General features: G+C 45.1%; 1 long non-coding RNA gene across 1 annotated transcript; it reads left to right on the plus strand.

Moving 5' to 3' along the window:
* Positions 1–2,512: 2,512 nt before the first annotated feature.
* Positions 2,513–25,509, plus strand: LOC145338033 (uncharacterized). Its single transcript, XR_013885441.1, has 4 exons — positions 2,513–2,574; positions 13,959–14,192; positions 20,099–20,174; positions 25,329–25,509. It is a non-coding gene; the product is annotated as an uncharacterized LOC145338033 (long non-coding RNA).
* Positions 25,510–53,683: the final 28,174 nt, after the last annotated feature.

Here is a 53,683-nt window from a genome sequence, read left to right on the forward strand (position 1 = left end):
GGGGGCGGGGCAGTGGGTGTTGAGGGAGGTGTTAGAATGGGATTTATTTGATATCTCTTTCAAGGAATGTCCTTCACAGATTTACCATTCTAAAATTTCCTTTAAGTTAAAATTAACAAGACTACACCAAACACGAAGATTATTAAGAGCTTCATGCTCAGTTCAGAGCAAGCCTCAAGATGTTGTTTCACTTACCAGAACAATAGACTGAGGTTTTATTGATGCAGAAATTACATAGTGAAACTATATTTTATTTCCTGTTTACAAAATTTCATTAAGGAATAAATGATTTAATCGCCAAGAGAATATTTCCCACATCTGCTTAAAACAGATACAGCGGAAAGTCATGTTTTCGAAAACATTGTACTCTCTCGCTCAAGTCTCTCAATCGTCTTAAAACGCAAGATGTGTTAACACTTTGCAACTCACATCTTCCTCTGAATTCTGCATCATTTCAGCAAACAATTATGTGGGTTTTATCATGGTGAACAAAGTATCTCCCAAATAGGTGTTTCAGTCCCATGTGATAAAGTGCTGCCACTCCAGTATTGGAGCACACTCCCAGATCTAAACCAGAATGTCAGCTTTATACTTGAACTCAATGGCCAGAGTGAAACTTGAACCCACAGTTGCAATACTGAGGAACCGCAGTATGTACTGCACTGTCAGAGGGTCAGTACTGAGAGGGTGCAACACCGTCAGAGGCTCAATACGGAAGGGGTGCTGCACTGTCAGAGGGTCAGTACTGACGGAGTGCTGCACTGTCAGAGGGTCAGTACTGAGGGAGTGCCGCACTGTAAGAGGTTTGGTGCTGAGGGAGCACTGAACTGTCAGAAGGTCAGTACTGAGAGAGTGTGCACTGTCAGAGGGTCAGTACTGACGGAGCACTGCACTTTCAAAGAGTCGGCGCTGAGGGAGCGCTGAACTGTCAGAGGGGCGGTGCTGAGGGAGTGCTGCACTGTCAGAGGGTCAGTACTGAGAGAGTGCTGCACTGCCAGCAGCTCAGTACGGAGGGAGTGTCTCATTGTCAGAAGGTCAGCACTGAGAGAGCACCGCACTATCAAAGGGTCAGTGCTGAGGGAGTGCTGCACTATCAGGAGGGTCAGTACTGAGGTAGTGCTGCACTTCCTGTCACAGTGGCCATTTCTAGGGAGGCTTTGACCCTCAGTTCCTGTTAGCCCTGTGGGTGTGACAGATCCCACAGTTATTATTTGGAAAAAGGACAGGTGCAGTGGAGGGTGTGGGAGTGTTTTCTAGGTTTCCTGGTGCCAACATCAGTTCAAAAAAAAGGCTGATTTGGCTCATTATTGCATTGCTGTTTGTGGGATCTTGCTGTGCATAAATTGGCTGCCGCATTTGCTGCATTTCAACAGTGGCCACCCTTTGCAAGTACTCACTGGCTGTGCAAGGGTTTGGGACGTCCTGGCACTTTGAACTGATTAGTATAAATGCTCCCCGATTATCCCTCTGGGAAAATGGGAATGCTGTGGCGATATTGGAGGAACATTATTAGGAAACTGAGCAAAGCAGCCTGACACTTGAAATAACTCCTCAGAGGCCGGTGTGTCAGTAGCCCTGACACTCCTCAATACATACACCAGTGAGGCTCTCTGAATGGGCAGGCAATTATTAACTCAATCAGGGAGCTCATACTCCAACAGACCAACCTCATGGAGCTCGTCAAGGTCATTCCAACACTTAAAATGAAGTATGTGATGCCTTTAACCACATCAGACCCTTTCAAATGCAGCATTTCACCTTGAATTGTGGCCCAACATTGGGCATCACGTCCTGCATGCAGGAATCCCACAGGGCGGCACAGTAGCACAGTGGTTAGCAATGCTGCTTCACAGCACCAGGGACCAGGGATTCGATTCCCGGCTCGGGTCACTGTGTGGAGTCTGCACATTTTCCCCGTGTCTGCGTGAGTTCCCTCCAGGTGCTCTGGTTTCCTTCCACAGTCTGAAAGACATGCTGGTTAGGTTCATTGACCCAAATAGGCGCCGGACTGTGGCAACTAGGGGAATTTCATAGTAACTTCATTGCACTGTTAATGTAAGCCTTACTTGTGACTAATAAATAAATACAACTAAAATAAATTACCAACTTGTCATGTTTCTTTTGTTTTTAGTGAAGGTGATTGAGTGATGAATATTAGTCCCAGGGCTTAGATACCCCCTCTCAGCACCCTTACCCCCTGAATAATTCTCTGCCCAAATTCCCTCATACCCCTTTTGGCTGCTATTAATCTGACTTTGTTTGACAATTGTTAGTAACATGCTGACTTTGACTCCGAGGGAAAGCTAGTCCAGCTGAATGAACGAAGAATATCTCACAGATTTCCAGTACTTGCGATCCCGGGAGTTCTGGAAAGTTACCAAATGGTTTGTTTACTCAAATTGTATGTCTCATCCGATTGATAGTTGTTAGTCATGCAAAGAGAATCAAGAAGGAGTTGCCCACTTTCAGACAGATCGAGTTGCTTGACAGAACTGATGGTGTTTCAGGAGAAGTTCCAGTGAGTCTCAAAAGCTGGATTTTATATGGAAGTGGGATAAAGCACTCCTACTCGAGGTAGGCTATTTATTTGATTATGGATGATATTAATGAATAAATTTCCATGTCAGAATTCCTAATTTTGTGTTAAAATTATTAATGGTTTATAGCAGAAAAAGTGACCATTCAACCATTGCGTATGGCCCACCGCAAAATATTCACCTACAGAAGCATTTAGTTAATTTTCTATATATCAAAAGCTACCTTAAATGCTAATACTGAAATAGTATCTCCATCAGAAGCATAACATGATGCAGCACAGAAGGAGGCCATTCAGACCATTGTGCTTGTGTTACTTTTTCTAAAGAGCTATTCAATTAGTCCCAATCCCCTTCTCTTGCCCCATCTTTGCAAGTTTCTCTTTCAAGTTTATATCTAAGTATCTTTTGAAATGCTAAAACCCTGTTAAATCTGCTTCTACTGCCCTTCCAATTCTGTCAAGGAACTCAATCCGTCTGAAAGTGAGCATTTCCTTGTTGATTCTCTTTGCATGACTAACAACTATCAATCAGATGACACATACAATTTGAATAAACAAACAATAGAGTAACTTTCCAGAACCTGGATCGCAAGTACATGGAAATCTGTGAAAGATTCTTTGTTTATTCAGCTGGACTAACTTCCCCTTGGAGTCAATGTCAACAATTGTCAAACAAAGTCAGATTAATAGCAGCCAAAAGGGGTATGAGGGAATTTGGGCAAAGAAGTATTCATGGGAAAGGATGCTGAGAAGGGATATCTCAGATCACAACTCACAGTGTAAAACACAAAATTTTCCCCATCTCTCCCACCACTCCCCAATTCCTTTCAGTCTGTGTCACCTCTGGTTCCTGAGCCTCCTGTCACTGGAAACACTTTCTCCTCATTCACTCAATCCAAACGTCCCCTTGTGATTCTGAATGCCTCAATTAAATGGGATGTTGAATGGGATGGATAGGATAGAGGTGGAGAGGCTCTTCCCGCTCAGAAAGGACAGTAGGACTAGAGGGCACAGCCTCAAGATAAAGGGGGTGCGGTTTAGAACGGAGTTGAGGAGGAACTTCTTCACTCAAAGGGTGGTGAATCTCTGGAATTCTCTGCCCGTTGAAGTGGTGGAGGCTGCCTCGCTCAATATTTTTAAGACGCTGATTGATAGGTTTTTGATAGGCAAGGGGATTAAGGGTTATGGGGAGAGGGCGGGAATGTGGAACTGAGCCACAACAGATCAGCCATGATCCTATTGAATGGCGGGGCAGGCTTGAGGGGCTAGATGGCCTACTCCTGCTCCTATTTCTTATGTTCTTATTAAATCTCCCCCTTAACCTTCTCCGCCCCGAGGAGAATGATCCCAGCTTCTCTAATCTCCTCCGAAATGAAGTCAAATAAAATGAATGAATAAAGAAATAAATCATTTTAGAAGCATGCAATAGCTTTTCAGTTTCAGTAATAATCTTATATCTTGGGAGGATTTCTTTCTTTAAATAATTCAGCCTATGAAGTGTCTATTTCTTCATGAGTTACACAGTTTAATCCAACTCCCCACCACATTCTGTACCCTTCAATGTCCCACTCATTCTAATCCCACTCTCTCCTTCACTCCTATACTCTTTAATAACCCATCTAGTTTATTTTACGTTTCTGTTCAGCTCTTAAATATGCGACTTTTGAAGCAACTACTTTATTCCTGTTTATTTATCATACTTCCACAGTAGTTTGCAGCTGAGAATCCTAGATTTAATCAACACCTCTGTGAAAACATTCATTTTTTTCTCATTCTTATTTTATCTGCTTTTAACATGAAAGTCAGCAAGTGTGGGCAGGTCTGTGTGGGTGTATGAGAGAGAGAAAGAGAGAGACAACATTGTCAGGGAAGAACTGAACCCTGGATGAGGTTATTTGGAGAGACAGGAGAAAGCTGGGATTGTATATGTTCGAGCAGGGAAGGTTTCGGGAAAATTTAATAAATGCTGAATAGAGAGAGACAATTTGCCAAAGCTTGCTGGGACATCCAGAAGAATGCCAGATTTCAAGTACTCACATCAATTTATACAGGAGAAAATAGTGCTTATTTGTAAGCAGGTTTACTCTGATTGGCTAAGGCATTGCAATGGAGAAAGCAGTACGCACCTATAGACATGCAAGCGCAAAAGAATCAAAAAGGTGCAAGGCTTGTACACTAAAATGAAAGTGATTGTCATCAACTTCAGGAAGAAATGTGGAGGACGTACCCTTGTCTACATCAAGGGGGATGAAGTGGAAATGGTCGAGAGCTTCAAGTTTCTAGGTGTCCAGATCACCAACAGCCTGCCCTGGTCTCTCCATGCTGATGCTATAGTTAAGAAAACCCACCAATTCTATTTTCTCAGGAGGCTAAGGAAATTTGGCATGTGCACTATGACTCTCACCAGTTTCTACAGATGCACTGTAGAAAATATTCTTTCTGGATGTATCACAGCTTGGTTTGCCTCTGTTCTGGCCAAGACTGCAAGAAAATACAGAGTTGTGAACGAAGCCTAGCCCATCATGCAAACTGGCTTCCCATTCATTGACACTGTCTACATTTCCTGCTGCCTCAGAAAAGCAGCCAACATAATTAAGGACCCCATGCACCCTGGACGTTCTCCCTTCCATTTTCTTACATCGGGAAAAATATACAAAAGTTTGAGGTCACGTACCAAACAACTCAAGAACAGTTTCTTCCCTGCTGCCAGCAGACTTTTGAATGGGCCTATCTCATACTAAGTTGATCTTTTTCTACACCCTAGCTATGATTGTAATACTACATTCTGCATCCTCTCTAAATACAGTATGCTTTGTATAGTGTGCAAGAAATGATACTTTTCATTGTATACTCATAAATGTGACAATGATAAATCAAATCAAAACATATTGCTTTTGTTTTCAGAGAATGGGTCCTGTCTATGAATGTATGTAATTTTCAGGAATTGGCTGAATCACATTCAACTGATTATATTAAATTGGTTGTCAGTGTAGCTGAGGATTGATCAGTCAGTGCTGTCCCCTCTCCAGGACTTCAATTGGTTTTCCCACAATATTTACATGTGTACATATTGCTCTGGTTTTCACCTCCCCTGAATCCCTGTTTACAAATGTTTCAGGTAAGCAAATATTCTCAAAAATCATGTTCAAGTAGCCATTGTTTCTGGAGAACTCAGAGGCTTTGAAACTGGGCAGCATGTTTTTCTCCTGTAATGTAAATTGTTGTCAGAGTTTGAAATTTGGCATTCTTGCATTTGTCCTGATGAGTGAAAGATGAAAAGTTTTTGTAATGTATCTCTCTTAGCAATATCCAAGTTCTATTCTATCAAGACAGTTTATTCAAGTGTTCAAAATCATGAGGGGCTTTGGTTAGAGTAAATAAGGAGAAAGTATTTCCAGTGGTAGAAGGTTTGGTATCCAGAGGGACACAAATGGCTAGAATTCTCTGATGTGGTTCACCCTGCCACCATGGCCATTGAATTTGGCACCCAGCCAAATCTCCATTCACAGCAGCGGGACCAAAAAATCCCAGCCATGGGTAAGGTCAGAAAATCCCACCCAGTATGACTTGTGCTCTGAAATGTATTGAGGGTTGAAAACAAATAATATAGAAACAGAGGAGGCCATTCAAGGGGCCCCATATCCTCCTCTTGTGCCGTGTCATTCCACATGCCTCAACCTCCTACAGAGAACCAGTAATGGACAAAGTGTTGCAGAGCCTTTTTCGGCCACTAGAGGAGGCTGCAGGCCATTTAGTTCGCCTTCTGGTGTCATGAAACTGGTATTGCAGCAGGATGAAGAGAATGGTTATAGCACAGAAGGAGGACACAGTCCACGGTGTCTGGACATGTTCCCTGCAACAACATCGCAGGTAGTCCCACTCTTCCTTTCCTGAGGCCTTGCAAATCTGAGTTTGAATCAGTGTTTTATTAAGTTTCACCATCTCCTTGCTTTTGTAGTCTCTGCCTCTATTTATAAATGATGTGGATATGCCGCTGTTGGGTTGGGGTAAACACAGTAAAAAGTCTGACAACACCAGGTTTAAGTCTTCAACATATCATTGATGAAGACAAACATCTCGCCAGGGCCATCCCCACACCCCCACTTCTTGCCTTCAGACAACCACGCGACCTCAAACAGACCATGGTTCGCAGCAAACTACCCAGCCTTCAGGAGAACAGTGACCACAATACCACGCAACCCTGCCACAGCAACCTCTGCAAGATGTGCCAGATCATCGACATGGATGACATCATCACATGGGAGAATACCATCCACCAGGTACATGGTAAATACTCTTGCAACTCGGCCAACATTGTCTACCTGATACGTTGCAAGAAGGGATGTCCCGAAGTATGGTACGTTGAGGAGACCATGCAGATGCTACGACAACGGATGAATGAACATCGCTCGACAATCACCAGGCAAGACTGTTCCCTTCCTGTTGGCGAACACTTCAGTGGTCACGGGCATTCAGCCTCTGATCTTTGGGTAAGCGTTCTCCAAGGTGGCCTTCATGGCACACGACAGCGCAGAGTCGCTGAGCAGAGACTGATAGCCAAGTTCTGCACGCATGAGGACGGTCTCAACAGCGATCTTGGGTTCATGTCGCACTATCTGTAACCCCCGTGACTTGCCTGGGTTTGCAAAACCTCACTTACTGTACTGCCTGGAGACAATACACATCTCTTTAACCTGTGATCAGTGCTCCTTTCATTCACATTGTCTGCCACTTTAGGACTTGAACAGCAGACTAGGTGTAAAGATTTGCATCCTAATCAGTAATCTGTAAACTGTCTGTGCTTTATACGCTCTGTCTGAGGCCAGAACTCTCCATTCACCTGAAGAAGAGCTTAACCTCGAAAGCTTGTGAGTTTACTATCAAATAAATTGGTTGGACTTAAACCTGGTGTTGTCAGAATTTTTACTCTATAAAGCCCATGATCCCATCTATCTACTTGAGTAACCACTTTGTTAGCCTGTCCTGCCACATTCATTTAACATTTTAACATCCAGGTTCCTCTCTCCCTGCACCCTCTTCAGACTCGTATTTTCATTTTGTACCATCTTCCCTCAATCTCCCTACCAAAATTTTGATTTGATTTATTATTGTCACATGTATATAGTGAAAAATATTGTTTCTTGCGTCCTATACAGACAAAACATACTGTTCACAGAGAAGGAAGGGAGAGAGTGGATAATGTAGTGTTACAGTCATAGCTCGGGTGTAGGGAAAGATCAACTTAATGCGAGATAGGTCCATTCAAAAATCTGATGCAGCAGGGAAGAAGCTGTTCTTGAGTCGTTTGGTACTTGACCTCAGACTTTAGTATGTTTCTCCCAACAGAAGAAGGTGGAAGAGAGAATGTCCAGGGTGCATGGGGTCCTTAATTATGCTGGCTGCTTTGCCAAGGCAGTGGAAAGTGTTGACATCTATGGATGGGAGGCTGGTTTGTGTGATGGACTGGGTTACATTTACAAACTTCACTCCACACTGGAAAAACCTTGTTTCTATTTGTTTCAAATTGTTAAAATGATTGGGTAACCTACCTTAGGAAGAATGTTAGAGTCGCTGAAAGGGTAACTCATGAGACAGCTGAAGTGAGGAGAAACCTTAGTCTGATGCAGAACATGCTCGAGGGACTGAATGGCCTCCTCCTGTTCCTACTCCCCTCATGGTGAGAAGAAACAGCAGATTTAGGGGTGGTGAAGATCCGGTAAAAATGTTCAAAATTATAAAGTTAGAGATAGAAAAAATACACGGACTCCAGCAGTTCAAGGGGGGAGGTCCAACACCATTTGGTAACTATCTCTAGCCGGGTGAATTCCTGGCGGTTACATCAGTACTACCTCGTACCAAGTGTCAAGCTCAACCCTATTGGTTGCTTGGCACATCTTTAACTTTCCTTCCAAACTCGGACATTTTTGAAATTAATAAACAGAAGCATTGAAAGAATCTTATTTTTTCACTGCCTCACGCTTTACCTCCAGCTTTTTCCTGGAGATTAATCTTCAATTCCTGTAATTCCTGACTAACAAATTTATTAGAATCTTTCAAAAATGTGATCAAGTGTGTGGATGAGGGAAGGGCAGTTGATGCATTTTGTATAGATTTTAGCAAAGCTTTTGACAAGATATCACATGGGAGATAGATTGAGATTAAAGCACATGGAATTCAGGGAAACCTATCAAGATGAATCAGAAACTGGCTCAGTAATAGGACATAAAAGTAGTAGTAGAAGGCTGTTTGAATGACTGGGTGTTGGTGCCCAGTGGTGTGCCAACAGAATCAGTACTGGTATCCTTATCGTTTGTTATATGCATAAATGATATAGATGATAAAGTGGGGTGAATGTTAAGCAAGCAAGTTTGCAACCAACACCAAGATTGGTAGAGTGGTTAATAGTGAAGAAGATGATCATAGGGTACAGGAAGATTTAAATGGGTTGATCAGATGGGCAGAACGGTAGCACTTGGTATTTAATGCTGCTAAGTGCGATGTGACACACTTTGGAAGAAGAAACAAGATGAGGGATTATTTAATGAATGGCTTAACATCAGAGGAACAGATGCCTCTTGGGGTGTGTATTCACAGATCCCTGAAGCCACAACAGGAGAATAGAATAATTAAGAAGGCATAGGGGATGCTGGCTATTATCAGTTGTGGAATAGAGTATAAGAATAAGGAGGAATTGTACAGAGTATTAATTAGGTCAGAGCTGGAGACTGTGTGCAGTTCTGGTCACCTCACTATAGGAAGGACATGATAGCACCAGAGAGGATACAGAGGAGGTTCACTAGGATGTTGCCTGGGAAGAAGCATTTGAGCTATAAGGAGAGACTAGATAGACTTGGACTGTTTTCTTTAGAGTAGAGAAGGCTGAGGGGGGGGCATGATTGAGATGGACAGGATTATGAGGGATACGGACAGGATGAGTAGGGAGCAGCTGTTCCTCGTGGTTGAGGGTTTTATCATGAGGGGGCAGTTTAATGGTAAGGGCAGGAGATTCAGAGGGGATTTGAGGGAAAAAAATCACTCAGAGGGTGGTGGGAATCTGTAATGCACTGCCCGGAAAGGTAGTGAGGCTGGAAAACTTACAACCTTTAAAAAAAATTGGATAAGCACTTGAAATAACAGAACATTCATGGATACAGGACAAGTGCCGGAAGATGGGATTAGTGTGACTTTAAGGTAGTTATTGCTGCAAACTCAATGGGCTGAAGGGCCTTTTCTGTGCTGTATGACTCAATGCTCTATGTAGATTGTAGCACAGTCCTGGAGGCTGGAAAACCACACTGCCACCTTGGATCAATGAGAGATGGACCATAAAGTCAGTGTTGTGACTGACGCTCACTTATCGAAATTGAGGAAAGGTGCAGTGATCTCCTGTGCTGCCCATTGATTGAACTCTACACATTTAAAGATTAGAAGGAGGCCATTCAGCCTGCCATATCTGTTCTGGCCCTTTGAAAGAACTGTCATGCTTCTGTCCACAGACCCGATTTTGGTCTGTAACCCTTTGAGCTCCTCATCCGTGAGTATCTGTCCAGCTGCCTGTTTAAAATTATTGCTAGAATCAGATTTCACACCCTTTGCAGATCAAGCATTCCAGATCCCGATGATTCAGAAGGAAAAACAATTCTCCCAATCACCTGTCTCAAGCTTCTATCAATTATTTTAAAATCTAGTTTTTAAATCTGTTATTTAAATTAAGTTATTAATCCACTCAAGAGAAGAGATGGTCTGTCTCTATCTAAACCTCTCTCCATCTCAATGTCTCTAATAAGCCATCTCAAAGTCCAAACTTTTCGAACCAAATGATAAATTCCCGTGATGTTCTGTCAAAAATCAGCTTCAATTGACTAGGGTCATAACAATCAATCAATCAAAAGTGTACATGTATGCAGTACTGCTCTGTGATAAATATGCCTCTGCGATAAAGAATGTATGAAACTGCGCCAGGAATAGGCTATTCAGCCCCTCAGGCCTGTTCTACCATTCAGTAACATTGTGGCTGATCTGTCTCAACTACACTATCCTGTCCAGTCCCTCAGTGCTCAAAGATCCATCAATCTCACTATCGAGTGTTCTCAATAACGCGACATCCACAACTCTCTGTGGGAGACAATTCCAAAGATTCACAACCCTCTGGTCTAAATTCCCTGTTTCCTTCCTACCTCCCTTTTTGAATAGTGCATTGAATTAGCTACCCTCCTATCTGTAGGAACCAATTTAGAGTCCAAAGCATTTTGGAAAATGAACACCAATGGACCTACTATTTCCAGGGAAACTTCCTTAAGTACTCTGAGATGAAGATTATCAGAACCTGGAGATTTCCCCACCTTCAATCCCATCAATTTCCCCAAAACCATTTCTCTACTAATGCAGATTTCCTTCAGTATCTCACTAAAACTTGTTTCTCTCAAAATTTCTGATACATTATTTGTGACTTTCTTTATGAAGATAGAAGCAAAGTATGAATTAGCCATTTCTTTGTTCCCCGTTATGAATTCTCCCATTTCTGACTATAAGGGCCTATATTCGTTTATGTCAATCTTTTTCTCTTTACATCTTTACTCTTTACGTTGTTTGGTGCAGGTTCGATGGGCTGAAGGGCCTATTTCTGCACCGTAGGATTCTATGATTCTACGATTCTGTACCTATAGAAACTTTTACAGTCAGTTTTTATGTTCCCCGCTAGTTTACTATCATGCTCTATTTTACTCTTCTTAATCAATCGCTTAGTCCCCCTTTGCTGAATGCTAAACTGCTCCCAATCCTCAGGTCTATTGCTTTTTCTTGTCAGTTCATACGCTTCTTCCTTGAATCCAGTACCATTTCTAATTTCCCTTGTAAGCCATGGTTTGGCCACAATTCCCTTACCATTCTTGCACCAGGAATAAATGATTTTTGGAGTTTGCCTATTTGTTCTTTAAATCTCTGCCATTGCCTGTCCACTATCCTTCCTTTCAGTAATGTTTCCCAGTCCATCATGGCCAAGTCATGTCTCATACCATCATAGCTACCTTTATTGAGATTCAGGACCCTAGTCTCAGAATCAACTGCATCATTATCCACCTTAACAAAGGATTCAGTCATATTATGGTCAATCATCCCCAAGGGTTCTCTCACAATTAGACTGCCAATTAATCCTTTCTCATTGCACAATACCTAGTGCAAAGTGGCCTGTTCCATTGTTGGTTCCTCAACATATTGGTCCAGAAAACCATCCCGTATGCACTCCAGAAATTCCTCCTCTACTGTACCGTGACTAATTTGACTCTCCCAATCTATATGTAGATTAAAGTCGCCATAATCACAGATGTTCCTTTAATACATGCATCTCTGATTTCCTGTCTAATGCTTTTCCCAACATCACCACCATAGTTTGATGGTCTGTATACCACCCCCACCAATGTTTTTTGCCCCTCTGTGTTTCTTAACTCAACCCATACAGATTCCACATCATCGATATTAATATTTTTCCTCAATATTGTATCAATAGCTTCTTTAATCAACAATGCAACTCCACCACCTTTTCCTTTCTGTCCGTCCTTTCTAAACACTGAATAGCCTTCAGTGCTTATTTCCTATCCTTGCTCACCTTGGAGCCACGTATCCATAATGCCAACTATATCATGCCCCTTTACATCTATCTGTGCAACTAATTCATGTATTTAGTTTCAAATGCTCTGAGCATTCAGGTATAAAATCTTAGGGTGAACCCTTTTAACATTTCTTGTCCCATTCTTACTTTTGTTTTACATTGTCCTTGTTTGACTCTGGCCCTTCGTTTCTCTGCCTATCACTTTTTTTATTCTCCTGACAGTCTTTTCCACTTGTTCTTGATTTCCCCTGCACTGAATCCTTAAAAAGGTTCCCATCCCTCTGCTATATTAGTTTAAACCCTCCCCAGCCACTCTCCCTCAGTATACCCTCACAGGTGCCAGAGTGTGGCGACTCAGAGATTTTCACAATAACTTCATTGCAATGTTAACGTAAGCCTAACTTCTGACTAATATATAAACTTTAACTTTACCAAGTACCCCCCACCCCCCCAAAGACATCACTCCCGGTCCTGACCAGATGTAGCGTCCAGTTTGTACAGGTCCCACCTCTCCCAAAACTTATCCCAATGCCCCAGAATCTGAATCCCTCCCTGTCACACCATCTTTTCAGCCACATATTCATCCTATGTATCCTGCTGTTTCTACTCTGACTAGCACGTGGCACTGGTAGTAATCCTGAGATCACTACCTTTGAGGTCCTACTTTTCAGCTTGCTTCCTAGCTCCCCATATTCTGCTTTTAGGTCCTCATCCCATTTTTCACCTTTGTCATTTGTACCAACGTGTACTGCGACAACCGGCTGTTCACCCTCCCACTTCAGAATGTCCTTTAAATGGTCTGAAACATCCTTGACCCGAGCAGCAGGGAGGCAACATACCATCCTAGCCTGGTTTGCAGCCATAGAAACATCTATCTATTCCCCTTACAATTGAATCCCCTTTAACTATTGCATTCTTACACTTTTTACCCCTCCCCTCTGCAGCAGAACCAGCCCTGGTGCAATGGATTTGGCTGTTGCTGTTTTCCCCTGAAAGGTCATTCCCCTCAACAATTCTCAAAACTGTATGTCTGATTTGCAGGGGAATAATCACAGGAGATTCCTGCACTGCCTGTCCAGCTCTGTTGCTCTGTCTGGTGGTCACCCATTCCCTTCCTGCTTGTGGAGTCTGAGCCTGCAGTGTGACCACCATTCTATACGTACTATCCATGATACTCTCCACCTTGCAGATACTCCAGTGTCTCCAGCCGCCGCTCCAGCTCCAAAACGCAGGCTTCCAGGAGCTGTAGCTGGAGAAACTTCCCGCACACATGCTGGGCCCGGGCTCTGGGAGTGTTCCCAGCTTCCCACATGGAGCACGAAGAGCAGACCATAGCCTGGAGCTCTCCTGTCATGTCTTACCCCTTTGAAATTAAACTTTTGGAAATTGCTTGATATCACATTATATCCAATTCTCTAAGGTCCTTCTCTCCTGCTTCTAGGTACTACTGAAAATAACCCTCACAGAGTATAAACTACAAAAATTATCTCAGAAACTATAAGCGATAAAACAATTAAATACTTGCTCAATCTTATTATTTATCAATCAGCTCTTTCCCTTGTATCCTCTACTACGGCAGCAGGGCAAGACCACAGCTAGGATTTAAAAGTTTGAAAGAGAGAAAAAGTGGAAAGCACCTCTTTTCCCTCAGCTCCAAATTTCCAATAGCCTTGCCCTCACCTACCTGAATCTCACTCCGGACGAGATCTCTCCCACCGGCCGTGTGCAAGCTCACTCACTCACTTTACTTTGGACTTTGCTGCCTGTCTAAAACGTCATGAGTTGGTGCTAACCAATTGTTTTTCTATTCTGCAGCCTCTCTTACATTTGGAAATCATCCTCTGAATCTGAAATCTGGAGAGGAACAATATCTACCTGGAAAACATTAATGATTCCAAAACCTATTCAAGATTTCTGTTCAGCAGCATCAGAATTCCTTGGAGAGAACACTTGTTGCCAGGTCCAGACAAACAAAGGGTCACATGAGAACTGCTTCCACAAACGACTTACCAATGGCTGAATTGGGAAATCTATCCTGCTCTATAACTGGTGAGTAAATTCTCTGTATTGTCAGATAGTTACATAACTTTGGGATCCATCTGTGAAATGTTGTTGCAGTCTCTGTGAACTTGAGCTCATCCAAAACTCTGCTGCTGTACCTCTGAACTGACACCAAGTCCCATTCCCTTTACTCACTGGATATATTGAATCCTAATCCAGCAATACAATCAAGATAAAATTATCATCCTTGTTTCAAATCCCTCCACGTCCCTCCCTATCTCTGTAACCTCCTCCAGCCCCTACAGTCTCAATATTTTTATGAACTCCTCCAACCCCTTCAACCCTCCCTATTTCTGTAACCTAATCCAATCCCTACCTACAACCTTCTCCAGTCCCTACAATCCTCCCTATCTCTGTAACATCCTCCAGCTCCCTACAACCCTCCCTGTCTCTGTAACCTCTTCCAATCCCTACAACCCTCCCTATCTTTGTAACCTCCCCTCGCCCCCAGAACCCTCCCTATCTCTGTAACCTCCTCTAGCTCCCTACAATCCTTCCTATCTCTATAACCTCCTCTAGCTCCCTAAAATCCTCCCTGTCTCTATAATCTCCTCTAGTCCTTACAAGCCTCCATTTCTCTGTAACCTGCTCCAATCTCTCCCACCTGTGTAACAAATATAAGTTGTTGTTGTTAAGTGTGTTATAGAAATGTAAGTTGTTAAGTGTGCTATAGATGAGTTAAGTGTGAAATAGATATAAGTTGCTGATAAAGATGCTATGGAAATGTAAGTTGTTGTTGTTAGAGGTGCTATACAAATGTAAGTTGTTGCTGTAAATTTCTGGCTGAAATGTCATCTCCAGCCAGAAATGGTGCTGCAGCCTACTCCCAGGTAGCTGCCATTCTGCACACATGATGTGGAGATGCTGGTGTTGGACTCAGGTAAACACAATAAGAAGTCTTACAACACTAGGTTAAATCCAACAGGTTTATTTGGTGGCAAAAGCCACTAGCTTGCGGAGCACTGCTCAGTTTACAAAATAATGGTTGGAATGTGAGTCTTTACAGGTAATCAAGTCTTAAAAGTACAGACAATGTGAGTGGAAAGAGGGTTAAGTACAGGTTAAAGAGATGTGTATTGTCTCCAGCCAGGACAGTTAGTGAGATTTTGCAAGCCCAGGCAAGTCATGGGGGTCACAGATAGTGTAACATGAACCCAAGATCCTGGTTGAGGCCATCCTCATGTGCGTGGAACTTGGCTGTCAGTTTCTGCTCAGCGATTCTGTGAAGGCAGCCTTGGAGAACGCTTACCCGAAGATCAGAGACCGAATGCCCGTGACCACTGAAGTGTTCCCCAATAGGAAGAGAACACTCTTGCCTGTTGATTGTCGAGTGGTTTCCTCAAATTCAAACCCCTATCACATTCTCCATCCCATCACTCCCCCATTGGTGGCAATGCCTTCAGCTGCCTGTATGACTCCTAAGTTCTGGAATTCCCTCCCTTTGCCCTTCTAATCTTTCTCTGTTTCCTTTGCAATACTTCTTACAAGCTCCGTATTTGATGGAGCTTTTGATTGTCAGTTCTTGTATCAATTGGTATCTGATTTATGTCCCTGTGAAGCAATCTGGGACATTTTACTCTGCTGTAAGTAACTGTTGTCTTCTAGAGTCATAGAGTCATAGAAGTTTACAGCATGGAAACTGGCCCTTCGGTCCAACTTGTCTATGCTGCTCTTTTTTTTTAAAATCCTTAAGATAATCCCAATTGCCTGCATTTGGTCCATATCCCTCTGTACCCATCTTACCCATGTAACCTGGTCTGGCCTACATGTGACTCAAGACTCACAGCAACGTTGTGGCATGGTGGCACAGTGGTTAGCACTGCTGCCTCACAGGCCAGGGACCCGGGTTCGATCCCTGGCCTTGGGTCACTGTCTGTGCGGAGTCTACACGTTTCTCCCCATGTCTGTGTGGGTTTCCTCCGAGCGCTCAGTTTCCTCCTACAGTCCAAAATACCATGACTAGAGGATTTTCACAGTAACTTCATTGCAGTGTCAATGTAAGCCTGTTGTGACACGAATAAATAAACTTTAAACTTTAAAAAATGTGGTTGACTCTCATGTGCCCTCTGAAACGGCCTAACAAACTTCACAGTTCAAGGGCAATAAATACAGCCATGATCTCACTGAATGCGGAATAGGCTTGAGGGGCTGAATGGTACAAGTGTTTTAGGTGTGACAGAGGAGGGTTGAAGAGAGGTGGAGGGGTGGCACTGTTGGTAAAGGAAAACATCACAGTAGTGCAGAGGGAGGACAATATAGAAGAGATAGGGATTGAGTCGCTGTGGGTGGAGTTGAGGAATAAAAAGGGAGAGATTACGTTGCTAGGGGTGTACTATAGGCCACCCAACAGCCCGAGGTCAGTGGAGGAAGGTATTTGCAGGGGCATTTTGGATAGGTGCAGGAAGGATAGGGTGGTTGTAGTGGGTGACTTTAATCTTCCTGGAGTGAATTGGAGGGGGCCTAGAGCTGGGGGTACGGAGGGAGAGGAGTTTGTGAAATGTGTTTTGGAAGGGTCTCTAGAGCAGTATGTAACTAGTCCGACTAGGGGAGAGGCTATACTGGATTTAGTGTTGGGTAATGAGCCGGGGCAGGTGGTTGAGGTAGAGGTAGGCGAACATGTGGCTAATAGTGACCACAAGTCCGTCTGCTTTAGGATAAAAATGGAAAGGGATGAGTGCCGGCTGAACGGGAGTGTGCTGAACTGGGGAAAGACGAGCTATAGCAGGATTAGGAGAGAGCTGCAGGACACTGATTGGGAAGGACTGTTAGCTGGCAAGTCCACAGTTGGCAAGTGGGAGGCTTTTAAAGGCAAAATGAAATGGTTGCAGGGGAGGTATGTTCCGGTTAAGCGGAAGGATGGGAAAGGTAGGATTAGACAGCCGTGGATTACAGGGGGTATCGAAGACTTGGTCAGGAAGAAGAGGGAGGCGTATGTTAGGTCGAAACGACTGGGTATGGAGAGTGCGCTGGAGGAATATAGAGAGAGTAGGAGGGAGCTAAAAAGGGGAATTAGAAGGGAGAAGAGAGGGCATGAAATGGCTTTGGCTGGTAGGATTAAGGAAAATCCAAAGGCATTTTATTCCTATATTAGGAGCAAGAGAGTAGTTAGAGGGAAAATTGGTCCTCTTAGGGACAAAAGCGGGGAGTTATGTATTGAGTCGGAGGGAATGGGGGAGCTCCTGAATGAATACTTTGCGTCGGTATTCACGAAGGAGAGGGGTTCGGAATCGTGCGGTCTGTTAGAGGGAGCTGAGGATCAGCTGCAGGAAATATCTATTACGAGGGAGGAAGTGCTAGGGCTTTTAGGTAGTGTAAGGACGGATAAAGCTCCGGGGCCTGATGGTATTTATCCCAGGCTGCTTAGGGAGGTGAAAGATGAAATTGCTGGGCCTCTGGCGCAAATCTTTGTCTCTTCTTTGGACACAGGTGAGGTCCCAGAAGACTAGAGGGTAGCAAATGTGGTACCGCTGTTCAAAAAAGGTAGTAGGGATAACCCTGGGAATTATAGGCCGGTGAGTTTGACATCGGTGGTAGGGAAATTAATGGAAAAAGTACTTAGGGGTAGGATGTATGAGCATTTGGAGCGTTGCAGTCTGAATGGGGATACGCAACATGGCTTTGTTAGAGGGAAGTCTTGCCTTACGAATCTGGTGGAATTCTTTGAGGAGGTGACAAAAACGGTTGACGATGGGCGAGCCGTTGATGTCATCTATATGGATTTCAGTAAGGCGTTTGACAAAGTCCCTCATGGTAGGCTGGTAGAAAAGGTTAAGGCGCATGGGATACGAGGTCAGGTAGCTAGGTGGATTGAGAACTGGCTGGGCAATAGGAGACAGAGGGTAGTTGTGGAGGGGACTTTGTCCAGCTGGAGGCCAGTGACCAGTGGTGTGCCGCAGGGCTCAGTACTGGGACCTCTCCTCTTTGTAGTCTACATAAATGACTTGGAAGAGAGCGTAGGTGGTGTGATCAGCAAGTTTGCTGATGACACCAAGATGGCAGGGTTGGCGGGTACCGAAGTGGATTGTCAGGTGATACAACAGGATATAGATAGGTTGGTGCATTGGGCAGATAGGTGGCAGATGGAATTTAATCCTGACAAATGCGAGGTGATGCATTTTGGAAGGAATAATGTAGAGAGGAGCTATGTGATTAAAGGTAGACAAATTAGGAGTGTAGAAACACAGAGGGACCTGGGAGTGCAGGTTCACAAATCCATGAAGGTTGTGACACAAGTGGAGAATGTTGTCAGGAAGGCTTATGGAATGCTAGCCTTTATAGGAAGAGGTATAGAGTTTAAAAGCTGCCGTCTAATGCTTCAGTTGTATAGAACGTTGGTTAGACCGCATTTGGAGTACTGTGTCCAGTTCTGGTCACCTTACTACCGGAAGGACGTGGAGTCTCTGGAAAGGGTGCAGAGGAGGTTTACCAGGATGTTGCCTGGCATGGAGGGGTTGGGTTACGAGGAAAGGTTGGAGAAACTGGGACTGTTCTCCTTGGAAAGACGGAGATTGAGGGGGGACATGATAGAGATATATAAGATACTGAAGGGAATAGACAGGGTCAATAGTGAGAGACTGCTCCCTAGATTGGTTACGAATACAAGAGGACATGATTTAAGGGTGAGGGGGGAAAGGTATAATTTGGATATGAGAGGAAGGTTCTTTACGCAGAGAGTAGTGGGGGTATGGAACGCGCTACCGAGTGGGGTGGTGGAGGCAGGAACGTTGGACTCGTTTAGGGTTCAGTTAGATAGGCACATGAATGAAACGAGGATGGAGGGTTATGGTAGGGGTTATTGAATAAGGGTTAGAACCTCGGGAGACACCGGAAAGGCAGGCTTGTGATTAACATTTTTGTGTTTTTATTCCGCAGGTGGAGATCCACCTCGTTGTCAAACGAGGGGCATGCACATGGTGGGTCGTGCGTGGGCTGCTCCTGGAGGTTCCGGGAGTGGCCTAGTACTTCGTGTCGGTGTGTGTGCTTGATCCTGGACTGGTAGATGGGCGCCGCAACAGCTCGGTGACTAGCACTGCTAGCTGTGCAGATACATGGATTTGGGCCTGTGTCTGTGGGAGTTTGTGCATTCTCCCTGTGGTTGCGTGGGTTTCCTCTGGGCGCTCCGGTTTCCTCCCACACCCCAAAGATGTGCTCTTAGGCTGATTGGTTTTACCAAATTGACACTATTCTCCCCTGAATCTGGCTAAGTCAGGGGTTCTATTTGTAGATACACAGGGTAGAATAGGTGTAGGGTGATGCGGCGGCGCGGGCTTGTTGGGCCGAAGGGCCTGTTTCCCGTGCTGGGTTGTTCTTTGTTCTTTGTTCTTTGGTCCCCTCCTACTTCCACTAAAGTTTTGAAGAATGAGATTGGTTGAAGTATATAACATATTGAATGGTTTTAACAAAGTAGACATAAAAGTGCCTTGTGAATGAGTCCAGAATTAGAGGAGAGGGGCACTCTTTTAAAATTAGCAGGGGAGACACCTTTTAGGACAGAGATGAGGAGAGTTTTTTTTTCTGAGGATTGCCTGACTTTGGAACTTCTGCCTCAGACGATGGAGACGGAGTCGCTGAATATTCTTCCTCAGCAAGGAAATCAAAGGTTGGCAAGGGTAGATGAGAATTGAATTGATTTATTATTGTCAGGTGAATTGGGGTACAGTGAAAAGTATTGTTTCTGGTGTGCTATACAGACAAAGCATACTGTTCATAGAGTACACTGGGGAGAATGAAAGGAGAGGGTACAGAATGTAGTGTGACAGTTACCGATAGGGTGAAGAGAAAGATCAGCTTAATATATGATAGGACCATTCAAAACTCAGATGGCAGCAGGGAAGAAACTGTTCTTGAGTCGGTTTGTATGTGTTTTCAGACTTTTGTATCTTTTTCGACGGCAGAAGGTGGAAGAGAGAATGTCCGGGGTGCGTGGTGTTGCTGCAGTCTGTTTAACATTTATACGGTGGACAAAGAATTGTGAGTAGACTTCTTGTTTGTACAATAATATTTAATTATGCACAATCAACAATCACCCACCTGATCAACAATAAGTTATCTTATAGAATATCAAAGTTCAAATTCAGTACTAGACCTTGACTTAACTTTTGCATGTCTGGCAAGTACACAGGCAAATATTGGCCTTTATCTGTGTGCTGGTTTCTGTAATCCTCTGCATCGTCTGGTCCTTGGGTCTGGTCTGACACTCTGGCTCTATAGTCTTCCTTTCTTCTTGGGTGGGTGGTTCTCCTCATGCTGGTCATTGCTGGTGGTGGTCACTGTTGCTGTCATTCGTTGGGGAAGAGAGAGAGAGAGAGAGAGATTCTTCCATTGTGCAGCACCCTTTATATGCATTGGTTTTCGTGCACTTTTGGCCATTGCTAACCAATTGATCATTGCAAACCCTGATCAATAGGGACCAATCAGGTGCTGTCACCCCAGTCTCTGGATGTGTACCCAACAGCCATGCTTGTAGGTGCTGGAGGCACCTGGGTCACATATCTCCCTCCCAGATAAGGGATTAAGGCGCTCCTATGTCTGGTAAACAACCCAGTTTGACCAGAAAGTGTCTTTATGTCCTGGAGATGGCCTATGTCCTGTGTATTCTAGCTCTTGCAGCTGCAGCCTGTTTCTCTCTGACCAATTTATTTTGAGGCTGCAGCCTGTTTGTTTCAGTGCTTGTCCAATTATCCCAGCATGCCCTTGTAAACCGTTTGGCCACAGTGGGATCCTTGATTATGCTGGGTATTTTTCCGAGGCAGCAGAAAGTGTAGACAGAATCAATGTATGGGAATATAGAATTTGAACATCAGGAGCTTTGGTGAGTCCATGCAGTGCATTTAGGGCAGTACAGTGGCACGTTGGTTAGCACTGTTGCCTCACAGCACCAGGTCTGTTTGTATCACAGCTTGGGATGGCTCCTGTTCTGCCCAAGACTGAAGAAACTACAAAAGTTTGTGAATGTAGCCCAATTCATCATGAAAACCAGCCCCCCCATCCATTGACTCTATCTACACTTCCTGTTGCCTGAGCAAAGCAGCCACCATAATTAAGGACCCCCTGCATCCCAGACGTTCTCTCTTCCGCCTTCTTCCGTCGGGAAAAAGATACAAAAATTTGAGGTCACGTACCAACCGACTCAAGAACAGCTTCTTCCCTGCTGCCATCAGACTTTTGAATGGATCTACTTTGCGCTACATCTTAGGGTGTCTTTCTCTACACCCTAGCTATGACTGTAACATTGCATTCTGCACCCTCTCCTTTCATTCTCTATAGTATGCTTTGTCGGTATAGCACTCGAGAAACAATACTTTTCACTGTGTCCCAATACATGTGCCAATAATAAATCAAATCAAAAGGTTCCGTTTCCAATTCTGGCCTTGGCTGATTGTCTGTGTGGAGTCTGCATGTTCTCCCCGTGTCTGTGTGGGTTTCATCCGGATGCTCAGGTTTCCTCCCAAAGTCCAAAGCTGTGCAGGTTAGGTGGATTAGCCACGAATTGGTGAACTGTCACTCAGTGTCAGGGATTAGCAGAGTGAATACATGGGGTTACAAGGAAAGGACCCGCTGGAACTGTTGTCGGTGCAGGCTCGATGGGTCGAATGATCTCCTTCTGTATTGTAGGTATTCTTGGAGGTGGTACACATGACTATCACTGTGCATCAGTTTGTGGATGGGGTGTCAATCAAGTGGGGCTGCTTTGTCCTGGATGTTGTCGAGCTTCTTGACTGTTGATGGAGCCGCACCCATCCAGGCAAATGGAGAGTATTCCATCACACTCCTGACTTATGTCCTTCTGGATCGTGGTCAGGCTTTGAGGAATCGGGAGGTGAGGGATTCACCACACAACTCTTTTGCACCTGACTTGTTCTTCTAGCAACTGTGTTTACATGACTTTCCAGTGCAGTTTCTGGGCAATAAGTGGGAGATTCAGTGCTGCTAATACCATTGAGTGAAGGGGCGATGGTTAGATTCTCTCTTGTTGGAAATGGTCATTGCTAGGCACATGTGGTACAAATGTTACTTGCTACTGTCAGCCCAAGTTGATTGTCCAGGTCTTGCTGCATTTGAACTGCATCAGTACCTGAGCAGTTGCAATCTGAGCCTAAGCGATCAGGTTATTGCTAATTAAGTAGCATCTGATTGCACTGTTGATGACCCCTTCCATCTCTTTTGAAAACCCAAATACATTACATCTATTGGTTCCCCTTTATCCATTCTGCTTGTTACTCTAATAGGTTTGTCAAACATGATTTCCTTCTCACAAAACCATATTGATTCTGCCTGATCATACTTTCATTTTCTTAAGATGTCCTCAAACTATCTCCTTCATAAAGGATTCCAACATTTCTCAATGACAATAGTTTCCTGCTTTCCCCATACCACCATGCAATGGCTAATCCACCTAACCTACATATCCTGGGGCACTAAGGGGCAATTTAGCATGGCCAATCCACCTATCCTGCGTATTAAGGTAGACAAGTCCCTGGGGCCGGATAGAATCTTTCCCAGGTTACTGCAGAAGACGGGGCCTTAACAGATATCTTCATATCCTCTTTGACCACGGGTAAGGTTCCAGAGGACTGGGGAATAGCCAATGTTGTTCCCTGTTCAAGAAAGGAAGCAGGGATAATCCAGCAAATTATAGGCTGGTGAATCTGATATCAGTGGTGGGGAAGTTTTTGGAGAAGATACTGAGGGACAGGATATTTGCACATTTGGAGGAAAATAGACTACTTAGTGACAGGCAGCATGGTTTTGTACAGGGAAGGTCATGTCTCACCAATTTGACTGAGGATTTTGAAGAGGTGACAAAGAAAATTGATGAGGAAAGGTCTTTGGATGTAGCTTATATACACCTTTGTAAGACATTTGGCAAGGTCCCACATGGCAGACTAAAACTAAAATCACAAGGGATTCTGGGTGGGCTGGATAGACGGATACAGGACTGGCTGGGTTATAGAAGACAGAGAGTAGCAGTGGAAGGGTGTTTTCAGAATGGAGATCTGTAGCTAGTGGTGTTCCACAAAGGTCGGTGCTGGGACCTCTGTTGTTTGCAGTATATATAAAGGATCTGGAGAAAAGTGTGGGTGGCATGATCAATAAGTTTGTAGCTGACACGAAAATTGGTGGAGTTGCTGATAGTGCTGAGGATTGTCAGAGGATACAACAGAATATAGATAGATTGGAGACTTGGTCACAGAAATGATAGGTGGAGTTTAATCCAGACAAATGTGAGGTGATGCATTTTGGAGGATCAAATTTAGGTGTGAATTATACTGTAAATGGCAGAACCCTTTGGAACATTAACATACAGAAGGATCCAGCTGTGCAGGTCCATATTTCCCTAAAAGTGGCAATACAGGTAGCCAAGGTGATTCAGAAAGTGTATGGCATGCTTGCCTTCATAGGACAGGGCATTGAGTACAAGGATTGGGAAATCATGTTGCAACTTTTTAAAACCTTGGTTAGGCTGCATTTGGAGTATTGCTTGCAGTTCTGGTCACCATACCATCAGAAAGACATGGAAGCTTTGGAAAGAAAGTGCAAAGAAGATTCACCAGGATGTTTCCTGGTCTCCAGAATGTTGGCAATGAGGAGAGGCTGAATAAACTAGGATTATTTTCATTGGAAAGATGGAAGCTGAGGGGAGGCCTGATACAGATCTACACAATTATGAGAGACATAGACAGGGTAGATAGTCAGAGACTTTTTCCCAGGGTGGAAGTGTCAATTACAAGGGGACACAGGCTCAATCAAGGTGAGAAGGGGAAAGTGCGAGGGAAGTTTTTCACCCAGAGACTGGTGGGTGCCTGGAATGTGCTGCCAGAGGAGATAGTGGAAGCAGGCATACTAACAACATTTAAGAGGCATCTAGATGGATACATGAATCCAAGTAAGGGCAGAAGGATTTTTTTTTAGTTTAGTTGGGGCATCATGATCAGCACAGGCTTGGAGGGCTGAAGGGCCTGTTCCTGTGCTGTACTTTTCTATGTTCTTTGTTTGTATCTTTGGACTGTGGGGGGAAACCTATGCAGATATGGGGAGAATATCGAGAAAATCAACACAATCACCCAGGGCTGGAATAAAACCTGGGTATCTGGTGAAACACTGTGCCCAGTTACGTCCTAAATGTCCAGAAACTCTGTGTCACTGAGTACAATCAAAAAAAACCTTAAGGTGTGAAACAACAACTTAGTTCATTTTTTTGGACTTCACATAACTGGTAATTTGTGGCAGAAAACATTTAAATCTGTCAGATAAGCAAGGAAACCAAAACTTCTCAAGTCTGAATTCTTCTCAAGAATCAAGATTCTTTTTTTTGGCCCTTTACAAGAACATTAATGCACCACAGAAATGTGTCTAACTCGGTGGAATAAGTGAAAACTTTGACCCACTCAATTATTTATACAAAATGGAAAATGTTTGACCTCGGTGAGATGAACTGCTCATGCAGGGGAAGTAAAATGCTTCATAAACAAATCAATTTTTAAGTTTAATTTTCAGTTGAAGGTTAGATATTTTGATTTCCTCGCAATGAAATGACCATCTGACTGAAGGCAAAATATTTTGCTCACATATGATACTTCAAAGAAATTGAGTGGTTCCTGAGGCTTTTTGATCATCCTCCCTCATTGTCTTTATTTCACTGATACAGGTTTGATTTGAAATCCAAAACACAATCAAGTTGATCTTGAAGTTTTGAGTTTTTTGCAGCAAGTGTTTATCTGGCTGGGTTAAACAAATTTCTGACAGAGTGGACAGTAGCACAGTGGTTAGCACTGCTAACCACTGTGCCTCACAGCACCAAGGATCAGGGTTTGATTCCTGGCTTGGGTCACTGTCTATGTGGAGTTTGTATATTTTCCCTGTGTTGCATGGGTTCCCTCTGGGTGCTCCGGTTTCCTCTCACATTCTGAAAGACTTGCTAATTGGGTGCATTGACCTGAACACACGTCAGACTGTGGCAACTATAGGATTTTCACAGTAATTTCATAGCAGTGTTAAAGTAAGCCTTACTTGTGACTAACAAATTAACTTAACTTTTACATTTAGACAAAGTAATACTTTGTCCGCCATTTTAAGTAACTGTTTTTATAATTCATTCCTTCCAATGTTGTTGTTTAAACACAGGAGGTTGGTGGTGTGTTAATGTTACTGAACTAACAACCTAGAGGACGCATGTTCAAGTCTCACCATGATTGCTGCTAGAATTTAAACTCACTTAATCAATAAACCTGGAATTGAAAGGTGCCATCAGTGATGGCAACTATGAAACTTCCACCAAATTTTGGAGATGGCTGCTTAGTGGTAATATCACTGGATTACTTTTTTGTAAAAGTATCTGAAAGAACATTACATACATTTCTGCACTGCCTTGACAGTGCAATAATATTCACGTTTTCTACATAGATCATGCTACACTCTGGGATGTTTCAATACAGTCACTTTCTCTGAAAGGACTCTGACAGTGAAGACTAAAGCATCGATGGAAGTGATGATGTCGCAGAAGAGCCTTCAATTCTTGATGGGATCTTGTTTTTAAATGACTAATTTAAAAACTCATTTTAACTGAAATGCTGTGGAACATGGTGGCTGAACATCAGATGTGCATTTTTTGAGTTGCCAAGTTGCTGTAAATTAGAAAAAACCTTCTCTAATATGGTTAATATTTAGTAACAAATATATATTTGTAGTGTCCCGTTTGGATGTTTTCATTCTCCGAAGTTGACACCTGTTGACACAGGGCAAGATTAAATTGTACACATTTCCCGGAACCATGTTCTGGGTAAATTCTGACTGTCTGCTTCTGCGGGGTTTGCCCTTTGTGGAAAGGCTCTGGTCTTGGTGTCGAGAGACCTGAGGTTTCTTTTCACAAGAAACAAGATGTTGGCATTAAGTAGAAACATGTCAGAGCTCATGTCAGAGTGTTCTCCAAGGTGGCCTTCACAACACACGACAGCGCAGAGTCGCTGAGCAGAGACTGATAGCCAAGTTCTGCACACATGAGGACGGTCTCAACCAGGATCTTGGGTTCATGTCACATTATCTGTAACCCCCGTGACTTGCCTGGGTTTGCAAAACCTCACTTATTGTACTGTCTGGAGACAATACACATCTCTTTAACCTGTGCTCAATGCTCCTTCCACTCACATTGTCTGCATCTTTAAGACTTGGATAGCAGGTTAGTTGTAAAGACTCACATTCTAATCAGTAATCTGTAAACTGTCTGTGCTTTATATGCTCTGTCTGAGGCCAGAACTCTCCATTCACCTGACGAAGGGGCAAACCCCGAAAGGTTGTGAGTTTACTATCAAATAAATTGGTTGGACTTTAACCTGGTGTTGTGAGACTTCTTACAGAGCTCATTTAAACCAGAAATAGGCAATGGAGGTGGCCGATCGGTAGATTGTATTTCGCACCGCGAATCCGTTTATTATAAGATGTTAACTTTAACTGGAATTATCATGTCAATTAATAATCAGAGTTAATTATTTTGCTCATTGTGTGATCGATCTTGTGTATTTAAACCCAGAGTAATACACTCAGGTTAATAATACATAAATTGATGAATAATATTGAGTGAAACGTATTTGAAATGAATCGAATCATCCGTTGTAAGTGTTACTGAGAAGTTCTTTCCACATCACGAGTTCTTTCCTGACAGCGTTAATTGGTGTTTTACAAATGTGAAATATTCAACTATTAAATGATTATGTAAAAGATCGATTCCTTATTTTCTTAACGCGGATAACATGATTGAAAAGAAACTGGTCCACGTTAGAAGTTACAGATTGTAACACAGTTTGGTGTTTAAATCAATTGGATAGGTATAGTCAGTTTATTTTGACTGATTGCTTCCTGACACAATGTGTAGGTGTAATATTGTCGTTCCTGAGTGACACATTGTGGGCTTTCAATTGCGATTTAGATGTATGTGTGTATAAGATGTACAAAGGAGGAGACGGGCGGATTGAAACTAGAAGTACAAACTGTAGCGGTGTTTGTAAACCATGGCCAGTTGTTGAAAGTGACGGTGTGCCTTCAGAACTTTCTAGATCTTGCAGACTGTGCTGTTCAGATTTTGGCGCTCAATGTTTAGGAAACTCCCTGCCTCCTCCTCCCCCAGGCTCACTGCCGATGCTGCACAGCTCTTGGGCCACTTCCGGGCCGCGTTGTCAGAGAATACGGTCCACCGGGAACGGGAGACCAGCTCTGGCGGAGCGAGTCTTGGCCTGAGTGCGCCCTTTGCGTCCAGTTTTACGGCGACCCGACATATCGCTGCAACATCGTTCCTTCAATTTCAAACCTCCACAAACCTTCACCGCTCCCGAGCCTGATGCTCTCTTTAGTTGGGGTTTAATTAGACTGCAAGACTTTCTTAGTTTAATCGAAGAATTAGCTCCCTCCTTTTTATTTCAAACGCGCAATTCGCAACCCCAGTTTAAAAAGGAACCTGTTCACATTCCAATCTTGTTTGGATTCTCCCTCCGACGTGTACCTGAGACAGAGGAGGTCTCTCTCTCCCTCCCAGTCACCATTCACTGTTTTATATTGGGAAGATGAGGAGCACATCGATTTCCAAGGTTTGTGATCCCGTTATCCTGAGTGTGAACGGTGTTGGGGAAGCTTGAAGAATTGTTGGGCACCGTTTTCCCGGACTGATTACACCTGATTTAAATACCGGGACGATATTGCCCACCGGGCAGTGCCAAGGAGGCAGGGTCTCAGGGGGTGGGAGGGGGGCGGTGGGAGGTGGGGGCTAGGGGTGGGTCCGGCCATCGGTGGGGTGGGGGATTGGGGCCGGCGATGGGAGAGAGTCGGGGGTTAGGGTTTGGCGATATCCGGCAGGGCGGGTTGTGGGCTAGCAGTCTGATGCCGCCTATCCAATGGGATTAGGTCACCTGAACAATACTTTATTCTTCATAAACGTCAGTAGAAATTTCCAACTGACTGATTTTACAATAATGGCAGATCATGCTTTCTGTATAAACGCAAGTTACCGTGGATTCTGGAATCTGAAACAAAAACAGAAAAATGCTGGAAAATCTCAGCGGGTCTGACAGCCTCTGTGGGGAGAGAATAGAACCGACTTTTCGAGCTTGGATGACCCTTCGTTAGAGCTCTGACAAAGGGTCATCCAGACTCAAAACATGGCCTCTATTCTGTCTTTCTCCACAGATCCGTCAGAGCTGCTGAGATTTTCCAGCATTTTTCTGTTTTCGTTGCATGTTTTCTGTATATGGTTTTCCAGTTGTTAATTGACAGATCGCTAAATATTATATCAGAGGAAATTTACAAATGTTGATAGTTTGGCGAGACAGAATAGCAGCAGGAGAGGGCTGTTAGACCCCGCCTGATATAGCTGTCGCCATTCGGTCAGATCATGGCAGGTGTGATTGGACAAAGACAAAATGAAATAACTTGTACAATGAGTGGGAACAGAGAGAGTAGGGAGTGAGTGCATGCAAACCCTGAAGGGTGGCAGGATAAATTGTAAAGTCTGTTTAAAATAATGTTGTATCCTTGGTTTTATTAGCAGAATAATTGAGTGCAACAGCACAGAATGAGTGAGGTGACCATGCAAGGGAATTTCAAACCCCAGCACTATTTGGTGGAACAGGTTTGAGTGTGGTCAGTTACTGAATCCTGAATGTGGGTTAATCTGACCTGATGAAGGAGCAGTGCTCGGAAAGCTTGTGATTCCAAATAAACCTATTGGACTTTAACCTGGTGCTGTGAGACTTCTTACTGTGCTCACCCCAGTCCAACGCCAGCATCTCCACATCATGACTTCTATGTAGCACTCCCAGTGTACGGTGGAAAATTATAGATTGATATAGCCCTGGAGGAGGCTGTTCAGCCCATCATTCCTGTTCCAGCGCTTGTAAAGATCAATGTAATCAGCCCCTACTTACTCTTTCCCCATAGTCCTGCCGACCTTTCTGTGGTGGCTGTGGAACTGTTTTGACAGTTATTGTGAAGCTGGAGGGTACAGGGGGATTGTGCGGAATTGGAACAATGTATTTACATGTGGTTTGCAGTATTTGCAGTATTTAGGGAGAATGGGAGTGAGGTGGCAGTTTTCTTCCCATTTCTTCAACGCTTTGTGCTGATGTTAACGTTGTTTGCAAGGCGATGTTCCCGTTTCATGAGGAGTGAAGCTAAGAAATGGAGAAACACAGCAGCCACAATCTACGCACAAACATAAATGAATAAGGAGCAGGAGTTGGCCACTCAGCTCCATCAGCCATTTGATAAGATCATGCCTGCTCTGTGTGCGGCCTCGACGCTACTTCCCTCTTCAACCCCCGCCCCCGCCCTTCCCCGCCTCCGCCCCCGCCCTTCCCCGCCTCCGTTCCCGCCCCCAGACTCTAATTCCCGTCTCTAACTCAGCTTTTAAAATATTCAAGGTCCCAGCCTCGACTGTACTCTGGGGAAGAGAATTCCACAGATGAGTGTCCCTTGGGTGGATATGAAAATTCTCCCATTGGGGTAGTTTCTCCCATTGGGGAAACATCCCCTCAGCATCCACCCCTCGGGGTGGTGTATGCTTCAATGAAATCGCCTCTTACTCTTTCAATCTCCAATGGGTGCTGGTCCAGCCTGTCCACCCTTCATAACATAATCCCCCCCACACATGCTGGGAAGATGTGAGGCAAACCTTCTCTGAACGGCTTCAAATGTCCTTTCTTAAGTACAGAGACCAAAACTACACAGTACTCCAGATGTAGTCTCGCCAACACCCTGTATAAAAAATCCCTATTTTTATATTGCCATAAGCATCTGAGCAGTTTAAAAACCATGAAGAAAATGGAGAAAACTGACAGAATCTTGTTACGTGAATGTAAGTAATTGCTCTGCTTTAGATTTGGATCAAATTGCTGCCGGTGCTATGATTTCAGGGGTCGTTACTGTTGGTGTAGACTCAATGGGCCGAAGTGCCCTTTCTGCGCTGAAAAGAAGACACTAACCTGGAAGTCTAGATCAATGTTAACCAGACCTTTCAGAGTGATGATGCTGCGAGATAATTAATCTGATGTGACAACAACACATCCTCCTCTCACAGTCACAGCCCGGTTACCTGTTGCGAGATTCGGATTAAATTGTGGACTCCGATTTCCCCCTCACAGTGTTCTAGGTGGACTGTGTATGTTTACACTCTGGGGAAAAGGGACGGGAAGGAGACGGGGTGATGGTATCGATTTTGTTATTTTGGAGGTGCATTTTGTAATTTGTGAAAGTTTACAGGAGCTGCGCTTCATGTGCTCCGGTGGTCCCGGGTTGACAGTTATTGTTAATTTAAGAAAGGACCCAGTCACCTCCAGAGAATTTATTCCATTATTTCACTGCTAATTATTAACAGATCCCTGATCAGTAACCTTCACGGGGTAATTATAGAATAAACTACACCCAGAATCTCTGCAATGAAGCTCTCTCTGTACCTTGTTCAACCGAACTCCTGTGAAAAAAGAGAAGGGTTGTAAATGAATGAATATATGTGTTTAATGTTGATGTATTATATCAGCAATGCGTTTAAATGTTTATTTCAGTTGTGTTGTGTCAAGCCCACACTTTCGGCTGCAGGGTGCATATTTATCAGGTTGTTAAAAAGATCATTATGATTTCCCCCACTCTGTGAGATTTTTGTTGTAATTAATGATCTCTGTGTAAACTGTGCAAGCTGAAACTGACAGGCTGGTGAAACAGATGATTTTCGATGATTTTAAGGGTGAAGTCTATGAGCCCTCATTGAAAGTACAAATATAGATGGTAGATTGGTCCGTTGTATTTTACAAGTAGAATCCGTTTAATATAAAGCTTTAACTAGGATTGTAAACAAGCTAATGTGTTTGACAAGTTATTAGTTTGCTCATTATTAGACAGATCTGTTGTATTTAAACATGTATTTACTACAGGCAGCTGAACACGTTTTAAACTGAATCGGATGTGTTTGTGGTGTTTAAGATATCGCTTTTATAGATGCATTACGTATAATATGTATTACATATAAGATACCTTATTTAAATTGATTATTTAAACCCCGAGGTTTAAACCCCGCCCTTTAAGTGAAATTGTTGCAGAATGTTTAAATATCGGGGCTGTTACAAAGATCGGAACAATTTTCTGTGCATGGTGAGTGTGATGTGGCCTGGGGTAAACACAGTAAGAAGTTTCGCAAGGTTGAGTCAAGCAGGTTTATCTGGTAGCAAGTGCCACTGGCTTCTTACGTAATGTGAGACTTCTTACATGATGAGTGTCACAGACTAGGTTCTTCCTTATAGTGTTAATGTGACGTGATTGTTTTTCTTAGAATGTGGAATATTTCAATTGTTAAATGGTTATTTCTAAAGGTGGATTTTTCTCTCTCTTCTGGGGGTTAATTTGGTTAAGGAACTAATCCAAATTTGAGAGTGTAGTGTGACAGTGAGTGTCAATGAGAGGGTATCCCACAAGTGATGGGACATTATAACACCGTTCGGAAATGTAGCGATCCATTGGTGAAATGCTGTGTGTTTGGGATGGTAATGAATTCCTAGTACAATGTACGACAATAATTTTGTCTTTGCTGAGTGTAATGTGTGTGAGAAATTCTACAGCGTTATGCTGCGAATTAGAGGTAAATGTGTCTACAGAAGACATCAAGAACAATACTTTGCAATGTGGAAATTGCTCGGAATGAAATGTGTTAACTTAAACTTGAAACATAGATTGTAGTGGTGTTTGGATTTTATCGCCGAAATTAACTTGTTTTAAAACCTGTTAGCGTCTTTTTTTCAGCGCAGAAAAGGCCTTTCGGCCCTTTGAGTCTATACCAACAGTAACGACCCGTGAAGTCACGTTAATCCCATTTTCCTGCACTTGTCCCATATCCTAGAATATTCATCCAATACTTTCTGTGATTCTTTTTTCTCAAATCTACTCTGACTCTCCTGCTCCCTACCCTAAACCCCTGCCCCCTCGTGGTTGACCCCTGAACCAAGGGAACCAGCTGCTCCCGACTCACCCAGTCCAAACCCCTCATAATCTTACACACCTCAATCATATCCTCCCTCAGCTTTCTCTGCTCTTGAGAAAACAATCCAAGCCTATCCAGTATCTCCTTATAACTCAAATGCTCCATCCCAGAAAACATCCTGGTGAACCTCCTCTGTACCTCCTCGAGGGCTATCACATTCTTCCTGTAGTGAGGTGTCCAGAACTGCACACAGTCTGCAGCTGTGGCCTAGCCAACAGCTCCAGCATCGCCTTCATTCTATTGCATTACTGGTAAAACCAAGTGCCCCATATGCCTTCTTAACTACCCTATTTATGTGCTCTACTGCCTTCCAGGATCTGTGAATAAACATCCCAATATCCACCTGTTTCTCTGAGCTTCCAAGTGTCCTGCCATTCATCAAATATTCCCTTGTCTTGTTTCATCTTCCAAAGTGCATCAATAGAGTCCCACATTCTCTCCACTTTCTGGGGAAATTCCCCGCTGGATTTAATAGGAATTAGTTAATATTAATGCCACGAGTTCTCCCATCTCCCACTCATTCTCACTCTTTCTCTTTCACTCTTTCTCTCTCACTCACTGACTCACTCTCTGGCTTGGTTGGAAATTCAGTAAGAAGTCTGACAACACCAGGTTTAAGTCCATCGATTTATTTGATAGTAAACTCATGAGCTTTCGGGGTTTGCCCCTTCGTCAGGCGAATGGAGAGTTCTGGTCTCAGACAGAGCATATAAAGCACAGACAGTTTACAGATTACTGTACTGTTATATGCTCTGTCTGAGGGCAGAACTCTCCATTCACCTGACGATGGGGCAAACCCCGAAAGCTTGCGAGTTTACTATCAAATAAATCGGTTGGACTTTAACCTGGTGTTGTCAGACCTCTCACTGTGTTTACCCCAGTCCAACGCCGGCATCTCCACATCTTGGTTGGAAACGGCAAATTGTGCGGAGGGTGTGGAGAGTCTGCAGAAGGATCTAGATAGGCTGGGTGAATGGGCCAGGAAATGGCAAATGGAATTTAATGTTGGCAAGTGTGAGGTGGTCCACTTTGGTAGGAAGAATGGTAGGAAGGACTATTACTTACGTGGCGAAAAACTGCAGCAGGCGATGGTGCAGAGGGACCTCGGGGTCCTTGTGCATGAGTCGCAAAAACCCAGCTTGCAGGTGCAGCAGGTGGTCAGGAAGGCGAATGGGATGCTGGCCTTCATAGCGAGGGGGATTGAATATAAAAGTAGGGAGGTCTTGCTGCAGCTGTATAGGGCATTGGTGAGGCCGCAGTTGGAGTACTGTGTGCAGTTTTGGGCGCCGCACCTGCGCAAAGATATTTTGGCCTTGGAGGGAGTGCAGAGGAGGTTTACTAGGCTGATACCGGAGTTGAGGGGGTTGAGCTATGAGGAGAGGCTGAATAAACTAGGCTTGTACTCGTTGGAGTTTAGAAGAATGAGGGGAGATCTCATTGAGACGTATAAGATGATGAATGGGATGGATAGGATAGAGGTGGAGAGACTCTTCCCGCTCAAAAAAGACAGTAGGACTAGGGGGCACAGCCTCAAGATAAAGAGGGGGCGTTTTAGAACGGAGTTGAGGAGGAACTTCTTCACTCAAAGGGTGGTGAATCTCTGGAATTCTCTGCCCGTTGAAGTGGTGGAGGCTGCCTCGCTAAATATTTTCAAGAAGCGGGTTGATGGGTTTTTGATAAGAGAGGGGATTAAGGGTTATGGGGAGAGGGCAGGAATGTGGAACTGAGCCACGACAGATCAGCTATGATCTTATTGAATGGCGGGGCAGGCTCGAAGGGCCAGATGGCCTACTCATGCTCCTATTTCTTATGTTCTTATGTAAATTTACATTCTTGGCTTGGCTTGGCCGGAAGTTTAGATCATTGTTAAACCACAGCTTTCAGAGTGATGATGCCACAAGATCAGTTAACCTGACGTGAAAGCACATCCTCCTCTCACAGTCACACCCGTGCGAAATTCGGATTGAATTATGGACACCAATTTCCCTCTCACAATGTTCTGGGTAAGCTGTGTATGTTTACACTCTGGGGAAAAGAGACGGGAGGGAGAGGGGGCGATCGTATCGGTTTTGTTATTTTGGAGGTGCATTTTGTAATTTGAAGAAGTTTACAGGAGCTGTGACTCTTCTTGTGGTTCTGCTTTTGACAGTTACTGTTAACTTCAGGAAAGAGCCCAGTCCCGTTTCCCAAATTCAATATTTCACCAGCTGTTGTTAATAGGTCCCCGATCAGTAACCTTCAGGAGGGAATTAAATGATTCCCAGAAACTTTGTCACAAAGCACTTCCTGTATCTTGTTAAATTCAGAAATTGTATCCGTCTCCTGTTCAAAAATAGCCGCTTCTAAATTAATTATATTTGTTGTACCCAGATAAATACAATTGATATCTCAGATGTTTTAGATATTGTGTTCAAGCTGGTGTGTTGAGAGCCCGCTCTTTAGACATATACGTTTATTGAAGAGTGAATATACCGGCTTGAACCAGTCTTGATTCTCTGAGAGCGGTTTTCCACTAATCGGATGGATTTTCCTGGACAGCTCAGTCAGTAGAGCATCAGACTTTAAATCTAAAGGTCCAAGGTACAAGTTCCTGTTTGGGTGTTGCTTTAAGACTATTGAACTCGCTTTCAGGGTGAGATAACTGGTAGAGATAAAGTTGGGAAGGGCGGTGCTAAACGGCACCGGAAAGTTTTCCGTTATAATATCCAGGGAATAACTGAGCCTGCCATCCATCGGCTCGCTTGGCGTGGGGCCGTTAAGCGCATTTCAGACCTCGTCTGTGAATAAACCCGCGGAGTCCGGAAGGTTTCCTTGGAGAATATCATTCGGGACTCGGGTCACTTACACCAAACGCCCCTGGATGTTGTACATGTCCTGAACGCCAAGGACGAACCCGCTACGGTTTGGGTGGTTGAAAACATAAGGGAAAATATTTTTTGGTAATTAATCCATTGTTTTCGGAATACTTCAAACCAGTCACAGTTGCAGGTCAGCTTCAGCACTGTTGCTCATTTAAACCAGAAAAATAAACTGGAGGCTGTGGATTGATTCTTTGTGATGGTTTTTGTTAACATGCGGGATATTCCAATTGAATCGAGGCGTTCAAAATGATGAGGGTGGGATTGGATGGAGTGAATGAGGAGAAAGTGTTTCCAGTGACAGGAGGCTCGGTAACCAGAGGGAGATTGAAGAGCATCGGGAAAAGAACCCGGGGGGGGGGGGGGGGGGGGGGCGATGAGGAGAATTTTATTTTGGACACACAGCGAGTTGTTGTGATCTGGAAGGTGCTGCCTGAAAGGGCGGTGGAAGCAGATTCAATAGGAACTTTCAAAAGGGGCAATTGGGGAAATACTGGAAGGGAGAAAATTTACAGGAATGTCAGGGAGAGAACAAGGGAGGGATAGGGTTGTGGGTGGGGTTCAATTTTCTCTTTCTGAGCCATTTCACAAACTCCTGCCTGTCCTTGACCTGCCACCAGCTGACTCACTCCTGATGTTTTATAACCCCTGTGTCGCTTCCGAGTCTAAAACTCCTTTTAATTAGGGTTTAATCAGTGCCTGCAAGAGTTTTTTTTAGTTTAGTCGAAGTATTAGCTGCATCCTTTGCATTGCAAACCCGCAACTCCCAGCCCCAGTTCAAAAAGGAAGCTGTTTAAATCCCAATCTTGTTTGGATTTTCCCTCCGACCTGTACCTGAGACAGAGGAGGTCTCTCTCTCCGTCTCTCCCAGTCGCCATTCACTGGGAATCTCTTACATTGGATAGAAGATGAGGAGCACATTGATTTCCAAGGTTTGTGATCCCGTTATCCTGAACGGTGTTGGGGAAGCTTGAAGAATTTTTGTGCATAGTTTTCTCGGGCTGATTACTATATTCATAATCTGATTTAAATCTCTTTACTGAGTCTGGGATAAGGACATAAGAAGTAGGAGCAGGAGTAGGCCATCTGGCCCTTCGAGCCTGCCCCGCCATTCAATAAGATCATGGCTGATCTGAAGTGGATCAGTTCCACTTTCCCACCCTCTCCCCATAACCCTTAATCCCCTCTCTCATCAAAAACCCATCAACCCGCGTCTTAAAAATATTTAGCGAGGTAGCCTCCACCACTTCAACGGGCAGAGAATTCCAGAGATTCACCACCCTTTGAGTGAAGAAGTTCCTCCTCAACTCCGTTCTATACCGCCCCCCTTTTATCTTGAGGCTGTGCCCCCTAGTCCTACTGTCCTTTCTGAGCGGGAAGAGTCTCTCCACCTCTATCCTATCCATCCCATTCATCATCTTATACGTCTCAATGAGATCTCCCCTCATTCTTCTAAACTCTAACGAGTACAAGCCTAGTTTATTCAGCCTCTCCTCATAGCTCAACCCCCTCAACTCCGGTATCAGCCTAGTAAACCTCCTCTGCACTCCCTCCAAGGCCAAAATATCCTTGCGCAGGTGCGGCGCCCAAAACTGCACACAGTACTCCAGCTGCGGCCTCACCAATGCCCTATACAGTTGCAGCAAGACCTCCCTACTTTTATATTCAATCCCCCTCGCTATGAAGGCCAGCATCCCATTCGCCTTCCTGACCACCTGCTGCACCTGCAGGCTGGGTTTTTGCGACTCATGAGGGATGGTATCATCCGGTGGAGATCCACATCATTGGGTGTCATGATGGTCCCCAGTGATGGGGCCCAGGTGTGATGGCCTCACTGGTGGGGAGAGAGACCATTGAGGCCCATCCTTCCCGGAAGGTGGGGGTGGAACAATGCCCCTTGGGCAATGCCAACCTAGCACAGCCAAAGGAGCACCTTGGCAGTGCCCACTGGGAACTGAGCAATGCCAGGAAGGCAGGGCCAGAGGGGGCAGGAACCAGACATGGGGGGAAGGTGGAGTAGATGGGAGGGAAGGGGCAACTCTGCATGGAGGCTGGGGGCTAGTGGTGGAGCCAGCTATGGGGGTATTGGATCTGGTAATCGGGGAGTGGGGGGGTTGGGGCTTGCCATCAGGGAGGGGGTGTCGAGCCCAGTAATCAGAGAGTGGGGGCTTTGGGGCTGGTGATGTTTGGGGGGGAGGGGTCAGGGCAGGACATGCATAGTGACCCTCCTCAGCAATCTGTTGCCGGCCTCTCAAGTGGGATTAGCCCCCCTCCCCCCCAGCATAAAGCTCACCCCAAAAAATAAGTGGGAGAACCTCCCGTATTCCCACCCTTTGGGCCCCGAGATTTCCTGGGGGAAAATTGCACCCATCATCTGTGTCTCTGTGATTGGTTTAACTATATTTTTACCTAGTGTTCAATCCCATTCTCCCCTACAAACATTCCATCCCACTCCGAGTGTGGACTGAACTTGATATCGACTTAATTAGATTGACTGGGATGAGACTATCCTGAGGAATGTTATTGGGAATGTCAGTGAGGTGACCATGCAAGGGGAATTCCAATTCCCAACACCATGTGACAGAACAGGTGTGAGTGTGGCCTGTTACCTGAATTTGGGTTAATCTGACTTCTATGTAGCACTCCCAGTGTATTGTGCAAACTTAGAGATTGATGCAGGAGGAGACCATTCAGCCCATCTTTCCTGTCCCAGGAAAAACATTTTCACCCAGAGAGTGGAGGGAGCCTGGAACTTACTGCCTGAAAGGGTGTTGGAGGCAGAGACCCTCATAACATTTAAGAAGGTGATCTTATAGAGGTCTGTAAAATAATGAGGGCCATAGATCAGCTAGATAATTGATATCTTTTCCCAAAGGTAGGGGAGCCCAAAACTAGAGGGCATAGGTATAAGGTGAGGGGGAGAGATACAAAAGTGTCCAGAGGGACAGTGTTTTCACACAGAAGGTGATAAGTGTCTGGTACAAGCTACCAGAGGCAGTAGTAGAGGTGGGTACAATTTTGTCTTTTAAAAAGCATTTAAACAGTTACATGGGTAAGATGTGTATCAAGGAATATGGGCCAAATGTGGGCATTTGGGATTAGTTTAAGGGTTTAAAAAAATGGGTGGCATGGACAATTTGGGTGGAAGTGTTGTAGTGGAGAATTTTTCCTGCTTCTTGACTGTGATAGACTCAACAAAGTTCGTTCCAACAAAACAGCTCATCTTTATTTCTGACAGACTGCATGCAGTATATGGCAGAATCTTGGAAACAGAGAGCAGTCCCTACAAACTGCCGATTCTATCCTAAGACCATGCCAGCTACAAGAATCAGTTCCGTAGTTATACCTTTTTCTTATCGGCTTACATGTTCAATTAGTAATACAAGCAGAAATACATCATCAATTGTATTAGGATCCGGTGACCTCTGAGACTGCTTTGTCTCATCAGTAATACCATTATCTTGTACCTTGAGGGGACAAGAAGGTTCTGTGATCTCTGATCATGTCTTGTTTCCTGATGTAATAAGAATTTCTGTGACACCCCCTTCATCCAACCTTATTTAATTTCCTGTATGTTATCTCAGGGTATATGGAGTCAACCGTATCAAGACAGACTAAGGTCAGGCAATTGACCTTCTCTGGTGTTAGTCATGTCTTAAGCGATGCAAAGTCAACCTTATCACAACAAACTGAAGTCAGGCAATTGGTCTTCTCGGCTATTGGTCATGTCTTAGGTGATTCAGAGTCAGTTTTACAGGTGTCTGGCATTTTGGAATAGCTTGGTCAGCTTTCCTTTATTTTATACCAATTACTTGACCATTTTTCCCATCATACCACTGCTTCATTTGTACACTATCACAGAAGGGCCTGTTTCCACGCCGTAAACCTCGATGACTCTATAACTCCATGACTCTAAGCATTTAGATGTGTGCTTGAAACACCATGGCAGACAAGGCTCCATTGGGATTAGAATGGTTGTTTTTGACCAATACAAATGTAATGGGCCAAAGGATCTTTTCTGTGCTGCAGACCTGAATCACTCAAAAAATGACTCAAAGGTCCCGGTCCTCTAGGGAGGCCCACAAAAGGGCCTTACAGGCTATGGGGTGCGGAATGCAGCTGACTGCTGCCCCCCCATACACCCACCCCACCCCATGCACTCCAGAGGTTGTTGTCCAGAGATATTGTGCAATGTCTATCATGTGACTGCATGCAGTCTTTTCTGTCTCGCACACCCTCAGAAAAACCTGTGTGCTGTGGATTTGGAGTTATCCACATTGATGTTCCTGGAAAGTTCTGAGTGTTTTAAGATAGTGGGAATGAGGGGGTGGGTTGTGTCAGTGTTGGGAATGAGGGGATGGGTTGTGTCAGTGTTGGGAATGAGGGGGATGGGTTGTGTCAGTGTTGGGAATGAGGGGATGGGTTGTGTCAGTGTTGGGAATGAGGGGATGGGTTGTGTCAGTGTTGGGAATGGGGCGATGGGTTGTGTCAGTGTTGGAAATGGGGCGATGGGTTGTGTCAGTGTTGGGAATGGGGCGATGGGTTGTGTCAGTGTTGGGTATGGGGGGATGGGTTGTGTCAGTGTTGGGAATGAGGGGGATGGGTTGTGTCAGTGTTGGGAATGAGGGGGATGGGTTGTGTCAGTGTTGGGAATGGGGGGGATGGGTTGTGTCAGTGTTGGGAATGAGGGGATGGGTTGTGTCAGTGTTGGGAATGAGGGGATGGGTTGTGTCAGTGTTGGGAATGGGGGGGGTTGGGTTGTGTCAGTGTTGGGAATGGGGGGATGGGTTGTGTCAGCGTTGGGAATGGGGGGATGGGTTGTGTCAGTGTTGGGAATGGGGCGATGGGTTGTGTCAGTGTTGGAAATGGGGGGATGGGTTGTGTCAGTATTGGGAATGAGGGGATGGGTTGTGTCAGTGTTGGGAATGAGGGGATGGGTTGTGTCAGTGTTGGGAATGAGGGGATGGGTTGTGTCAGTGTTGAGAATGGGGCGATGGGTTGTGTCAGTGTTGGGAATGGGGCGATGGGTTGTGTCAGTGTTGGGAATGGGGCGATGGGTTGTGTCAGTGTTGGGAATGGGGCGATGGGTTGTGTCAGTGTTGGGAATGGGGGGATGGGTTGTGTCAGTGTTGGGAATGGGGCGATGGGTTGTGTCAGTGTTGGGAATGAAAGAATAGGTTGTGTCAGTGTTGGGAATGGGGGGATGGGTTGTATGTGTGTGTTGGGAATGGGTTGTGTCAGTGTTGGGAATGATGGGTTGGGTTGTGTCAGTGTTGGGAATGGGGGGATGGGTTGTGTGTGTGTGTTGGGAATGGGTTGTGTCAGTGTTGGGGATGATGGGATGGGTTGTATTAGTTTTTGATGCAAATGTTGTCAGTTGTTGAGTGAATATTTGACTCTGGTCCCATGTGCTGCTAGAATCATACAGTGCAGAAGAGGCCCTTCAGCCCATCAAGTCTGCACTGACATGTGAGAAAAACCTGACCTCCCACCAAATCCCATTTACCAGCACCTGGCCCATAACCTTGAACATTATGATGTGCCAAGTACTCATCTAGATACTTTTTAAAGGATGTGAGACATCCCATCTCTACCACCCTCCCAGGCAGAGCCTTCCAGCCTGTCACCAGCCTCTGGGTAAAAAGGTTTTTCCTCAGATGACCCCTAAACCTTCTGTCCTTCACCTTGAACCTGTGTTCCCTCATGACTAACCTTTCAAAAAAGGGGAACAGCAGAACCTTATGCACTCTGTCATGTCCCTCATAACCTTGGAAATGCCGGCATTGGACTGGGGTGGGCACAGAAAGTCTCAACACCTGATTAGTGATGAAGGCGCAGCGCTCGGAACGCTTCTGATACCAAATAAATCTGTCGGACTTGTGACTCTTCTTACTGTGCCTCATAATCTTGTACACCTCGATCAGTTCACCCCTCAGGCTTCTCTTCCCCCAGTGAAAACAACCCAAGCCTATCTGAACTCTCTTTGTAACTTAAATGTTCCATCCCAAGCAGCTGGCTCTCTTCTCCATTACTGTCAATTTACTGGAAGTGCTCAGTTGACGTAGGGAATTTACACCAATTGAAATGTTACATTGACCCCTCCTGACAGTGCGGTGCTCCCTCAGCACTGACCCCACCCACCCCCCCCCCAAACCCCGACAGTGCGCACTCCCTCAGCACTGACCCCCTGACAGTGCGGCGTTCTGTCTGCACAGACCCCCCTGACAGTGCGGCACTCTGTCTGCACAGACCCCCTGACAGTGCGGCACTCTGAATGTTTCTACTTGATTCCATATCAACATTCGTCTGACTTGAAACCTAAATATTTACTTTCTCATTTTGTTTTATTTGCAGCAATGTCTCCTCCTGTCCATAACTGGAGCAAGTCTCGTGGCACTGGTACCAGGTTTGTGACAATGTGGGGAATGTTAGTTATATATGAAATATTAGTCTGGGGAAATCCGATCCATCTCTTATCCCTTTGAGCCATTTCCACAGCAAGACTGGATTGGGATCTTCCTTTAGAATTTTAAATTCAGCTTGCCTATATACTGTATTCTATTATCCAGTTTGAAGTTCCAAGCTCCATTAAAACTCAGTACAACAAATGCATGAGTAAAGTGATTGATCTGTAATTCACAGTTATCAGAGAAAATATGACCCAGCAACAACTTATTAACTGTTCACCAGCCACACAGCGGATATCATTGCAAGGTTCAGAGGGAATGTACTCACAGTCCTCCTGACATCATTACAGGATCATTGTTCAAGCGTATCACTGTATTTCAATATGATCTTACCCACAGCATGTTCCAACAGAGAAACAGGCCATTCAGCCCATCTGCTCCATGCTAGTGTTGCTGCTCCAATGCCTTTCACCCACCCATTTCATCTTCCCATCCTCTCCCGCCATCACCATCTCCTATTCCTTTTCCACTCATATTTATCCAGCTTCCTCCTTAAATCGATGTTATTCACCTCAACCACGCCCCATGGGAGCGCGTCCCACGTTCTCCCCACACCCCGCAGGAGCGCATCCCACATTCTCCCCACACCCCGCAGGAGCGCATCCCACATTCTCCCCACGCCCCGCGGGAAGTGATGGCCTAATGGTATTATTGTTGGACTATTAATCCAGAAACTCAGCTAATGTTCTGGGGACCTGGGTTTGAATCCAATTATGGCAGATAGTGGAACTTGAATTCTACATAAAATAATCTGGAATTAAGAATCTACTAATGACCATGAAACAATTGTTGGAAAATCCCGTCTGGTTCACTAATGTCCTTTAGGGAAGTGTTTTACAGCTTCAATTTGAACATCTCCCAAGCATTCCAGTTTAATGAGATCAACAAGGACAGTAATTCAATTATTTTTTTATTTAACCTTTCTAGTACCAAATCAAACATAAACAGTTGCAACTCAGTCACTTTTTACTGCACTTTAACTCTAACTGAACATCAACTAAGCATCAACTTAAACAACTTAACTGAAAATAGATGCTGCTGAGTTAGGAAAACCTTGGCCAAGAAATATCCTAGCCGTAGAATCTTTCTTCTTCTCTCTGAAGCATCCTTCGCGGTTTCAGCTTTGTTGCAATGGTTGGTTTCTTCCGAGTTATCGCTACCAAACAAAGAACTCATGTCTTTTTTTCACAATTCTCCACTTGCTTCCGAAACTTCCTCTGTCATCCAGTGAACTGGATAGTAGATTCTTAATTCCAGTGAACTGGATGACAGAGAATCTGAGCAGAAACTGATCACATGGCTCAAACCTTGAGTGAAACTTTTGAACAACGCCATGATGCTTATTTCATTTTACATGTCTCATGCATAGCAGCCATAAAAATCAGAGCCACAATGCCTCAGTTAATGTAAACAACTTCCCTGATCTGAGCAACACAGGAAGCTTCAGATTGCAGCTCCCAGACCTAAGCCTCTTTACTACCTGCATCTGTGATTAATCGAGAAATTGACCAAAATTCCCAGCATGCTTAGCTCTCAGCCAGAATAGTCATTTTAAAGCCACTATCGCCATTACTGTTGTTAAATCACTATTGTAGCCATTATTTCTCTGTTCACAGAAGGAAATCTGCCATCCTTTCTTGGTCTGGCCTACATATGGTTGGGGGATGGAATCAAAGTGAAGTGACTGGGAGAGAGAGGTTAGCTCACAAATAGAGAGAGCTTGTCGACAATGTGAGAGGGAGGATGGGCAGGTGATGGAGAAGGAGAGCGCTCTGATCAAAGGTTTGAGATGTGTCTATTTTAACTCAAGGAGTGTTGTGAACAAAGTGGATGAGCTTAGAGCGTGGATTGCTACTTGGAAATGTGATGTTGTGGCCATTACAGAGACTTGGATGACTCAAGGACAGGACTGGATACTTCAAGTGCTGAGTTTCAAGTGTTTCAGAAGGGACAGGGAGGGAGGAAAAAGAGGTGGGGGAGTGGCACTGTGGATCAGAGATGGTGTCACGGCTGGAGAAAAGGTGGAAGCCATGGAGGGATTGTCTACGGAGTCTCTGAGGGTGGAGGTTTGGAACAGGAAGAGGTCACTAACTTTACTGGGTGTTTTCTACAGGCCGCCCAATAGTAACAGGGATATTGAGGAGCAGATAGGGAAACAGATCCTGGAAAAATGTAATAATAACAGAGTTGTCGTGATGGGAGCTTTTAATTTCCCAAATATCGATTGGAGTCTCCCTAAGGCAAGGAGTTTAGGTGGGGAGGAGTTTGTTAGGCGTGTTCAGGAAGGTTTCCTGACACAATATGTGGATAAGCCCACAAGAGAAGAGGCTGTACTTGATTTTGTATTGGGAAATGAACCTGGACAGGTGTCAGATCTCACAGTGGGAGGGCATTTTGGGGATAGTGATCATAACTATCTCCTTTACATTGGCTTTGGAGAGAGATAGGATCAGGCAAACTAGGAAAGCGTTTAATTGGAGTAAGGGGAATTATGAGGCTATCAGACAGGAAATTAGAGGCATAAATTGGAAAGAGGTTTTCTCAGGGAAATGTACAGAAAAAATGTGGCAAATTTTCAAGGAATATTTGTCTGGAGTTCTGTACAGCAACATTCCAATGAGACAGGGAAGTTATGGTAGGCTGAAGGAACCATGGTGCATGAAAGCTGTAATGAATTTAGTGAAGAAGAAAAGAAAAACTTACAAAAGGTTCAGGGAGCTAGGTAATGCTAGGGATCTACAAGAGTATAGGGCTAGGAGGAAGGAACTTAAGAAGGAAATTAGGAGAGCCGGAAGGGGTCATGAGAAGGCCTTGGCAGGTCCCCACTCCCCGTGGGAGCGAGTCCCACATTCTCCCCCACTCCCCGTGGGAGCGAGTCCCACATTCTCCCCACTCCCCGTGGGAGCGAGTCCCACATTCTCCCCACTCCCCGTGGGAGCGAGTCCCACATTCTCCCCACGCCCCGTGGGAGCGAGTCCCACATTCTCCCCACTCCCCGTGGGAGCGAGTCCCACATTCTCCCCACTCCCCGTGGGAGCGAGTCCCACATTCTCCCCACTCCCCGTGGGAGCGAGTCCCACATTCTCCCCACTCCCCGTGGGAGCGAGTCCCACATTCTCCCCACTCCCCGTGGGAGCGGGGCCCACATTCTCCCCACTCCCTGTGGGCGCAGGGCCCACATTCTCCCCCACTCCCTGTGGGCGCAGGGCCCACATTCTCCCCACTCCCCGTGGGAGTGAGTCCCACATTCTCCCCGCTCCCCGTGGGAGCGAGTCCCACATTCTCCCCACTCCCCGTGGGAGCGAGTCCCACATTCTCCCCACTCCCCGTGGGCGCAGGGCCCACATTCTCCCCACTCCCCGTGGGAGCGAGTCCCACATTCTCCCCACTCCCCGTGGGCGCAGGGCCCACATTCTCCCCACTCCCCATGGGAACGGGACCCACATTCTCCCCATCGTCTGGGTCAAAGAATTTTCTTCTAAATTCCCTTTTGCTGTTCTCCAAACTTATGTTTCTCTTTTTCCTGTGCCTTCTGCTTGTAGGTGACATTAACAGAATATTTTATTGTCGAAAAGAGAGACGCGTTGTTGAAGTTTTTCAACTTGCTCTCATCATGACAAATGCAAGAATGCAGAGTTTGAAATTTGCCAATTTGTGCTGCAGGAGAAAATGGTGCCAAGTGGTTGGCAAGGGACTCTGGCTGAGGTGTTGCTGTGGGGGGAGCAGGGGGAACTATGGTGTCCCCAGGTTTCCATGTGATTCACTGACGGAACGTTTTCTTTTTGTTTGGAAAGAATTGGAGCCTGTGTATGAATGTGTATTACTTCCAGGAAGTGTAAATGAGCTATGATATGAGCTCTATTGATTCTCTTAAATTCTTTATTTCGGGTAGTTGTTAGCACATTCAAGTTGGACAGCATTTGCGGAAGAATCGCGGAAACACATCTAACAGCGGATATTTAGTTTTAAGTTTCAGCAATCCCACTGGGATTTATATAGCGTCACTGAATCCCTACAGTGCAGAAAGAGGCCCTTTGGTCTGGTGAGTCTGTACCAATTTTCTGAAAGAGCATCCCACCCATACCCTTGCCCTATCCCCGTAACCCTGCGCATTCACCATGGCCACTCCACCGAACCTACACATTTTTGGTTACTAAGGGGCAATTTAGCATTGTCATTCCACCTAACCTGCACGTCTTTGGAGTGTGAAACCAGAGCATCCAGAGGAAAGCTACTCAGACACTGAGAGAATGTGCAAACTCCACACAGACAGTCACTCAAGGCTGGAATTGAATCCGGGCCCCTGGTGCTGTGAGCAGCAGTGCTACGCATTGTGCTACTGTGTCACCTTAAATGGCCTATGAGATTGGCCTTATCCGCAATATTGCAAGTAGTGGCCAAGCTCTTTGCTCATGTTCTGAGCTTGATGCAGACGTAGAGCACACTAAAGTGAGGTTTTTTTTATTCATTCGTGGGACATGGGCATTGCTGGCTGGCCAGTATTTATTGCCCATCCCTAGTTGCCCTTGAGAAGGTGGTGGTGAGCTGCCTTCTTGAATCGCTGCACGTTCTGTGGGCTGACCCATAATGCCATTAGGGAGGGAATTCCAGGATTTTGACCCAGCAACTGTGAAGGAACAGCCAATATATTTCCAAGAAGCCCAAACATCCTCGACCACTGCTAAACAAATATCAAACATGCCTACCGCTCTATCACCCACCCACACTTTGGTAAATCAGACCACAAGGCTGTGCTCCTGCTCCCGGTTTACAAATAAACACTGAAGCAGGAGAACCCATCAAAGAGAATCGTGAAATGTTGGTGTGAGGAATCAGATAATCTCCTACGGCTGCTTGGAGTCAGAGGACTGGTCAGTATTTATAAACTCTGTGACCAGCCTGAATGAGGACGCCACTACAGTAACTGGCTTCATTAGTGTATAGAAGACTGTGCCAAAGAAATAAATCTGTGTATTTCCCAATCAGAAACCGTGGATGAACAGGGATATCCACTGCTTGCTGAAGTCCAGGTCTGAGGCGTTCAAGTCAGGCGACACTGACCTACACAAGAAAGCCAGATATGATCCAAGGAGATACCAAAAGACAGTACTGGACCAAGCTAGAGTCCCAGGCTAGCCACACCGACCCCTGCTGAATATGGCAAGGTCTGCAAGATATAACAGGCTACAGGATGAAGGCATGTAAAATCACCGGCTCCAACATACCCCCCCCGATGAGCTCAATGCATTCCATGCCCGTTTTGAGCAAGAGGTTGTGAGAGCATGCCCTCCACCCTGGAAGCCCTGGGTGAACCTGTATCTGGAGTCACCATCGCAGACGTCAGAGCAGCTTTCTCAAAGGTCAACCCACGGAAAGTGACTGGCCCGGATGGGATACCCGGACGAGCGCTCAGATCCTGCGCGGATCAGCTGGCGGCGGTATTCACAGACATCTTCAACCTCTCTTTACAACAATCTGAAGTCCCTATCTGCTTCAAGAAGATGACCATCATCCCTGGACCAAAGAAAAACCAAGCAGCGTGCCTTAATGCATATCAGCCGGTGGCTCTGACATCCATCATTATGAAGTGCTTCAGAAGGTTAGTCATGGAATCAATTCCAGCCTTCCGGATTGCCAGGATCCACTACAGTTTGCCTATCGCCGCAACAGGTCCACAGCAGATGCCATCTCCCTGGCCTTGTACTCAACCCAGGAACACCTAGATAATAAAGACACCTATGTCAGACTCCTATTTATTGATCAAAGCTCAGCCTTCAACAACATTATTCCAACAAAACTCATCTCCAAACTCCATGGCTTGGGGTTTGGCTCCTGCCTCTCCAACTGGATCCTGAACTCCCTAACTGACAGACCACAATCAGTGGCAACAACATCTCCCCCACGATCATCCTCAACACCAGTGCCTCACAAGGCTGTATTCTCAGCCCCCTATTATACTCCTTTATACACCTATGATTGTGTGGCCAAATTCCCCTCCAATTCAATTTTCAAGTTTGCCACCGTAGTGCATTGGATCTGAAACAATGACAAGACAGTGTACAAAAATGAGATAGAGAATCTGCTGAATTGGTGCAGCGACAATAATCTCTCCCTCAATGTCATCAAAACAAAAGCATTCTTTCTGGTTGTATCAGAGCTTGGTATGGCTCCTGCTCTGACCAAGACCTCAAGAAATTACAAAAGCTTGTGAATGTAGCCCAGTCCATCAGGCAAACCAGCCTCCCATCCATTGATTCTGTCTACGTTTGCTGCTGTCTCGGCAAAGCAGCCAGCATAATTAAGGATCCCACGCACCCCGGACATTCTCTCTTCCATCTTCTTCCTTCGGGAAAAAGTCTGAGGCCACATACCAACCAATTCAAGAACAGCTTCTTCCCTGCTACCATCAGACTTTTGAATGGATTAAGTTAATCTTTCTCTACACCCTAACTATAACTGTAACACTACATTCTGCACTCTCGTTTCTTTCTCTATGAACGGCATGTTAGTCTGTATAGTGTGCAAGAAACAATACTTTTCACTGTATGTTAATACATGTGACAATAAATCAAAAGTCAGGATGGTGAGTGGCTTGGAGGGGAACTTGCAGGTGGTGGTGTTCCCATTTATCTGCTGCCCTTGTCCTTCCAGATGGAAGTGGTTGTGGGTTTGGAAGGTGCTGCCTAAGGGTCTTTGGTGAATTGCTGCAGTGCATCTTGTAGACAGTAACAGCAGTGTGTATTGAGCATCAGTGGTGGAGGGAGTGAATGTTTGTAGATGTGGTGCCAATCAAGTGGGACTGCTTTGTCCTGGATGGTGTCGAGCTTCTTGAGTGTTGTTGGAGCTGCCCCCATCCAGGCAAGCGGGGAATATTCCATCACACTCCTAATTTGCGCCTTGTAGATGGTGGATGGGCTTTGGGGAGTCAGGATGTAATAATGTAATACCACAAAGTTAAAAATAAAGTTTATTTATTTGTCACCAGTAGGCTTACATTCACACTGCGATGAACTTACTGTGAAAAGTAACCATTTAGGACTGAGGTGAGGAGAAATGTTTTCACTCAGAGGGTTGGGAATATTTGGAATTACTTCCTCCAGAGGATTGTGGATGCTGATTCACTGAGTGTATTGAAGACTGAGGTCGCTGGATTTTTGGGATAGGTAGGGAAAATGGAGTTGGGGCAGAATTTAGCCACAATCACATTCAAGAGCCAAGCAGACCTGAGGGGCTAAATGGGGTCTTCCAGCTCTTATTATGTGATTTAAGCTAATGAGAAGTTGCCTAAAAGCTATTTCTTTTTCTTACAGTGCTAGCTGGAGGGCTAAAAGAAGCACTGAAGGTTGAACGTGTAACTAAGGATCAGAAGCCTTTCTTGATTTGTGGAGTTGACGATCGACATATAGTTTGCAATGGCACAAATTGCACCGAGAATTATAGAGCAACTTTTTGTGAAACAGTTTATAAGGTGTGCATCTTAGAAATTCGTCCACCATGTCCATCCGACAAGGATCTATATCTAGAATTTGGAAACGGAACAGCTAAGTCAATTCGTGTTGACCTCAGTCCAGATGATGGTGAGTTGTAAGGAATCTGCACGTCCTCCTGCTTTGCACCAAATGCTTGTTTTCCCCTCAGCAGCTTCTTACTTTCGTTCAGAAATTGCAGGGTAATAAACATTCCTGGTCACGTTTATTTTATGTGAAAACTCTCCAGCGTTCAGTGGTGAGAATTGCTGTTTGATTAATTCCAACATCCCCAAAATCACAGAATGTCAGTCCCTGAAACGGTCCAGGAAGAAAACCCATCAACAACTTCACAAGGAGGGGGTGGGGGTGTCTGGGGGTGGACAACAAATACCAGTCTTGTCAATGATGCCCCCATTTGCAAATTAATTAGTGATCTCTCTGTGAGCCTCCCTGGGCTGAACCGAATGTGAAGTCACTTCTGGCTTTACACCGTTGATCTGATCAGTTCGGAGCTGGCAATTCCTGTCTTAAGGATTTACTATCCTGAGATGACACACATCCCTCAATTTTATAACCCTCGCCGTTATTTTCAAATCCCTCTGTGCCTCAGATGTTAGCCTCATGAAAACACCATTCCAGCCTCCAACCTCCACGAGTTTCAGAGCGTTGCTTCAACTCACTGTCGAAAGCTTGGACAGAGCATCAGGCCAACCAATGGCAGGAGGGTGGGGGAGAGTGGCAGGAGGTCATGTGATGAGACAGCAGGAATATATCCAATCAGATTTGGCATCCCCATGTCAGCTGACCTTTGGGGATGACGTGACCCCGCTCAATATTTGAGTAAATAAATGGAACGACTGTCTTTAAGTCATCAGTGTGAGTGGTGACTGAGACTCCGAGCGTGGAAGGGAGGTCACTCGGCCCATCGGGCTTGTGCCATCTCTTGGGAAGAGCTATTCAATTAATCCCCGTTGCCTGCTCTTTCACTCGGTTCTGTAGATTTGTTTCCCATTTGGATATTTGTGCTACTTTCATCAATTTTATAACTCTCAATGAACGGGGATCTTGGAGGATCACAATGTAGGTTACAAAGATAGGGTTATAGGAGCTGGAGAAGGTTAGAGAGATAGGGAGGGTTGGAGGAGCTAACAGAGGTTAGAGAGAGAGGGAAGGGTTCAGGGGCTGGAGGATGTTGCAGAGATGGGAAATGTTGTAGGAGCTGGAGGAGGTTGCATAGAGAGGGTTATGGGGCTGGAGGAGGTTAGAGAGGTAGAGAGACAAAGAGGCCATCAAAGGGTTAGAAACGAGGATGTGAAGTTTAAGATGGAGGTGTTGTTAGATGGGGGTTGATGGCGGTCAGTGACTAACATGGGGGGGAAGGGAAAGCGGCTTGGTGTGAGTTAGGGAATGAGTGAGGCAGAGTATTGGGGGAGCTGACACTGTCCAGGAGGTAACCAAGGCACAGATGAGGGTTTCAGACAGGATGACCTGAATGGAGGAGATGTGGAAGATAAAGGCTGGATCTATTTCACATTTCAACGGGAATGTTTTCTTTTCCAGTTTGTCCAGCTCCTTTCCCAAGTGAAACTCCTGCACGTGATAAGCAACAAACAACCCAAGGTAACTTCACTTTCAGTGAACCAGTGACACCAACTCAGCATCGCGGGGAGTTGGAGACTATCTGTACAGACGCTGGGCACCAGGCAGGATAAACCCAGGATGGGACATGGTCCATCACAGGACAGATATACACATGCACAGGCACGCCCACCGCACAATGTACCATGGGCAATCCACCGAACCAGTGTCTCTTTTGGTCTGTGGGAGGAAACTGGAGCACCCAGAGGAAACCCACGCAGACACTGGGGTGAATGTGCAGACCTCACACAGACAGACACCCTGGATTCTGGCTTTGTGAGGCAGCAGTGCTAACCACTGTGCCACCCACCCAGAGTATCACTCTGTGAAATTCAATAATGTCACCTTAGATAACAGCTGTGGTTCAGTGGGTTCAGCGCGCTCCCCTCAACCCAATGGTCGTGGGATCAATCCACTCTGCAGGAAAGGTGGGAAAAATCGAAGAAATGCTTCATCAGGACAGCGCTGGGGGAGCTGGGCCCCGTGGGAGGGTCAGCGCTGGGGGTGCACCCTATATGTGTGTGATTATTGGTAACTAACCTTCCACACCCCTCCAGGACTAGAATTAACCAGGGATCTGTTTGTACTGGGGATGGTTCTGAAACACTCGGTGCTGAAGGTCTCTGCTGTTAGTTTTGTGAGGGTGTCTCAGTTTATTAATGGCTTCATTCTGTCTCTAGGTCCTGGACTCTCTATTAGAACAAGAGTTGGATTGGGAATCGGAATTCTTGTTGCTGTTGCTGGAATTGGGATTTACGTATTCCTAAAGCAACGGTGAGTTCCAGAATGTTCCACTGTTTCCATTGAATCCTGTTTTTGGTTTATAATGTTTGTTCAATGTTGCTGAACTCTAGAACTGTCCATTTACTGAGCTGTGAGGATGCTTCAATCCACCCTATCATTAAGCAGCATTAACCAGTCACTTCCAGCTTGTTATCCTCTCGCTGCTGAACAGTCCCCGTGGATTGGAAAGGAGCAAATATTATCCCACTGGGAGAACCAGTGGATGAGGAATGTATCTGGAATTTCAGAAGGTGTTTGATAAGGTGCCACACAACAGGTTGTTCCACAAGATACAGGCTCAGGGGATTGGGGGGAATATAGCATGGATTGAGGATTGGTTAATGGACAGAAACAGAGGAGGAACAAATGGGTGATTTTTGGTTGGCGGGATGTAACTGGTGCTGCAGGGATCAGTGCTGGAGCCTCAGATATTCACAATCCCTATCAGTGACTTTGATCAGGGGAGAGAGTGCGATATGTCCAAGTTTACTGATGATAGAAAGTGGGAGAGTAAGCTGTGAGGAGGACACTGAGGCTGCAAACAGATCTTATCACCGTTTGACCAGATAATGGCCAACTTGACAGTGGCCTCAATTTTATTTCCCTGTTTTCTCACACTACTACCCACCCTCAAAACCCTATGAGTTTCTTATCAATAAAAATCTGTTTAACTCCAAATTAAAGTATTCCATGACCCTACCTCCACTGTCCTCTATAAGACCACAGGATATAGGAGCAGAATTAGGTAATTTAACCCATTGAGACTACTCCAGCATGCCATCATGGCTGATAAGTTTCTCAACTCCATTCTCCCGCTTTTTCCCAGTGATCCTTTTACCAATCAAGAACCTGTCTGTCTCTGTCTGAAATGCACTCAGTGACCTGGCCTCCACAGCCTTCTGTGGCAATGAATTCCATCGACTCACAATCCTCTTGCTCAAGAAATTCTTCCTGATCTCAGTTCTAAAGGGTCACCGCTCTACTCTGAGGCTGTGCCTTTGGGTCCTAGTCTCTCCCACTAATGGAAGCATCTTTCCCCATGTCCACTCTATCCATGTCTTTCATTATTCTGTAAGTTTCAATGAGATTCCCCTCCTCAGCTTTCTAAACTCCATCGACTACTGACCCACAGTCCTCAGACGCTCCTTGTACATTAAGCTTTTCATTCCCGGGATCATTCTCGTGAACCTCCTCTGAACCCTCCACAGCCAGCACATCTTTCCTTCGATACTGGGTCAAAATTGCTCGTAATATTCTAAACGTGGTCGGACTAGAGCCTGATAAAGCCTGAGCAGTACATCCCTGCTTTTATATTCTAGTCCTATCAAAATGAATTGCATTTGCTTTCCTAAGACATTGTTTGTTTGTTGGAGCAAGCAGAGAGAAGGTTAAACAGAGTAAAGGTAAGCGATTGACTTTGTAAAGTTTTTCGCGCGCTTTTTAACGGAATTACAGCTTTAAAAGTTAAACAGGAAGTGGGCCGGGGTGTCTCCTGGGAACGGATTTTTTACCGCGCAAAGTATAAAAGGAGGATTGCAGTAGACAGCAGGCAGTGTCGGGAGCGGGCAGTGGAGTAAGAAGGGAGCAGAGTGAGCTGTAAGGGCTTTGGCTCACAGGGTTTCAGAGAAAAGGGTAAGTTTAAATTCTTCACTGGGTTTAGAATACACTAGGTGACTGAGATGGAGGGACATGTGATGTGCTGTTTCTGTATGATGTGGGAGCTGGTGGACCCCAAGGTCCTTCTCAGTGACCATGTCTGCAGTAAGTGCAGGTTACTGGAAGAGCTCCAGCTCAAGGTAGATGAGCTGAACTCTGAGCTTCAGACACTGAGACAAATCAGGGAAGGGGAGTGCAACCTGGATAGTGAGTTACAAGAGAAAGTCAAACCCCCTAAACTGACAAACTCTGAGGGTCAGGAACAAGAGGGGGTTGCTGAGGGGAGGAAGGGTGAGAGGAAGGAGGGGGGTGTGGGGAGGGAGAGTGAGAGGAAGGAGGGGGGGTGGGGGGAGGAAGGAGGGGGAGACCCAAAAGCTTCAGCCCCTGAATCTGCACAACAGGTTTGAGATTCTTGCTCCCAGTGTGGACAAGAACGAGGACTGCAATGTGGACGAGCAAACTGCCCACGGTACAGTGGTGCAGGGAGAGGTCAAAGAGAAAGAAGTAAAGAGGAATGTAGTGGTAATTGGGGATAGTGTAGCTAGGGGCATCGACACTGTCCTTTGTGACAGGGATAAGGAATACAGGAGGGTGTGTT

The sequence above is a fragment of the Carcharhinus amblyrhynchos genome, unplaced genomic scaffold (genome assembly GCF_965287045.1).
Source record: "Carcharhinus amblyrhynchos unplaced genomic scaffold, sCarAmb.v2.hapA scaffold_89, whole genome shotgun sequence".
Taxonomy (NCBI): Eukaryota; Metazoa; Chordata; class Chondrichthyes; order Carcharhiniformes; family Carcharhinidae; genus Carcharhinus; species Carcharhinus amblyrhynchos.